Source organism: Chenopodium album, chromosome 20, assembly GCF_948465745.1.
Source record: "Chenopodium album chromosome 20, dcCheAlbu1.1, whole genome shotgun sequence".
Lineage (NCBI taxonomy): Eukaryota > Viridiplantae > Streptophyta > Magnoliopsida > Caryophyllales > Amaranthaceae > Chenopodium > Chenopodium album.
In genome coordinates this window covers 41775751-41846738 of record NC_137853.1, presented here as the reverse complement: position 1 = coordinate 41846738, position 70988 = coordinate 41775751, and the positions used below count along the sequence as shown (strand labels likewise).

The following is a 70988-nucleotide window of genomic DNA, read 5'->3' as shown; positions in this document are numbered from 1 at the left end:
TCATCTCTTAAAACCGAGTTAACGGCTGAATCATGAACTGGAGATGACGGACCTTCCAGAGGGTTTGTAGGGATGTCATCCACTGGTTCTTCTTTAGAAGAACTTACAACCTGACCTTGCCCAGGTCTTTTGCTGGTTTCTGCCGCATTAGCGGCCTCAGCTTCCTTAGCTGCTTTAGCGGCCTCAGCGGCCTCAGCGGCCTCAGCGGCCTCAGCGGCCTCAGCGGCTTCACGGGCAGCAGCTCGAGGCTGATAACTGGTACTCTTTACCCTTGGCATAGTGTTTATACCTATATTGCCAACGTTAGTGCCGTATTGATTAAAATACCGTCTCCCAGTAAAGCTGCGTAAGTGATAACGGACATTAACAGGTTCAACGTCAAGAACTTCAGTATCAGCAGGGATATCAGGGTTAGAAGGGTGATAGGCACTTTCACGATGAGCAATGGTCCTATGTATCATAAAAGCGCGTTTTTCTTCTTCAGAAGATAACGTCTCAAACGGATAGTCTATATTATCAGAAAGAGAGGATGAATTACCCTGATTACTACCGGTTTCTTTACCTAAAGACTGCCTAATTAAACGACGCCTAGCAGTACTAAGGTTAGGAAAATTCTCTTCAACACTATCTTCAGACATTTAATTAAATATAAGAAAATAAAAACAGCATGCAAAGTCAGGGGTTAGGGTACGACAATACCTTCGATGAAAATCGCTGCTATAATGTCTTTAAATGACAAGAAACGATGAAAAAGGAGAGCACGCCTGAAGTACTGAAGTGCGCAGACCGAAAACGAAGAAAAGAAGAAAGGTAGGAACTTTGGTCGAAAAATTTCAACTTTTGAGAGAAAACTAATGCAAAGTAAAGGGAAAATGGCGTTATTTTGATCTAAAAAGAGGGAAACTGAATGGCCAGTTGAAGTGAAAGGCGGTTCAGAGATCCGACGGTTCCTGATCGATAAGTTGTTTCAAAAAGCAGCGGCAGGATTTATGACACATGTAAAATTTTCCCGCTCAAAAAAAAAAAAAAAAAACGGTTACACTACCATAACGTGCACATCATAACAAGTAGACCTTGTCTGCTATCGGCACACAAGGTCACTTTGGGGGGAAAACGGAGTTTTTCGCTCCCAGGTATTTTATAACAAGTGACCTTGTCTGCTATCGGCACACAAGGTCACTTGGGGGGGAAAACGGAGTTTTTCGCTCCCAGGTATTTTATAACAAGTAGACCTTGTCTGCTATCGGCATACAAGGTCACCTGGGGGGGAAAACGGAGTTTTTCGCTCCCAGGTATTTTATAACAAGTAGACCTTGTCTGCTATCGGCATACAAGGTCACTTGGGGGGGAAAACGGAGTTTTTCGCTCCCACGTATTTTATAACAAGTAGACCTTGTCTGCTATCGACACACAAGGTCACTTGGGGGGGGGGGAAACGGAGTTTTTCGCTCCCAGGTATTTTATAACAAGTAGACCTTGTCTGCTATCGGCATACAAGGTCACTTGGGGGGGGGGGAAACGGAGTTTTTCGCTCCCAGGTATTTTATAACAAGTAGACCTTGTCTGCTATCGGCATACAAGGTCACTTGGGGGGGAAAACGGAGTTTTTCGCTCCCACGTATTTTATAACAAGTAGACCTTGTCTGCTATCAGCATACAAGGTCACTTGGGGGGAAAACGGTTAAAAGCCAATAATAATGCAAACGGTTAAAAGCCAATACTAATACAAATGGATACAGTACAGGATTATAGTACAAAGATTGTCTTCTTACAATACCAAAATACAAATAAAAACAATGAGTAAGAATAAATCTTCTCAGCAAAAGAATATAGAGCTTGAAAGAATATAGAGCTTGAAAGAATATGAGTCTCTGAGATATTCTCAAGCTTCGTCTGATAATGTGTGAGTATAAGCCAAGCAAGTATAACGAACTGCGGCAACGGCAAGGTCGATAATAAAGTTTTGTTAACGAATAGTGCTTGACAGAAGGTGAAATTTCCAACATAAGGTGAAATTTGAAGAATGAGAAGTGGGACCCAAAGTTTGTTTAGTTCAGTTTGTTGCCTGTGTTAACTGAGAACGATGATATATGATCATGCGTCCTCACTTGGGGGGCTAATTGTATGGGATGATATCTGAGTGTGACCGATATCTTGTGAAGGCACATGACCAGGCTCTTAACAGTTATGAGATGATGCCGATATGTTCCAGAAAGAAGACATGTCGGCTAAGAATAAATCTTCTCAGCAAAAGAATATAGAGCTTGAAAGAATATAGAGCTTGAAAGAATATGAGTCTCTGAGATATTCTCAAGCTTCGTCTGATAAAGTGTGAGTATAAGCCAAGCAAGTATAACAAACTGCAGCAACGGCAAGGTCGATAATAAAGTTTTGTTAACGAATAGTGCTTGACAGAAGGTGAAATTTCCAACATAAGGTGAAATTTGAAGAATGAGAAGTGGGACCCAAAGTTTGTTTAGTTCAGTTTGTTGCCTGTGTTAACTGAGAACGATGATATATGATCATGCGTCCTCACTTGGGGGGCTAATTGTATGGGATGATATCTGAGTGTGACCGATATCTTGTGAAGGCACATGACCAGGCTCTTAACAGTTATGAGATGATGCCGATATGTTCCAGAAAGAAGACATGTCGGCTTGTCGGAATTCAACACGTGGCAGCAGAAGCTCGACACTTGGCACAGAAGGCTCTGCATGGATGAGAGCCACCTGTCAAGGTAGATCATTATAAATAGTGGGTAAGACCTCATTAATGAGGGCATTAATTACACTCTCTTTCTCTCTCTCTACTTTCTCTCTCTTACTTATCTTCTTTTCTTAAACACTTTCTGACTTTATCATCGGAGTGGTTATCCCCGGATCACCCCGGGGTTAGCTAACTTCTTCTCATTGTATAGGTTCTCAGCTTGCCGATAGGAGTATCAGGATCTCAGGTCCGAATTCTTGGGGAAGTCAGGATCAGACAGAAACAAATATACTAATATTAAACTGCATGCTCAAAGTAATTCTTTTTTTTTTTTTTATTACTTTTAATTGTTATATGAACTATTATGATGGGAATCCATATATTAGAAAATTAATAACAATAACAACATACATTTGATGCAAAGACCAATCAATTATTTAAAGTTAAGTGAATTAATATACTGTCATACGGAGTAGTTCATACTCTATAACTTTTAATATAAGACAAAAAACTCATTGGTGTACATTTCATTAAATACTCCGTATTATTTAGTATGGCTTTGTTTGGTAGAGAGTAATCACCCTATAGCTAGTAGTTGGTTACTAGGTACTACCTTAGTTTTTAAAAATCTGACTTAGGGCCTGTTCTGGTTGACTGAAATCAACTGAACTGAACTAAGCTGAGATGGAACTGAACTGAACTGAACTAAACTGAATTTCAACGGAAGAGAACAGGCCCTTACTTTGCATTTGGGCTGTCTCCCATATGAACATCTCTGACCATGAATATTTTCGGCTATGTATTCCGTAGTAGTAAAATTTTGATATTTGAAAAATTTATAATAAGATCTCACAGCTAATTTATTTCCATTGAATGAATCATAAAATGTGGCCAACGTTATTTTATTTTGACCACGTGAATAGTAAGTAGGTTGAAATTTTCAGAAACAGAGATAGTATGACCGATTGTATCAACTTATTACTCGTATTGAATAGCTAACACTAGAATAACCTATATTGTAATAATTGCTCAAAAACTCTTAAACAAAGATGGTTGGGCAGATATTTTAATTTGCCTTATTAAACTCCAACAATTTGTTTTATAATCACCTATTTTCCAAACATAAAAACTATCTGATTCTGTACTTGTTTAAAATAGGTATAATTGCTCTCAAAAAGCTAAAATCTTATCTTATTAATCATCTCTTTGTCATATATACAAGGCTTAAGTGAGTCATCAACTAGGAGCTCAATATAACTATATGCTAATCCCCGAATCCAGATTAGTCAAAGGGTGAACTGGATAGAACACCAAAAAAAAAATATAGCAATTAATCCCAGTAAACTCTTCTTCTGTAAGAGTCTTGGCTTGGCTTAATCCGTACTCGTATTGATTAGGCATCCTGCAAGTGTATATTATAGCCAACTGGCAAGCAAGGAATCGCATAATAATGCTCAATTAAAATCGATGCTATTCTTAATTACTTAGGCTAAATAACACTCCGTATTCAAGAGATAATCAAACTAAAAAGAGATATGATTCCACGGAGTAATAATCTTTATTACGGACTACTTTTGACCAACATCAATTACATTACTTAACCAATTAACCATTACTCATTACTAGTACTATCTACTTAGAACCGAATGTTACGTTGTGGATTTCAAAAGTTCGTTGCCGACCATATATATATATATATATATATATATATATATAAATAATGTACCATACATATATAGAGGTGTTTCGCCATATATATTTGTGGATGGATTATTCCCAAATTTATGTGGCCACGCACTCGTGTTTTCAAAGATTCATACCTCATCAGAAGATAACTACATTAGGATAAAGAATTTTCTTTGCTCACAAACATGACGTACTAAACTATTTTCTCACTGCTACCATCACACTATCCTTTTATTTCAAAATAAATGTCTTACGGAGTTATTTGATTTTTGCATTATTCACGTAGTGTTTTTGACAATGTTTCATTCTACTTTATACATATTACATAATACTTCAATTCATATTAAACATAGTTATTAAGATACTTATTAGTACTGTCTCAATATGTTCTAACAAGTACTTATTAATTAGGAGTATTTAGCATTTATATTTACTAATAATGTTTTAAAATACGTAGTATTAGTTTTCAAAAAAAAAAAAAAAAATGTTTTCGCATCAATAAATGTGTCAATCAAACTGAAATTCTCCATATTTATGTTACTCTAACAGAGGGAGTACATGTATATCTTTTTTTGTTAATTTGTAGCTTAGTAAATGGGCAGCCGATTTGATTAGACGGTTGTATCAATTATTTATTGTTTGTACGTAGTACAAAAATATTGTGGCTGCTCTGAGTATAGACCTCCCTAATTTGTACTCGGCTATATACATACAGTCATATACAAGCTGATTTAGTAAACTAAGGAGAGCTAGAAAAAAAAAAAAAAAAAGTAAATTCTGGCAATTATCCTCTTACTCTATGTCTAAGATAAGGTGGTCAACAAACTGGTCAATGATCAAATTATCAATTACCAGAATCATTCTTCACTACTTTCAAAAGTTTTATTTGACCAAGTATATAATTATATGATTATGCTTTTGGATGTCTATTTATAATTGCCCTATTTTGCACAATTTATGTATGTGCTGCAAATATTTCGTATTCGTTGTTACTCGTATATTATTATAAGATGCTTCAATTCGTAGATGGCACTCATGCATGGCTATTGCTTAGCACTATGAATCTATTCTACGTCTTACATACTTCAATGACTTTACATATATATACACATATATATATATACATACATATATACATACATATATATATATATATATATATATATATATATATATATATATATATATATATATATATATATATATATATATATATATATATATATATATATATATATATATATATGTATATGTCTTACGTTAAAATATAATAATGCCAACATTATGGTATTAAACTGCCTGTAATTTATCTTTATTCTTATAAGATGTACTGTATTATTTATTTATTTTAATTTTTTATCTTTTTTTGGATAAGGAAAGGAAAATAATTTTAAAAAAAAAACAAAAAAAAAAAAACAGGTGATTACATACCTATATAAACTTTACAAACCCTCTTATGCTAATGTATGGAGTAATTAATAAGCTAAAATAGCACACACATACAAACAAGTATTGTAATTATTACAAGGTTATAGATTATATGTACAGATCACTAACACGATCAATTTTAAACTTTATTTTACTTATTGGTTGGTTCATATAATATTCAGCTATTGCCTATTGCTATCAAACATAGTATAAATAAAAACACTATATGGAATACTTGTAATATAAGCAAACGTAATAAATGTACAAGAGTGGCGAAGTACATATCAATTTGCAGGAGGAAAACACCACCTTAGAATTTAAGTTTACCATATCACTACTAAGCTAGTAGTGATAATAAAACATGCATGGGTTATAAGTTTACCATCAACTTAAACTTTTGATTGAATTTTTAAGACAGGGTATCAACAGTCAACATGACAAGAAAGTCACAACACTCACAAGTTCAAATCTCATACGTTTCTACTTTCTAATGGAATATTAAGTACATGGCATAGAGAGAATCAAGTTGCATCTATCCACATTTCAAATCCAAAAGTACTCTAATGTGAGGGTGCGTGAATGTGTGATAGGGTATTAAAACCAATTTTGGATTATTTCAACCGTACCGTCGGCTTAAATTTTTTATTGAGTTTGTTGATTATCTGATACTTATATAATAAACCAAAAATGATCGGCTATATATCACTATTAACTTTGTTTCATTGTGTAAATTAACTCGAGTGGTCTTAATCTTATGACTATTGGTTTCCTTCTTCTTTAATTTGTATTCGAGATAAATGAAGTGAAGTGTTGAATTTCGTTTGACTAAAATATTCGAATATTATGTATTAGTATACTACGCCTATGACAATATTACAGCTAGCATATGGAATATATTCTGCAATGCACAAAATCAATATATAGTAAGTAGTCACTAAATTAATTAAATAAAGTTGTTTTTTCTAGTCAAGCTTATTATCTTAACAATAAATGTGTATGCTTTAATCCTGATTCCTTGGTTAATAGCACCTCTTTGTCAATTGTCACTACTATATCCCATGTAATTTTTGTCCGTACTAGCTTAGGAGCTCGACTATATATATAGTATAATTCTTGCATTCTTCCAAGCTAATCTTGCCTAAATACATAATCTCAAGTCTCAACCATATATTTATTCCCTCCTATTATACACAAAAAAAATTCCATCTTAACTCCTTGGTATAAATCACTTATAACCATATATATCCAGGTGGATCTTAATTTAATTAATATGGAGTATCAAAAGAGTTCATCAAGCTCTTATAATAATGAATACTATACGTATGAAAGGTGGGAATCAATGATTAAGGTTAGCGACGAGGAAGATGAGCTGCTGAACAATGGATTGCGAAAAGGTCCATGGATTCCTGAAGAGGACTCCAAGCTTTCCTCGGCCATTGCTACCCATGGTGTAGGCCGCTGGAACTCTCTTGCCGTTCTCGCAGGTAAATTCATATTCGTTGTTGATAATTATTACTATATAATATACGTATTACTATTATGTTAGGCAAATAATATTGCTTCGTTCCATCATTGTTTTTCATTATTGTACGACGTAAACTTGATAGATGAATATAGACTAGATAAATACTTAAATTGCTAGGGTACGTCAATTCGTGGTGCATATTTATAGAAACGTAAAGATTTGCTTATGCTATCTAGAATAATCATGTATGTATGTCTATTAGATAATATATACTCGTACTAGAATAGTTTAGTGATCAGAGATTCTTTTTTGCCATAGCTCAATTTGACATGATGTATTGTCTTACGACGCAATAATTCCACAGGGCTCAAGCGATCAGGCAAAAGTTGTAGGCTAAGGTGGCTAAACTATTTACGCCCAGACCTACGTCGTGGTACTTTTACCCTCGATGAACAGCTCCGCATTCTTGAGCTTCACTTTCGTTGGGGCAACAGGTATGTAACAACTAACAATCCATGCACCGATCCGACCATCTATATAATTGTGCTATGTCAATTAATAATGATGTTGTGGCCTGCTATTGCTTCTATCATATCTACTTCACATAATAATAAACATCAATTTGAATTTTGACATTTATGTAATGTGTAGGTGGTCAAAGATAGCTGCACATCTACCAGGAAGAACAGATAATGAGATAAAGAATTACTGGAGAACCAAGGTTCAAAAGCTTGCTAGGCAGTTTCAATGCCACGTTAATAGCCCTCAATTCAGAAATGCTTTACGAAACATTTGGATTCCAAGGTTAGTTGAACAAATTCAGGCTGGTGCAACTACAACTTCAAAACCCCAATTTCAAGGCCCAACTTATGACTCTGCAAATGGGCTTCTTGCTCGATACTACAGTAGCAGCAGCACTAGCTCAGATACTTCTTGTTTTTTGGATACACCTTTATCATGGGCTCAATATTCTTCGGATCAGCATATAGTTGGGCCGGCTGAGCTGTGTCCAAAGCCCAATGTCTCAACAGATTCTAGCGAGGCCCATATTTCACCTGAGTCCGGTTCATCTGTTGAATTGGATCAAAACTGGGAGCAAATCAATGACTTTTTAAGGGAGATGACTCTTAACGATGAGGATAATATGTTATTATGGGAAACCTTGCATAATTAAACACTTGAAAACATCTTATTATAAGTTTTTTCACAAGACCAATTTGTAAAAACAACAACATTTTTGTTGTTACAAATTAGTCATAGTTCTATACATATAGTTTAATATACCAACGAAGTATTATACATATAGTTTAATATATATACCAACGAAATATTAGTAGACAAGTTAGATATAATACATAAACTAAGGGATAAGGATCATTAACATAGCATAATTTTGTACTTTTACATTATATGTTGAAATAATAAAATAGAGATGAGAGAAGGGAAAGAATAATAAAAATTGTATTCAATCTATTTAAAATTGTACTACATTGCAACATATATATATAGTGCAAAATATAGTGCACTATATATATGTTTTCAAAAAAAAAATATAGTGCAAAATATAACTAAAAATAAGGAACATAATCCCATGAGCATTGATCATGCTAACATTAACCCCCACTAAACTAACCCACTACTATTATGATTCCACTAACATTAGGAGTTAACTAACCACTAACAATTTGAAGCAAATATTCCAACATTATATAGATACTTTGTAAGTTAGTATGTAAGAAATAAACTTTGCAATCTGTACAGATTAAGCTTAAAATGAGTTCGACATATGTATAGATGATCCAAACATATACAGTTCATTTTACTATCTAACGATTCAAACAAAATGCAGCAAGATAGCGTTATAACACCGACAAGTGATGATAAACTATAGTGGTGTGCACATATCACAATTAAGTTGGATTTATAAGACATACGATGGGGTAGCGTACACATGCAGCGCTACATGCGTTACGATACCTTTGAGTATAACTTTTGAATTTGGTATTTATGTTGTTCATCATCATCATCAACCACAACAACAGAAAAAGTCAAATGTTGGAGGCAAGAAATCATGGGCTACAGCTAATTTAATTTGCCCAATGGCCTGGTATGCTAATTGTCAAAGAGGATACCATCCATATATGCATCGTCCTGTTCTGACTATATTATTCATGACCTAATTTTATAAGTGAACTATACAAAATTAGAAAATGTATGACTATGTTGTCTTTGTATCAAGAAAAATGTGCAATTCAAGTTTGCTATAGTGTGACTCACAAAGGGCAAATGCCGCTACTAATAATAACCAGAAGAATTAGCAAGTCAGCTAGACAGAGGTTCACATACATCTTTTTTTATTTTCACAATTATTAGAAATAGCATACATTTTTAAGAAATTCAAATTGTGATCCCTTTAACATTTTCAGTCAAGATCTGCCACTATCCCCTAAATAACATATGGACTACGGAGTATACAATATACATACGTGATGAAGTAAACATGACACAAAAAATGATGTTAGCTCCATCATATCCACCTTTCTTGGAGGACCTACAAGACTTAAGTTAGCTGGAGGGAACTAAAAACAATCCATTTGGAGTGTGTGGTTGGTTTATAGTTTTATACACATTATTGAACAGGGCCGGGGTCCATATAAAACTAGTGCACCTTAACATAAATACAAATATAAATATAATAAAATGGAAGCACCTTAGCATACAAGTAGATATTATATTAGTACTACTACAATTTAGGTAGATATAGTGCATATCTCCCTTCATATCACAATGCTTCCACTTACCAACAACATTATTTTCATGGCTCCAAAAAAACACCACATCTTTCCTCTTTTCCCTCTCTTCTTTCTATCTCTACTACACCATATTATTATTGTTGCACGGGGTGATGCCACTTCACTGCAAGAGTATGAGAAATGGTTATTATGGAATGTCCAAAACCACCATTTGAGGAGGCTAGCCCTAGCTAATCCACAGCCAAACGCCGCCGGTGTATCGGGGGCTCCAACCAAGACTTTAGATGTGAGGCTGGAAAATGCTGAGATTAATAAACTAAGATGGACCATTAATCTAAATGGAACGGGTGATTACAAAACCATCACTGAAGCTATTGACAGTGTTCCAATACATAACACTAGGAGACTTATCTTACACATTATGCCTGGTGTTTATAGGTAATACTATGTATTTCTTATCTTAGAGCAATTTTTTAACTAGGCAAACTCTTGGTTTTTGCATAGATAAGAATGATTTTGTTAAATTGATCAATTTTGCTGATTTAAAATTCTTTGTATTAGCATAATATGGGTAAATGCATGATTGAGCAGATCGTATACTACCTTGAATAATTATTACATATTTTCACATTTCTTTCTTTTTGACGAAATATTATTCACATTAAATGATTGCATGTAACTAAAAAAATTAAAAATATTAATATTCTAACCCCTTATTAGGCTTATTCCGTCGTTAATTTCATATTAGGTCAATGTGGTAGGACAATGTTGTGACATTTTATTTGCGGATAGTGCATACTTGATACTATACATAATGTTTTGCATGTATTCTTTGCATGTACCTAATTATTAGTTAGTGGACAAAAGAAACACTTAAGAGTGATTCATATACTACCATTATTTAAAATAAAGAAAATTAAACAATGTGACATGTATGATTAAAGGGAAAAGATACACATCCCTAAAACAAAGCCATTCATAACCTTTATGGGAGACCCGGATAACCCACCCATCATAACCGGGAATGACTCGGCCTCGGCGACCCGAGGAGATGGCACGCCTTTGAGCACCTTCCAGAGTGCTACTGTCGCTGTGGATGCTGATTATTTCATAGCCTCCAGTATAATATTTGAGGTATGTAACATGAAAATTTCTATACAATAGTTTAATGTAATACACATTTTTTTGTTTTTTAATTTACTAGTAGTAAAAGGTGATAAAATGTAAATAATGAGTTTGTTATATTATTGTTGAATGGACAATATGTATGTACCGACGTGGGTAGAACACGGCACCACATAACGTAGGTTCAGTGGGGGAGCAAGCAGTGGCACTAAGAATATCAGGCAGCAAAGCTTCATTTTATGAATGTAGGTTTTATGGGTCACAAGACACATTATATGATCACAAAGGCCTTCACTATTTCCGAAATTGCTTTATTCAAGGCTCCGTTGATTTCATATTTGGCTATGGAAGATCATTTTACGAGGTCATTACATTATTAATTACTTCCTTTATTTTATTGTCGTAAGCTTGCTCTTATACATGGATTATTTTATGTTATGTGTTACAGAATTGTACATTGAAGTCGGTAGCAAAGAAGGTAGCATCCGTAACAGCCCAAAAGAGGAGTAAAACATCAATGTCAAGTGGATTTTCCTTCATAGATTGTAAGGTGACTGGAAGTGGTAAGGTTTACTTGGGAAGAGCATGGGGTGATTATTCCAGAGTTGTTTACTCTTTCTCTTTCCTTGACAAACTTGTTAACCCTCTCGGCTGGAATAACTGGGGAAAATCTAATCGTGATTCGTAAGTTGTCACATTGTCCTACTCTTTCCTACTTTTATTTAAGAATATGACTTGATTTTACATGATGATTCAATTGAATGACACGTAAAGTTGTTATAAAATACAGTACTAATGTTGTAAATATCGATATACTCTGCAGGATGGTCTACTACGGAGAATACAAATGCTTTGGGCCAGGATCCAACATAACGGGCCGAGTACCTTGGGCTCGGATCCTTACTGATGAAGAGGCTGAACCTTTCATTGGGACTTATTATGTTGAAGGCGATACTTGGCTGATGAGCCCATCAACCTGATTAACGTACAAACTTGATCAACAACTTTATTCCCTTGTTTTCATATGCTCATAATTAAGAACTTGAAGTGAACATCCATCAAATATGTTAGGAGACTACATGATTTGGCTAATCACATTACTAATAAAATCTAGATGTTCAAACTCTATTCTATCCAAATCAAAAATCATTTATTTTCTATCATGTAATACAAGTTGTTTATTTAGATTCAATTTTACCCCCAAAATAATTATTTATATTGTAGTATATATTTTCTTCTGATCTTGTAAAATCGTTTTAAGGTTAGGTTATCTCTGATCGAGTTAAAGACTCTTACTACTATATTCTACGCGTATATATGACCTTTAAAGTTAATAAATAGCTACATGTCCCTTAATTAACATCAAATTCACTTGCATCTGTCATTAATTTGCCCATTCCTTAGCCCTTACTTGACTTTACTTTTTGGTCTTTGATTTGAGCAGAAGCTATAGATATCAGATAATAGTGCTAGTACATATATCCAAAAGCTTTAATGAAAAGCTTTTAATTAAATGCAAAAGACGTAGTGTATGTAACACACACAAAGAAAAGCATGACATGAGATAATATGTAACCAAAGTTTGACAACTTTAAAATGCACTTCATTTTTATCAAGTATGACTTGGTCTAGTGGTCAAGTTTGCATCTGACAATCAAGAGCTTGTGGTTGTGGAATCAAACCCCACTAGAGACACTTTGAGGGTGGAAATTCCTTAACCCTTTCACCCCCCCTCCCCTCCAAAGTGTATAATCTGCTAATCCGAGTCCGAAAAATGTGTGAAAAGTTCCGATAGGGCCCTTCTCCTTAACCCAAAAAAAAAAAAAAAAAAAGAGTTTGACCAAAGTGAGTTGTGTAAATGCTTCTGCTAATTATTGTGATGTCATTGGGGGCTCGCGCATGCTTACAATCGGAACAAAATTAAACCTTAACCACAGCTCATATATTGATGTAATACATCTTGTAAAAGGTTACGTTAATTAACTTTGACTCAAAAGTTGTTCTTTTATTATTTGTATAGTGTTACGTTAAAGAAGTCTATAAGATGGATGTGATATGTATATACTTTTATACTAGTATGCTTTTCTAGAATGATAATGAAATTGGTGCCAAATTTGAGCACTTTACTTTTTTTACTATTACATGTAAGTTTACAATACACATACAAAATTCGCTTATTTTATATAATTTCAGTCACGACTTTAAAACTAAAATAATAATAATAATAATAATAATAATAATAATAATAATAAACAACGACTTACGTGGTACATTTATTTTTTAAAAGCAAACTCGTTCTTTCATACTTCGCATTACATTATGTATACTCTATACCATAAATAAAGAGATATCAGTCTTGATATGCCTTGTACAAAGCTTAGGATAAAAATGGCACAATCCTTAGTAGTGACTAGTGAGCCCAAAGGGGTCTGAGTTGCTAAAATCACGGAGATGGTTTAGGCCCAATATGAGCTGTATTTGTACGCACCTAAATGGCTAAATTCACTGTATTTGATTTTTGTTACTAAAAACATTGGGTCTCAGGGCCCCAGGTATTTGGACTTTCCTTATATCTAATTATACTTTTTTATTATACTCTTAGTTGTATTTTATAATTTCAATTGTTGTGCGATCAAACCTCACTAGTGATTTTAGGGTGGAAATTCCCTTACATTTTCTCGCACTCTTTAAGGGCCTAACCCACTAATCCGGTCGAGTTGACTTGTAAGATGTTTTAGCGTCTGGTAGGACTCTTCTCCTTATCTCAAGAAAATAAAAACACTTATCGATGATTAGAGATAATAATTGTAATGTGATAAAACAAACACCGTCAACTTAAAAAGAATAGAGAAAGTATGTTTTTTGTGCAAACCTATTATACACTCCTTCTGTTCCAAAATTATTGACACTTTCGACTTTCCTTCAATATTCATATTCCAACCTTATTATAGTTTTACATACGTAGTAAAAAAATAAATTTTATAAGGAATTACGAGTAAGTTGTTATATAAGTATAAATATAAATTTTCATAATATTAATTAGCTATTTTTATTTTGTACTATATTTAATTATATATATATGTATAAGGTCAAACTACAGTAGTAAATTGTTTAAATTATTACGAAAGGGGGTGATTAATAAGTGAATGTATACTGTATATAAACTTGTTTTGTCTTAAAACATTTCTATAGTACGCTAGAGTGAAGCTTTAGAAGATAGGATCTTTTAGTAAGATTATCTGGTACGAATTGAAGTACGTCATCTCTGAAGTGGTAAGAATGTTTTCTAATTGCATTTGGGGTAATTTTCAATGTTTTTGATATAAGGAAAGATTCTTTCAATTGTACTATTTTTGATATAGTAGATTATACGAATTTAAATCTACTAGTAGATTTGCATGTCATTGTACGTAGTACTCGACCCACAAATTCTCATCTCCTTAGCTTGATCATTTTGGTGTGCATATCAAGTATCGACCCACAAATCATCATCTACTGCCCTACTTAAAATTTAGCCTATTAAATTAATTCTTTGTTAATCTTCTTGCTTCATAAATAAAGTTTAGGACGAGGCTATATAAGAATGTCTTAATCCAATTTTTATACTTTTTTTCCCCCCTAAAAACCATTCATAGACCCATGTACTCCATCCGTATTAACATACCTAGCTTCTGCGCAACAACTACTATCGCATTGCTACAATGTTACAGTATAATATCAATATATGCTACTTTAATTAAATCTATTCATCTACAAGATCTTCTCTAAATAGGTAAGCCTAACATACATCTAACTAGAAACTAATAAGTATATTAAAAAAAAAAAAAAAAAAAAAACAGTAGACAATCAATTAGCTTAACCCCACCTAAATAGCTAAGCTGATGTAACATAATCTCATTTAAATAGTCACAAACCTCTTCTCCAATCGCAAGTGAAGTTTGTGCATGACTACAAAATTCCATAATATGTCTTGCCAATTAAAATTAAACATCAATATTTATCATTAGGAGCGCTTTTGTAAGGTAAGCTAATCGCTCATCGTGCACCCAATTAGTAGTTGTCTCATGAGTCGTCATTTTCAATGCCCATACATTCACATAGATCCTTATCAACTAATTCAATCTTTATATTCTCATTGATCCTTTTAGTTCTTTCCACTTTTTTTTAATTTTTTTTTTTTGGGTCTCGATCGATCCCAAAAAAAACAACCATATTACCTTTTGCTATTAGTATATGCCTAATATAACATGTCATATGTACAATATAATAGGAAGTGAGTTTTATCAATGAAAATGTTGCTGTATGTCTAGTCTTTTATTTCTACGAATAATTAAAGGTAGTGTACATCTGCTTCTTATAGATTTGTGTAGGAGTAAAAGTATGATCTCTATATTACAACCTGTTCTAGAATATTTACACGGTCACTTAGACAATGACTAATTATTGTTCTCTCCTAAGTTGTAACAATGACTTTCATTGTCTAGTCACTACCAATTACCTTCCAGATTATGATATATCAAGAATTTAGAAAAGAGGTTAGTAAGTCATTGTCATTGACACGAACTAAATTATCAATGGACTTAAGCGCATATGGTTCAAATGGCCTAAAAGAACATCGATCAACTCAAAAAATGAGTTCCTAGCTAGGATTCCAATAATATATGTCTTTACCTACCAGTATATTCAATCTCTTAGTTACGAAGTACTTCATACTTTGTATATTTTAAGAGACGACACTCCTCTTAATTACTTTAATTTGTGGTTGGTGCACCCGAGTGCACCATGCACATGGTGCACCCAAAAGAACATTTACTATATTTAAAAGAACATGGGTAAAAAATGAACATGTTTTTATTTTATTGCAAGTGTAAATCCATCACTCTCTTCTCCTGCAATTTCTCACTCCTCTTTCCCTCCCTATCACTCTCTTTCTTGCTGCCAATTTTCTCTCTCCTTTACACCATTGTTTTCATCTAAAAATTTCAATGAAGTTCTCAAATTGCTCTCATTTTGCTTCAATCTCGTAATACTGGTACCTCTTCTACTGTTTGGGTAAAACCATTTCCAAAGTACTAATTTTCTCTCTCTAGAACTTTTCTCTCTATCTTTTTCTATTTTTTCAAAAAATATCAAAATAGCAAAATTGTTCATCTTCAAAGTGAAACCCAAGAAAAAAATTGAACTTGTTTCAACAATTCAACCTTCAAACTTGAACAAATGGTGGATTCAAGTAAAATGTAAGTATAAATTTTGTACATGCAAATTATTTTTCGTCAATAATTTTAAAGTCAAAGTGTTTGATTTTGTGAATTTGGGGTTTTTTTTAAAAAAAATAAAAATAAAATAAAGCTATGAAGTACAAGTTGTTCAAAAAAGAACAATTGGAGGAGAAAGAAGAATAGTAACGAATTGAAGCCAACTGGAAAATAACCAAGCAAGGTTAATTTTTCAAACACTAGCTTGTTCTTTTTCAAACAGTAACATGTTCTTTTTATTCCATGTTCTTTAAAATATGCCTAATGTTCTTTTCGGAGGCCATGTTCTTTGTCAAACACAAACATGTTCTTTTGTTGAAAATTATTATGCATGTTCTTTTTCAAATACTAGCATGTTCTTTTTCAAACACTAGCTTGTTCTTTTTTCAAACACTAATATGTTATTTTTATTCCATGTTCTTTAAAATATGCCTAATGTTATTTTCGGAGGCCATGTTCTTTGTCAAACACAAACATGTTCTTTTGTTGAACACTATTGTGCATGTTATTTTTCAAATACTAGCATGTTCTTTTTCAAACACTCGTATGTTCTTTTTTTTTTTTTCTCGTGTTCTTTAAAATAAGCCTAATGTTCTTTCCGGGCGCACCATGCGCATGGTGCACCCGGGTGCACTGTACTATTTTCATAATTACTTTACTTTTCTACGATCAAGCTAATTTAAAAGAGACAAAAGCTAATTTTGACTATTTTTCAGCCAAATTTCATTAGAATTAAGAGGTGAACTATTTTATGTATCCAGTTTTGCTTTCTTTTGCTTTAATAATTTTTTTTTTGGCAAACACATTTTTACTATCCCATCAATCTATTACACTTATACCATATATGAAGTACAAAAAAAAGTGCGGAGTAAATACAAACCTGCATGTTTCCGCTCATTACATTCTAATTTGTAAATCTACCCTTCTCTTACTATCACTCACATTGTTATACTTATGTATATCATCTATATATCCTCTTTTAACTCATACCCAGTTACTTGTCCTTAAACACGATTTTACAATAATGGGGCACGGGCACTATACATAAATAATATTTGTAATATAACTCGGAGTAATAAAAAAAAAGGTAGTAATTTAGATGAAATTTGATCTTCTGGACAACATATAGTAGGGTCGTATATATATTATTATCAATGATAAAACAATGAAATACATTAGCCAATTGATGACGACCAGCTAATAAAATAGTGGAACAAGTCTGCATGGCCAAGAAATCAGAAAAGGTGGGGGTGGTGGAACTATAATTGACGTGATATTCTTGTGAAGAATAAAGGAGTTAGCAAGTTGTGAATATTTTGCTCCAAATCAGCACCTCTTTATTGACTAAAAATGAAGTTATATATATATATATATATATGAATTTAACTTTAATTTATAATAATGTATCATGGGTAAACACGTTAGCTAGTCGTAGTTGTTATGAACATACAAAGTTAAATTAATAAACTGCTGGAAAGTTAACAAAAGATCGAGGTCGTTGCCTGGGGTAAAGCTAAGGATCTTTGCTGTATGTGTGTAAAACATAATAATTAATTACGTCGGTAACATTATTAACGTCGTCTTCAATTCAATCCAATTCAATTCAATCCAATTCAATTCAATTTAAGCGAGCGTTTACTTATTAGAAGAAGAAGTAAGTCCGGCCCCTACAGACTAAAACACGCACACTGCGCGGAAAAGAAGTCATAATCATATGAGGATGGAGTGAATGGTAAAGAAGAAAGAAGGATGGTCAATAAAGCATTTACTAGCTTATTAGCCTCAGATAGTGTCGTCTGTGGACTGTGGGTTCTTCTGGAAACCCAACTTCCTCTTGGTCTAGCTATACATCATTTTCTTATCATTCCTTCCAACTACAACTATTCTATTCTATTTTACTTGCTCTTCCTTTTTTAAAATAAATATTATTGGTCGCCTATTTTAGCTCCTTCATTTTCTTAACATTATTGAGACACAAACACTGTTTTTAAACAGAAATTGCATATCATTGTAGTCTCCACATCATATATTACTATTATTATACTTTACGTGTCACACTATTAGTTTATGATGTGACAGATTTAATTACTATGCGTTTATGATATAATCGATGAGGTTACATTACTAACAAATTAAAACTTTATACGTAGTATATGTTATGTAATGAATCCACTAACTTGAATGATAAAAAGAGCTCGTTGAATACATAGAGTAATATATGTAGTGCAACAACGGTGTGTTGAAAATTAGAGTAACATATTAATTCTTTTGATTATTACGTTTAGAGTATCCAAAAAAATTAATAGTCAGAACTACTAAATTATGATAAATGCCAACAATTTCAAATAAAGGGATAAGGAATAAGATAGCTCAACCTAAATAAATTTGGGCATTAATGTATGAATTATTCTAGCTCCATTTCAATGTACTTGTTGATTTATTATACTTGTATTTCAAGCTTCAATAATAACTGTATGTATTATTTGGATCGTTTGACAATTGTGATATGGATAAGTATAAGAAAAGCTAAAGCATCAAGACATGAGTTTAATATATTGTATGAAATGACCAAATTACTCCTATTATGTAGAGGAGTTACAATTATATGAACAATGGGATTCTCACAAATAGAACAGGTTGATGAAAATATGGGACAAATTATATGTGCCAACCTAAGAGTTTATAGTACTGCTAGGTCGATTGTTGACCTCTAAATAGTTTGGTACAATTATTCCTTGTAGATTGACTGTCCAAATGCTATTTTGTTGGATTACATACCCACCAATAAATATGTTGTGTCTAGCCCTAAAACTTTGCATGAATTACACACTATATACGGTGCGTGGTTTCTACAAGCGCCTATACTATGCATTGTACAGACGTTTCTCGCGGAAAGAACATATTATACAAATGTAAAGAACATATATCTATAATGAAAGGAACATACTATTAAATTATAATGAACACATACCTAAAGTAAAAAGAACGTATTTTTACCAAAAAAAGAGTGAAAAGAATATATTTCCATGTTCTTTTATTGTCAGTGTAATGTACTTTTATTTGTAATATTATGTTCATTGCTTATTGTGAAATGTTCTTTGAATTTCGTCTTTAAATTATGGTGGGTATATATAAATAATGTTTATAACATAATATTATCATGTTCTTTTTGACAAAATGTTCTTTATTAATATTATAGATGTTCTTTAGATAAATAAAAAATAATAACATTTAGTTGTTCTTTACAAAACAGATATGTACTCTTTACAAAATAGTTATACGTTCTTTACAAATTAGCTACATGTTCTTTCTGCGTTTTTTGTATGTACCAAGCATGGTACCACCGCCTGTAGCTTAAAATTTTCACACTATATATTCATTTTTATTACTCGTACCATGATTCTAAAACTGTACTCTTCTTTCTTACACTCAATAAAAGAATACATTCATTATTGTACTACTTAATATGTAAAGATTATTTAACGGTAGAGAGAGTACTAAACTAACTTTGATAATTTGATCTAATAATCGGAATAAAAGCTCGGAAGTTTGAGGCAATAACAAGATCACAGTACACAGTGTTTATTCGATAGGGCCTTGAGGCAGACACGTTTAATCAATACGAGTAGTAAATGGAACAGGGAAGCCGATAAGCTTCTCTTTAAATAAAAGCCGTGAGGTGCAAGCTAAGATATAGCTATGACTAAAAAGTAGTATGAATTGTATTATTGTGTTGTTGGTAGTAGGTTCTTCGAGTCTTGTACCATCTTACACAAACCTTTGACCCTCAAAGTTACTGTCAAAGGCTAAGTACGTGCACGTGCATGTTTGGTAAATGTACACCAAACTGTCTTCCTTGCCCAACTATTTTATTCTTTAAAGCAGTATAAACACAATTTTTATTATGCATAAACCGCCTCATTAGTCAACTCAATCATCTGGATTTTGACCATACTTTTCACTATTTTATTCATTCTTTTAGAGGCATCTTTCTACTAATTAATAATTGTATCACCTTTTTCAATTCATTAATCTTAGACCGGTAACTAATTAGGCATGTATCAGTCCTTGCCCCAACTTAAAACAGAAAAAATATGATTATATAAATTATAATTATCATCAATAATGTACGTGATTGGCTACGCTTAATTGGGTGGTTAAGCTAATTAAGTCACCGCTAAATAAAATATGGTTCCGCGCTTCAAAATACACATCACCATCCTAAACATCAGAGGTTACAATTGTACTTGCATTAGATTAAATTAATTAATAATTATATGATCATCATTGTATAATCAAGAGTTTAAGATATTGCTACGACATCAACCTCGCATGGAGGATGGGCGGATGGTCATGCCATGTGGCTAGTAAGGGAAGTACAAACATAAAGTCACATACTTCAATTTAGTTTAATTAATTAATTGAGATACCTTGCCCTGCAATTACATAATTATTTAGTACTTAATTAATTAATGTAGTATAATTATTTGTTAATCATGTTTCTAATTAACCGGCCTTCCGACATGGAACTAAATACTTATGCTTGAATAATGAAAGCGATTTCAAGGCCCTCGTATTAAGGGGAAACCAATCATGTCAACTTTTTAGCTAAGGTTTCAATTTTTGATGGCCATTGAAAAGTTATATTCTTCTGTTTGTTCGGAAATTCGACTACACATACACATGAGGAATCATTCTAATTAACCTACTCATAGATAAAGCCTTTCATTTATATCCAATAAAAATTAAAGTACATTATTCTATCTTTAATTTGGTGACGATGTCATCAATTGTAATAATGATAAATCCTCTTCCTTAATTATTCTTGACACTCTTCAGTGAGGAGACTTGGAGTGGAAATAAAATATACTACGTACATGATTTGAGATCAATTGCTCCATGGACAAGGTACATTGACTTTAAACGGGTATGTCATTTGCTAAGTTACAGTATTCAAAAATAGATTTACAAGTACAATCAAGTTTTTATTTTTTTTTCAATTTTTAATGTGTAGTTAAATGAGAATTTTTTTTTTTTAATTAAATTTTATAAAAGATTGTTAAACATATATACCTCTAAAGGTTGTATATAAGAATGAAACAAGTATGTACTTGTAGAAAATTACTATATGGAGTACATAATTACTTGTATGATTTGATTTCTAGAGCATGGTTCACAAGTTCCTAATTTGATATCTTAGATACGTCATATACGAATGTATAAGTGAAGGATTACAGTAATACACAAAGCCTAGGTAGGTGCAAGGGAGGTAATGAGACAGCCTAAATTAAAGTAATGATTTTGAAGTTGTAATGGACTTATTGGTCACCAATATAGATTAAGAATTAATAACATTACTTGTAATAGGTTAGTTGTAGTCAAATTAGCTTAGACAAAGTCAAACACAAATGTCTCTCTCACTCCCCTTCTCTTTCTTAAACCGAGTTAAGGTCTAATGTCCACGGCTTACGTAAGGCCCACACGTACTTAGGCATGCATTGATGGTAGGAAAAGAAAGTCCACTACTTTCTAAGTCTAAAGTTTTAAAGAGTTGAGTTTATATAACTGTTGTACATATAATTAAGACTCGAATTAATATTGACTTACATTATACTATGAGTGTTGATTAATTAAGAAGAACTGATCTGATCAAAATTATACTGTAGCTTAGTAGTATAATACTATTTTATTTACATGTACATAATATGTTGTTCTATATTGACTATATGTATAACGGTTATATAAATAAAATCGAGTTTATTTTACACAGTAGTAAGAGAGGGGGGTGTGAGAATGAAATAAAAATAAGAAAGGAGGGGGGGGACAAAGTGCCGCTAGTTGCAGGTTGGATGTCTAAAGAGAAGTCCCTGGGTGTGGCAACTTAAATTAAATCCCTGAAAGACGCCATCCCTAGTTCCCTACTTCCCCCCGTCCCCCACACATAACGTGTCTGCTTATCTTCCCTTTGATTATTATTCATATCATATCATCTCCGTCCATACTCACGCCATACAATTTTACTACTCGTATCATTCTCCTTCTTTTATTGGGTGAGCAAATTTATGGAAGCAGATAGGAGCCTAATTAATTAGGAACTAATCAAACGCACACCTAATTACTGTTTCTAACTCATTGATTATTTCTTCCATCATTTTTATTTTACTACTTGTCACTATTCATACACATGCCAATTTTAGTCTTCTTTTCCAACTAATGAATCATCGATTTTAACCACTTAAAGTACACTTTTGAGATTTTAAAGTTAGAAGCTCAACCTCCTCATGCAACTTCTTTTAAATGTGAGATTTCCTATTTATCCCGTTTTACCCGGTAATTTTTTTTTATATGTTGATGCATGCATCATCTGAATTACATACAACATTGTATGTCTTTCTTATACGAAGTAATATTTAATCACGGTTAGTTACAATATTCATCACATACTTATACTGGATAATCGGAGTAACTATTACACTACTTAGCTTGTATCACAATAATTACATACCATGTACTTATATTGGGTAATCGAAATAACTATTACTTTGTATTGGAGACTTAGAGCATGTTCTATTCACCTTATTTCATTTATTGCGGGTTTAACAAATTCTGTTTAGGAAGAATAACTTCTGATAATAGTTATAGCTAAGTTCAAATTACAAATAAAATAAGTTCAGATAAGTAAAAATCAAGTGAATAGAAAACGCATTAACTACCTTCTTTATTTGATCCTATCCATTACTTGTACGAAAAATTGAAGAAAAAAGGGGATGTAGTCATAAATTTAAATGTCTAAATAAAAAAATACAAGAAATAAAGAAAATAAATACAAAGGGGTAGGACGGGGGGACAAATTTTCTATATCAAAGGTTTAAAAAAACAATCAACTAACATAACCCACGGCCCCACCATCACACGGCACCCCCGCACCCCCTTTCCAATCTATCTCTTCTCCTTCATGCCTTTTTATTTTTATTATCATTTTTAATATATTTTAATTAAATTTCATAAAATAAATAAACTACTAATTCAATATTCGACTATTTGACCACCACCCAGGCCTTATATATACCCCCAACCCTCCCTCCTGCTAAACCCACATTTATTTTCTCCATATTGTCAAACTCTATAACACCACTCCTATATTTCAAAATATCAAGTTTATTTATATTATTAAACCACCATATATTATATTATTATATCATTAATTTTCATTGTTCATTGTTCATCATGGTTGTAGCTTCTCCAAACCCTCTAAAGAGGAGCAAGAAAACCAAGGCAGTTGGAGTGCCAATCATTGATCTTTCTCTCAAACACAAAGATAAGTCCACCTTAGCAGGCCTCATTGTCGAGGCCTGCGAAGAGTTCGGCATTTTTAAGGTCATTAATCACGGTGTTTCCTCCGATATCATTTCCTCCCTCGAAAGACAAGGTCTCGACTTCTTCTCTAAGCCCACACCGGAAAAACACCGTGCTGTGGGTCCCACCGTCCCTAAACCCTTTGGTTATGGCTTCCGTAACATTGGCTCTAATGGTGACGTTGGTGATCTTGAGTACCTTCTTCTTCACGCTAACAACTCTTCCACGCATCCACCTGTTTTCAGGTAACTTTTTTTTTTTATTATATTTTTTCTTTCTTACTAATCTCATCGTGCCATACAAACTAAATTGAAACGGAGGTAGTACTCGTGTCTAAATTGAAACGGAGGTAGTACTCGTGTATATGTATGTTTTCCCTTGTATGCATGGATTTATTCATAGTATTTGGTTAAGAATTTCTAAGTAAATTTATTTACCGACCTGTATTTTTACACATTGTCGGCCAGAAAATGTTGTCTAATCGTCCACCCATATTTTTTTTTAAAACAAAATAAAAGTAGCACAGTTGACATGACTTATTAAGAGTATGATACAATGTTACAATTTCATTTCTTCTTCCTAGACTAGCTTAGCTTGTCCATAGAAAATGAGGTCAAATTAAAACAGAGTGTTTTTTTTTAAAAATTATTTCCTCAATACTCCGTATATTATAGGACTATAGGAGTACAAGTACTTCATGTCGCCTGTAATAATTAAGTTTATTAGTTTTATAGTACAGCATGAGATTTAATTGTTTATTATTACTTGTCTTACCTTTTTTTTATTGACATTGACTTTTGTTCTAGAATTTAGTATTATTCAACCTCTTATAAGTTATAATCAATCATTTTTAATTCCCTTCTCCCCTTCATTACGGAGTAAATAATAGTTGAATTGACCTAATATGAAGCACGCAAAATAACTTGAATAATACTACTGGTAATATACACTTGGAAAAGTATCATCCATTAGATTTCTAGCTATCATCATATATTGTGTCAAAAAAAAAAAAAAAAAAAAAAAAAACTATCATCATATTAAATAAAAAAATTATACATTGTGTTTATTGAAGTGAGTATCAAACTATATAATAAATATCACGATATTAATAGTGTAATTTGAACGAATAATGTAATAAATAATTTTTATACGGTCAGAGTGAGGTACTGATCATGTGATATACTATGTAGTACGTACTCGTATATAGTTTAATGATTTGTCAAGGTCGTCGTAGGCCTAGTAGTACCATACATCCTAGCTAAGCTTGATGGATGAAATATTGCAACTTGATGGATGTGTATGTACCTATATACATAAATATCATCATCAGTTGGCATCAGCTGCCAAATCATAAGAAATAAAAAAAAAATCAGTTGGCATGCATTAAAACCATAGAATGCAACATATAGTATTAATAAGTAAGCAAAAAAAAAAAAAAGGACCAAAGAGAAGGAGTCTATGTGGTTGAACAAGGGAAACGTTTACACATAAAATTCCATTATTGTGCAACGTATCATTATATGATAGCTACCTTCTCCACGTTGCTTCTTTTATTCACATTATTTGTTTGGTGAACTTAGCTTGGGTGATCATAATCATTAATCATTAGTTATGAGCCTACATTTTTATTTTTGCATGTCTCCAATTCATCCAAGAATATTCTTGCATCATTCATTTAAATGCTAAATTTAGAACTTACGTATTCTACGGTGTACTTTTTACATACCAATTTTATAAATAATATCTCATCTATCTACCCACTCCTATATCCTTAATATCCACCCACATTATATTCCATGGAATGTTTTTTTCTTTTTCTTTATATATATATATATATATATATATATATATATATATATATTCTGTTTTTGTGTTTTTTGACTTCTTGTCAATAAAAGTGATATTTTTGAGACCGATAAAATCATTCAATTTGTAAAGGGTTTCAAGACAACATCTCTCTATATAGATTAGAAAATTTATAAATATCCTTACTATTTTAATGACTAATATTTATTAGATTTTAAAAGGTTTAACTTGTTTAATGATGTCTTGACTTATAAAGATATCGCGTACAATAGGTAGCAGGTTTAAATTCTCAATCTTATTTTGCACTTCATTAAGAAGAAACAAAAAAGTGTGAATTTCAAATTAAGATAATTAAGGAGAAACAAAAAAAAAAAGTGTAAATTTCAAATTAAGATAATCCTAGCAAGACTTTTATTCTATAGTGTATTTGCAAGTTAAACCCTTAAAAGTGATAGGATAAGGTAAGTGATGTAGATAATGAACTGTCAAATCGAAAAGATGAAGTTTGTGGTACGGTAGGAGGTCCAAGTGTAAGAGGGACACCCAATGACAATGAGCATAGGCCATAGGGTGTTGAAGAAAACTTGTAGCAGTAGAAGTTGTAAAGTGATCGAGTGATCTAGATCAGAATTCAGAAATTTCTGAAAACAGGGGTTTCAGACTCTGAAAAATATCAATGACTTCTCACTAATCAAATCAATATCAATTCAATTCAATTTTATTTGTACGACTTATTAATAATAATAATTATTTAACTTGTGAAACATCATAAAAAAAAAAAAAAAAAAGGTGAGTAAACAACAGAGAGAGTGTCAGTATCAGTGTCATTTTCTAAATTGAGGGTGGAAGGTACTCCATTTACATCTTTCCAATTGAAGAATCCACCCCTACCTCTGTTACCCACCCCATTTTCACATGTTCTTTTCAACCCCTATAAGCATTAAGCAGGGGCTTCATCTACATACGTATGCAACTAGTAGGAGGCGAAATTTAGTAATTAACTGATTATTGTACTAATTGTATTCCACACATTGTATTGTGTAGTGATGTGGTAAATGAGTACGTGGACGCGGTATCAGATCTATCATGCTCGTTACTAGATCTGATGGCTGAGGGATTGTGGGTCCAAGATAAAACCATATTTAGCAAATTAATCAGAGACCCTCAAAGTGATTCACTCCTAAGACTCAATCATTATCCTGCCCTTAAAAATTGGGACTCGTTCATCAATGGTGAACGCATTGGATTTGGAGAGCATTCTGACCCTCAGATCTTAACCATCTTAAGATCCAACGATATTGCTGGCCTTCAGATTTGTACTCCTCATGGTTTGTGGCTTCCTGTTCAACCTGATCCCAACGCCTTCTATGTTATGGTGGGGGATGCCCTTCAGGTACTTTCTCTTTTTTACTATTTTCATTCACTATCATTATCTTAATTCGTACATATGTGATTGCGTCACATATATATTGTACATTGTATCATTTAAATAATAAGTCATTGATTATACTAGAGTGTTGCATTGTCACGTCCATTTAAGATGTTTATTGTTATTTGCCTAATTTATGCGACTACTAATAATTTACCATTGTGAATGTATAACAAATATGATTAATTTTAGACTAATGTAATGAAATGTTTATGTGTGTGTAGGTATTGACGAATGGGAGATTTGGAAGTGTGAAACATAGAGCAATGGCAAATAGTTCGATAAGCAAGGCAAGGATGTCGATGATCTTTTTCGGGGCACCACCATTGAATGCAACAATCTCGCCAATAGAAGAGATGGTGTCATCATTGAATCCAAGCCTATACAAGCCCTTTACATGGGGAGAGTATAAGAGAGCAATGCATGCTTCAAGACTAAGTGATTGTCGCCTCAATCAATTCAAGCGACGCAATGATCAATGATTTTATTAAAAAAAAAAACTTTAGATAATATAATTATGAATATATAATATATGGTCTGTCCATCCAATTTCCTAGTTTAGTAGGAGTAGTTTATAAAATTGGACGTACAACTTACAAGATGGGAAAGGAAGGGAAAAAAGAAATTTCCATTTTTGGCACTGGCATTCATCCGTCCATCATCATAAATTCATAATTAATTATTATAATTATAATTATTATGACCTTGGCTTGTGGTGGGCTAGTAGCTAGCTAGTCGGATAGAGACACTTGGGAAAAGCAGAAAATGATGTATATAATCATGGTTTTTTTTTTTCCTTTCTTTTGTTTAAAATTTAGGAGTTGAAATTAATGGAGGGTGATCTCATTTTTTTAGTTATGAATTGCAAATTATTTTGCGTGGATGACACTTTCCATTATTTTATTTTATTGTATTGTAGGCCAATGTCTTAATTAAGCAAAGTATATCTATTAGAAAGTTTTTCATTTCAAGAAAGTTGAATTTTTCTTACTTTGCTTGTATGAGTATATATTTATATTGTATGCATACAATTATTGGTACAATCCCGATGGTTGATAATTGCAATTAATCATTCAATCTATCACTAAACTAATTGGAGTTTATTATTATATAAATATTTTATATTAATCAATCTACTTGAATTAATTGTAGACATAATCATTCATGTATAAGAAAATAAATACTCCATACTTATAGACCTATTTGACATTAACAAATTGAAAAGATTGGCATGGTTCAATTGATCTAATTGTTATAAAAATGGCCATAACTCAAAAGACAACTATAACACTAACAATATCTAAAAATAATACGGAGTAATGATTAATTATACCCACAATGAACATTTACTCATTTTGATGCCTACTACTATGTACATTCTTAGACTTACAATCCATTTGGATTTATTAGTACATAATAGGTCATGTCAAACATTTAATAATTTTGTATGAATATGTACAGCCTATATAGCCTCATTCTCGTGAAAGAGTGATCATGAACACATTTAGTTATTTGACCATGTATGCAATACTATCCCAACAAACTTTTAAAGTTTCAATCCATTGGGGGTTAAGGTCATGTCGGACATTCAACAAGTCTTCATAAATTGATAAACACGTACAATCTATATAGGTTTGATCTCACACACGAAAAGAGCGATCTAGAACAAGTTTAAATTCGGCACATAAGGCAAGACAATCACGTATGCATGAGTTATTCATAAACACATACGAAATTCCAAATACATAAAGAGAGGGAAAAAGAACGTATATTTGTCCAGGTTGGTTTCCTAAATTAATATTGATATATCCAAAGTATATAAGTATATTCTATCACGAAAGCTTCCTACTCGTCAGTTTGAGTGAATATTCAATAGAGAAGCAAGAGCACTCATACTTTTGATTGAAATTTGTGAATTTTGATTATTGTTTGCTGCTGTCTAGCTGTACTCATTATTTCAACAAATGACCACATATTCTTGATTATTTATTGATTATAGAAGATAAAACAAATCAATTAAACCTTATATTAAAAATTGAATTAAATTAAAGGAGGATTATTAGTAGCTTTCTATGAATAGCATGCTAATTTCCTCAAAAAAAAATAATAATAAAAAAAAGGCTAGCTAATGGGCCAGATGATTGAGATAATGATGGCATGCACTTTAATTAACCTCATCAATCTAATTAGATAATCATGCTTATTTGAGTTGTTTCCAATAATGACATGATTACTTTATTGTCATATAAAAGATCTTTGTCACAAAAATAATAGTGTTAGGTGGATTAACTACTAGGGAGTGGAGTATATTTGCTAATTTAAAGTCTTTATTTAATTTGGTGAATACCATCCTAATTGAAATGTTGAGTCTTAGGAGTAATTATAATACTGTATGAACGATGTGATTCCAGCTTAAATTCCTTCACTGTCGCAATCAAGAGACAACCTCATAATAGAATTAATCTGGCAGGTATGAGAAATTATAATGCCACCAATAATACACATTTTCCCCGTTTTAAAAAAATTGCACCGCATTTATTTTCGTGCTTGTTAATGTACAACTTTTACTATGAATATCTTTATTCGCTTGATACCAGACCTGTTTGCTAATTGAATAATTGTTTTTGTTAGTGATTGAAATAACAATTTGAGTTAGATTTTTATGTCTTTTTATTTACAAAGATTATGGATGATTTGTAAAATTAGTTGTTCATCATCTTGTTTATTAGCTGTTTGGAACACTACATATGAACTTGCGTAGTCTTAAAGGCTAAATGATGAAAAATAAGTGAAAAAATTACTCCAACTAAAATTTTTCATTTGCCTATTACTCTCTTACTAAGCACTGCTATAAATTACTTGGTACAACCCCTCTTTTTGAGCCCCTCCCACCTCCCATCTTTCTCTCACACCCATTAGTCATTACCATCATACCACCAAAATATAAAGTTTTGTAAAATCACGGCATACACCAAATTAAGATTATCTTTTATTGTTGATACTATCAAATTGTTGACAATTTATTAGTTTCAACTATTACAAGCATATGAAGTATCTATAATATTGCACAAAATATAAGTTATGGAGTATAAAATACAATAAAGTAACATCGGGTTAGGAGTTTGCATCACAAGAATGGTTTTATTAAGAGACAAAGACTCAGCTCGAATGGACCCACAACTTACCAATAATTAATAATCACAACGTGTATGTGTGTGAGTCATCCATCCGAGGAAAACATCACAATTAAGACATTACTTAATCAATGTATCAAGGTTTTAAACATGCTTATGTTTTCATTGATTCATTCTCTTGGCCTCTAAAATCTGTGGTTGTCCAACGCCCCAATTGACTATCATGCAAATTAGATTGAAACATCTTCTAAGAGCAAGGATTGCATGAAAAGTCTGCTTATTTTAATAAATTCTGCCTTAGATTGTTGCCTACTTCCTAACCAACCCTTTTTTTTGTCAATAACTAATAGTAGTGTCCGAATGAATTGCTAATGCCAAGTTTCTAACCAAAAAACAGATTTTCTTTTAATTTCCTCAAATAATTAGACAAGAAATATGCTCATCAACTAATTGTGCAGGATTTACTATGACATGAAATTTATTCAAAATTTGGTTAGGAATACAAGTATCTATATAAGGGTTGTCATACTGTGACATAATAACGCACACATTTTTCCTTATAAGCTTACATAATATTTTCTTCTAATCAATCAATTATTCATCAATGGCTTCGTTAGTGTTGTTAGCAAAACCTCTTATGGCATATCACCAGGACAAGAAGAACAACTTGATGACGGGGGTTTTGGAGGATGCTGAGGAGAAAGATATTTATAGCAGCGGCCGCCTTGATACAAAGGATAGTGATGATCACATTCCATTCTATATGAAAATGAAGGGAAATAGGTACAGTTCAACTTTCCTAGACCAAGAGCTTACTACTATTCATGCCTAGCTGAAATGTTTGCTTGGGCATTGATGTCGTCTTAAGCTTGGAAACACAATCATATACAAGTATAAATCTGTATGTACAACGTACGGGCATCTTGTTATTTAGCTTATTGGTCTTGGAAGCGCGCCCATTTTCTATGTGGCGTCATGAAATTTGTAACGAGTACACTTATAATGTCAATTCATATTTATGTCTGTCAACTTCCAAGCAGCTAAGATAGGTTGATTATGCAATTATCACACATGTATCATGTATGATCAATGATGTTACATGTTAGGCAAAGTAAAGGTCCTTTTACGTTATTCCGTATTAAAATATAACAATCTCTTCCTCTATACGATCGATTTCCCTCTCTCAATCTCTTAGCTAGAAGGCCTAAAAATAGACTAATCCTTATTTCATGAACGATTTCAAAAAATGGTCGTGCTTGAATCTCGTAAAAGTACTAAGTGGAAACTGGAGAAAATAGAAAGGAGAAGGCATTTTATGCAAGAACACTGTTATGGATAATCATCGGATAAAAACATGAGTATTGTACAGGTAATTAAGAGATAATATTAAGGTGGACCAAACTAGCTAGCGAAGAGAAGCCATGAAAAGCACGCATACAAATACATGTACAGGAAAGTGGTACGATCGAGTAACTGTTTAATTTGAATCGACAATATAATGCACTATATATAATATGATATGATGTGAGTACTGTACTAGTGTACTGTACTGCTCAAATAAAAGAGCTGAGTTAACCTAGTAAGTCCGTCACTACTTTTCAGCAAAGGACTATTGACTATTTTACATCTATCTGGTTAGCATATGTTTTACAGGACAATTACAAGCAATGTGCATGCACAACACAGCTAGCTAGCTTCATCATTTCAGGGCTCTTAATACTTGTACTGTGTCAAATTAAACTGATTATGGAAAATTGCTATAATTATGATAACGACTTTTTCCGGTATCATCATATGATAAAGGAAAAACATAAGGTGTTAGTACTCGTGTACCATATGTAAGACTTTAATTCCATTTTTTAACAAAAATATGTACCAAGGAACAAGCAATACAGGACACCTTCTGAAAGGCGTGCAGAAGAGAGATCTCTGCGAGAATGCAATATGCATGGATGGAGGCTTAGCTTAATTCTAAGGTTATTACCCTATATAATACTGGCATAACAGTATGACACATTCATGAGTTACAATTTCATGTTGAGCAAGGTTGTATATAAGGAAGCTTTATTAAATACACACTCATTGTGGTACACAACATTGAAACAAATTGTTTGTTCTTGACAAACAGCATGATGGAGTGATGGGATCTTGGGAAGATTATAAGAAAAGAGCAGCGCATTAATGTCGTGTATTGAATTGCAGACACATTATCAAACAACACTTCTGGTTGCCAATTGAACCTAGCGAAGATCAATGATTGTAAATAGTAATGAAGAATTTAAGAAAACAATGGAGCAGCTTGTTCAGTGAGCGGTATAGAGATAAGTGTTGAAGAATAAGAAAACACAAGCAAGACAACATTATTTATTCAGTACATGTAATAGATTTTGTAAGAAGAGAATTTTTTGCTATAATTATGGTAAAAATGTTACTACTTGTTCCAACAAGACAGCACAACATAAGGTGTTAGTACAAGTAATCCGTAACTGCTATTTTCTAACAAAATTTCGTATCTCAGACCAATTAAAAAGAGGTCGAACTGGCTCAGGAACCTATGGCTCAAGCTAACATATACTTTACTCGAGGAAAGGTCTATGCCAACTAGTCTCTGAGCAGATAAATGAGTTAAGGAATGTGTCCTTGAGAAAGAACTTTGTTCCAATAAGTAAAGCCTTCGGCAGGAGAAGTAATTTGTAACCATGAATTGTATGGTTTTATCATTGGGGAAGCATACCATCTCACAGTTCATCATGAGATCCAGACTCTGGGTCAACATTATCAGTTGCTGAGCCATCAGAAGTTTCTGGAGTTTCCTTGGTAGAGCTCTCCTCACTGGTGCCAGAAGTAGAGTTCGAATCTTTCTCCGCTTTCTCAGTGTTAGTGTCATTCTTAGCAGGCTTCTCTACTTTGGGCCTTGGTTTTGGGATTCTATTCACCCTAGTTACCTAGATTCAAAATTTGCTGTCATTCATAAGACTCTTGAACCAGAAATCAGGTTTGTGATACACACACATAATGTCACCATTTAGGCATTAATGAAAGATCAGACATACCTCAGCCTGAAGATCAGCTAACTTGTCAAACACTTCATCGGAAGTAAATACAGGCTCACTTGTAGCAGAAGCCCTGTCGAAATACAAACATTAGAATTTGCAGATCAAACAAAAAAATGCCAGTCATTGTACTTTATCAAAACAATATATTCATGGTTTCATGGGTAAATTAGATAAAGCAATAAGTTAGAAAAACCATCTTTAATTTGCTATGTGCAATCTAGATTTCAATTAACAAGAAACATACATAAATGAGACTAATCACACATCAGATCCTGCAATATAATAGTTGACAGGACAAGCACCAAAGACACTAATGACTGCATTTAATAAATTCTAAATTCGGCTTAAACTCACAAACTATTGACCAAATATGACAATCCAAAACGGTCTTCCTGCCTTTTTTCAAAGAAAGCAAGAGTTTCATGGGAACAAGCAACAAAGACATTACACATTGGACTGGATCTTCAAATTCACTAATATTTGTAGCATAGTAAGATAAAATAGCACAACCTACAAAAATCTTTGTTTTTTTCCCAAAAATAAAAGTGTTTGAAGAAGACAAGCAACAAAGACACTATAGATTGGACCAAATCTCCAAATTCAGTTTTGAAAAATCTTAATATGATCAGATAAGAAACTCCGAAAGTTTTCCGAAAAATCTGTCAACCTTCAAAATAGCACACATTTTGCAAATTAATCCTTGAAATGTAGAATGAAAAAAATAGAGTAAAATGTTACTTCTTATACTCTGTTAGTAAGGGGGATAGTTATTCTAAAGCATAAATATAAGGATTATTAAAAAAGATTGCATGAAAAATGCTATCGATAAAAAAATACTAAGTTTATATAATAAATACACTAAGCAACTTGCAGTGATACTACTTACTTCTCCTGTTCAGCCTGCTTCTGATCTAACCACTTCCTGAACTTCTCAGCTTGATTCAAAACCTGAAAACCCAGTGACAATCAACAAAAGTTAATTGCAAGATAATGCAGCAAATTAATCCAACTAGAACAGGCCAAAGGCTCCCAGATTCAGATGTTAACCTCATCAATTTTTTCTTTTGGGATCCAGGATTTGCTGATCTCCCAGCCACGTACAATCTGCAATTATGCAAAAACTAAGTATGAACATTTTTTAGGCCAGATTTTAAAAAAAAACCTTGCTATACTGATATAGGCACATTCAAGCTAATTGCGAATTTCCGTATAATCATTGCTATACACAAAAGAATGCAATCATAATTGATAACTGTAAGCCACATTACATACCTCTGCTAACTCAGTTAGATACTTTCTAGCTTGTTCAATTGCTTTTGGACGAGCAGTCAATTCATCCATTCTAAAGTGAAGCAGACACCAGTAAGATATCATTTGTTAGCTATAAGAAATTCAATTTTGATCAAGGTGCCAAACCAACCTGAAAAATATGGGGTCACCAATAGCTTTTAACATCTTCAGACGTTCTTCAAATTCTCCAGCAGTAGCATCTTCTCCATCCATATAAAGCCAGTCTTGGATCTGAAAACACCAAAAAGTTTGTCTTATATTTTTTAATTAAATATCATAGAAAAATCATGAAGTGGAAGGATTTGCTGGGTAAAGTCTTGCCTCCTCAAGCTTTGCAATGAACGATTGTCGCTCTTCATTAGTTGAAACTTTTTCAACTTCTCCAGATGATTCCATCTATTAAAGACCAAACAACGGGAAGTATATAATTAGGCAATTATTAGATTGACTACATACATTACGCCAAAGGAAGAAAAAAAAAATGCTAGACTGCAAACTTCTCCATATACCCAGATAGAGTTGTTATACATCAACAAAGTTACAGTTGATGTCATAGCAAACTAAAGGCATACACACATATCCTGGGGATATAAAGACTCACTAATTTATCAATTCACGAGAGAATGGATAAAGTATTCGAACATAAATTTTTTAAAAAAAAATTAACAAATTACACTTGTTATGCCCATTTATATGGATTATTCAAGTAACTTTTAGCTTTTAGCTTTGAAAGAATGTGGGAATCAGCTGTATGTGTCAAAAGTACAGTGATCTTCTACCAATAGTACAGCCAAATTGAGGGAAACCCAGAGGTTAGTGTTTGAAACTTCCCGGATGTAAATATCAAGCAGAAGGACCAACAAAAAACAGAATACACTTAAACCATAGTACTGCTGGAGAAGATGCTGCAAATCTATTGATGATTTAACCAAGGCAGACCATGTTCAAAACAGAAGCAAGTACACCATAAATTACCAGGATTTTATAGCTCATAACGCACCTACGTGTCTATATTATGTTAGCTAAATTACTTATATGATCTAATTAGAACCAGCACTGCAAACACGTTAAGTAATTGCTGACAAAACCTTTATTTTCAGCATCATGTAAGAGATCAAATCCAAAAAGAAAGGCAAAAACCTTTTCCCTGGTTGAATAAATGTATCCTTCCAAGTTATTTTTTGACTCTGCTGTCCTCCTTCGCTCTGCATCTTTCTGGTTAAGTGCTGCCAGCTTCTGCTTCGCATCAGCCAGGGATTTTTCAGAAAATGACATTGCAGGTCCAATTGTCTTCTCAGCTACCTGTGTGTAAGCAAGACATTTAAATCAATTGATTTCATCAATACAAAAAGGATTTATATTCCGACAGTGATAATTATATCAGCATTTACCTTCAAGGTCACTCTGAAGGTTCGCTTCTTTAATTTCTTTTCAATAACCTCTTTGGTATTCTCTTCTGTAGCACCAGAGTTAGAGGAATTATTCGTGCTGCCATCATTCTGCAAATTGTCATTACCTTCTTCAGCAGAATCCCCACTTGCAGTTTCAGTTGATGAGTTCAAAGTTATGTTTGCTGAAGTGGAGTTATCCACAGTCAGATTCTTTTTAGGAACTTCTACCCACTCAGTTATCTCAATAACAGCCTCAGCACGATCTAAGGTTAACACCCCACTTCTACTTAAAGAGAAATGTAGGTTTGCCTTGATCGGAGCAGAGAGATTTCTAGATGCATATCTGAAACAGAATAAAACAGGAGGAAAAGTTCAGGTCTAAACACAAAACTCCTCAAGTTTGGATAAAATTTAAGAAAAGTTATATTGCAGTAAATGGAAAGTGATAGATACTCAAATCAACATATGCTACATAAATCACAAATACATACCTCTCAGTGGCATTGGCCAATCCAGAGACTGTATACTGAGCAAATATGGGAGAGGAAACACCGGGTGGCATTAAGTCTTTGCTCTCATAAGATAAAGCCACTTCAAAGTCTTTCTTATGAATTATTGATCGAAACATCTGCAATAAAGTAACCAAGGATGAAAAACAACACAATAAATCTATAATTGAGAACATTGTCTGTTCACTAGTATTCCCAATAAGTTCGTCAGACAAGATGTATTACCTTACTAGGGACCTTCTTCATGCGGGGTACAAGGATTTGCTTTGTACTTTCATCTTTCACAAGATCAATACCATCCAATTCCATCACATAACCATATGTAGCACCATCAATCATTCCTAATTTTCTATTCAATTTTATTCCATCACTTAAATTTGCTGCATGTAATGCAGCACCAAGAACTATAGCTTCATCAGCATCCAAATGTTTGTCTAGCTGTTTCCTACCAAGGAATTCTTGAAGCTTAGCCTGTGACATTTTAAACCTTAGATCAGCTGGTGGAAAGATATATTTCCATTAAGGGAGCAACTAGAAAGATTATTTACCTGCAACTTTGGAACTCGAGTGGCACCTCCAATTAATTCTACGGCAGATACCTCATCAGCTCGCAAGCCTGAATTCTGAAGGACTTCCTTTAGTGGGATGAGAGCTTTGGCCCACAAATCTTCACAAAGCTCTTCAAACTTCTCACGGGTTATAGAACTCCTACAATAATTTGAAGTAAAAAAAGGGGTAACTCTTTAGCAACTATTCAGCTGTTTAATTTTATTGTGTTGCAACTGTACTTAAGATGTTTTTATTTTTTATTTTGATTTTATCTTTTCTAGTAAAACTATACACCAGACTGAATGTATTAAATATATATATACTGAACTCCGAATTAACATCAACTATGTATGCACATTGCAGTAATTGTCCTTCAAAAAAAAAAAAAAAAAAAAGAATGCATCTCATACTTTGTACAAACACCTATACTAATTCGCCTCATGGGAAAAGGGACAAGATTAACCCTCCTATTTCCTACTTTCGGATTAGCCCCTTTATAAAGTTTTACACAGTTTGAACAATCAGACAAAGAGTACACATTAAAAATCTACCACAGTCAATTGCAGTCTAAAAAATGCTTAAAATGCAAGTTTTAAAACAGGTTTCCAAAGCTTGCAGAAATCAAATTTAGTAACTCTGAATTGAGCAATCCACAAACCTGAAGTCGCGATCATCATGAATAGACTCAACCGATATTGGAGCCACTGTATTGGCGCTCAAAATTTCTTTAGTACGCTTGACTTGCTTCTTCAATTTTGCCATTGCTTTAGGAAACTTCCTTACATCAACCCCATTTCCAAGCTGCTTATTGAATTCATCAGCAAAGTACTCCACCAATCTCAATTCCATATGTTGACCGCCAAGTTCAGCATTCCAAACCACATCATTAACCTACACCAATTATAATAAATTGTATAAAGAACACTAACACACAATAGAATGGCCAACAACAGGTTGACATGAAAATACAGCAATCAATTTTTCAAATTCATAATATATCTCCTAAATCCTATATTTTGCAGCACCAATATAACATTCATCATCCCTTCACCTTCCTATAAGTTAAAGTTCTTGATCAAATATACAAAAAGCTACTCCCTCCGCCTCTAAATGTTCTTCGCGTTACTTCGTGTTTTGATGGTGATTGTCTCACATAAAAGTAAGAACTTTTAGAGACGGAAGGAGTAAAAATTAATAAAATCCGAGGACAAAAGAATACCTGAAATTGGTTTGCAGAAAGAGTCTTGCCATAATCCTTAGTATCATAAGCAGAGAAATAAACAAGAGCAGCATAAGTAGAAGTGGCACCCATATCATAAAACACAACATATTTGGAATCATTCGCAAACTTCTTATCAATTCCATACTGCAATGCAGCTCCAGAATGTTCATTAATCAACGACAACACATTAACACCAGCCAATTGAGCAGCTTGAATCACCGCCTTTCTTTCCGATTGCCCAAAATACGGCGGCACACTAATCACCGCATCTTTCACAGCAACTTTGGAATGAAACTCAGCTAAATCCAACGCATAACTCAAAATCATGGCCAACATTTCTTCCAATGAATAAATCTGGCCATCATCAACCTTAATCGCCGCAACACCTCTAGAATCTTCGACAATTTGGTAGGGCAAGTAGAAAGAATCGATCTTTTGCTTGGAAAAGGAGTAGGGTTTTGCGATTAGGTCACGAATTTGGGCGTAAACTTTGTCGGGATAACGAGCGATCAAAGCGGAGGATTCTTCACCGATCAAACGAATTCCGGATTGAAAAGAGACTAAATTTGGGGATTTACGCTTGGACATTTCGTTGATTGCGATTGAAATCGGAGGTTGGCCTGGTTTTAGATTTACGACAGCAACTTTGAGCCATTCTGAACCCAGATCTATGCTTAACACTGCTGATTCTGATTTTAATGGGATTATTGCGAATATACACAGAATTAACCCTAATCGTAACAACATTGCAGCAGCTTTCCAAAGATCAAATCTTTACTTACCCAGAATTTGATATTTTTGAAGAAGATGATGAGTGAAGTTCGAAGAAATCTCTGGAGAGTTTTAAGAGGGTTTTTTTTGTGAAGTACAGTATTGTTGGTTTGTTGGGAGTGAAAAGAGCAAGGTCATAGGAACCAATGAAGGTAATACACGTGGAGTGAGTTACACTTGGCAGATTTTGAGTTGGCTTGTGCGTTGTTAATTCTGTTACTCTGTTTTTTTTTTAATTCTACGGAGTATAAGTGAGATGAGAAGAGTCGTGAGACTATACGACATACGTGATGTTTATGATTACTGTAATACTCGTAGATTTATACTACTAGATGGGCACATGTGGCTCCAGCAGGCTGATTGGGCTGTTTATTGTTAAGGGCCTTTGGACAAGATCACTACCCTTGAGGCCTTGACACATGTAGTTTGGTTAAGCTGTTATCCTTGAAGCCCATATCATAAGTGACTCTGTGTCATATAGTGTTCTATACTTTTATCTCATGTTAAGCTCGCATATATTGAGGTTGTATTGGCCCAAACAATGTCACATGGTGATTCTCCAAAGGCTAGCCTGAGCCCATGTGTATATTGCGTCAAGCAGCATCGTATCATGTCAAGTCGTGATGTGTCTTACCATGCATTTTACCATAATTCATAATGTAGCTCAATTATGGTCCATGATCTAACGTACTTAGGGTCTGTTCTCATACGATTATTTTCAGTTCAGTTAGTCAACTCTAATAAGTTCAGTTCAGCTCAATTCAGTCAATGAGAACAGACCCTTAGTTAGATTTCATGTCTACCTCGTACTATGCCACATATGTGTTGGTCGTGCTATCTTCGTAATTTAATTGGTACTCCGTTGATCCCATTCTACCAGAAAAATTTCCTCATTCAAACAAACTTCACTGCGAGTATTTTATTATTCTTCTTTATTCAATTAAACTCCATTATTTTATTTTTTTATTCACTACCAATCAATCTTCAATCAACCAAATTAAACCTCACTATTTTCCTATATTGCTCACCTATCTTTGACACACAAAACATTTGATGATTAAGATTTGTATTCAAAAACAGAATGATTAACCATAATGATTATAAAAATAATTTTACCAAAAATCTGGGAATGCAAAAACAGGTGGAGTAAGATAAGGAGTATGAAAAGATATTAAGGAAACCAAAAATGGGTAAAGAAAGGTGGCCATGTGAGTGGTACCTAAAAGATGGAAATTTAGTTAAAGGGATGCGTTGAATGCGCTCGACACTCGCTAGTCCCCACAAAAAGGTGCCTATATATTTTCAATTCACGGGTTCCGGTTGCCTTCAATTCATCTATTCCACATAAAACACGTTATGAGTGTCAAAGGACACTATCATTGAGGCACCTCTATTTTGTCAACTTCACCTCATTGCACTACCCTTCCCCGGTCCCATCGGCCATTTTACGTACCTCTTTACTATGACGATTCCATTAATCATCATACATCGGTAAACACGTATTACATATATGTGGCTTAGTCATTTTACTTGTTTGTTTGTGATAGATAATGATATAGAAAGATAATTTGTTTGTAATTTGTAAATTAAAAGATAGATAAATGATGCGTCATATTGAGTATTATGTACCATGTACATTGAAAATGTATTATGAACATCATAATTTAAGCGGAAATGTATATGCTTATATACTATTTATACTTTGTATATGTCTTTTACATATGTCCTTGTTGTACATAAACATGGAAGACTTCAAGTGGTCCTACTATCCTAGATAAATAGGAGCCTTAAAAAACTTGTCTACTAGCTAGCTAACTACTTTGTAAATTTCTCGATATACCTAGTTCTCAGCCAAAGAGATCTTTACTTTGATGTGCAGTTGACAAAAAATAAAATTAGAATATTAATATACAATAGTGTACATTGCACATTGAGCCAAAGAGAAGTAGTTTATTAGTATTACATATCATTGGACATTGAGAAAAATTGATTGATTTATACAATAGTGTACTCCATTCGTATATAATATCCAATAATTGATTATTTGTGAATGATCTCAAATGAAAATTTATAGCGGATGAAACGTCTACTTAATTGCCTAATTGGCGCAATAGGCAAATGTGTTAGTACAATAGGGACTAGTTGATAAGTTTGTGGAGGAAATTTGTCACACGAATGTCTGTTTGGTTAAAACTGCAAGCAATGAATCGTGAATAATGACAGTTTGTCTTGGCATATATATATTGGTTTAATCGCCTGCCCAATTTCTCCCACAAAAACGAAGATTGAGCTGGGGTATATATTGCTCAAGGCTTTTGGCATTTTGTACATTTAATTTTGGCAGCCAATATAATGTCCTTGATGGCTCTGCTCTGAATCTACAATTGGCGATAACCCTATTAACATAAACCTCATTGATTGTCATAGCCTCATGTCCATTTTCTTTTTGAGAGGCTTTTAGTTCGTGCAGTTTTTTCATTATTTAAGGATGTTATTTCTCAAACATCTATCTACTGACATACTATATACTCCAAGACGGATAATGTAGTATGTGTATATTATATGGTAGTGTTGCCCCAAGAGTCTATACATCCGACTCACTGTAAATCAATTTCTTTAGTTGGTACGTGTAAATGTAATTTAAACAACTCAGTATATGTTTGTGTGGATATGAGGGTGATTTGAACCATTGGATACTAAAACGTTGCCTAAAAATACATGGGAATGTGCCACTATCCACTTGATTAAAAAGGCAAAAAACATGCGGCCCCTCTCGTAAACATTTGTTTACTTATGTTGCTCTTAAGGAATAGCTAAAGGACAAACATTTTGCGTAGCACCAAACCACAGCACTAAGGTCAATTATTATAAACACCATGAATGTGCTCTTACATAGGAAAAAGAGAACAATTTTGACAAATTTAACGAAGATCAAAGCATAAAAAGCTTCCATCACTAAAACTCACACAGCTTGCATATGCACTAAGCTGCCAACATACTGTTTATTATTCAAAAGAAGCCACCTAAAATTCTGCGTTGCCCTGCTTTTTGATTTTTGTTTTTTTAACTCTTAAAATTCGCGTTTTTGGTCAACAAATTAGCCGTGCCACACGGGAGAGACTTATATTTTTTTTTAGGAGCGTTTATTTAATAAAAATACTCGGTTTAATATTAGCTAGATAATTATTATGTTACTAAATATTGTATATTCATTCTCATAAGAGTTTCAATGTACAAGATCAGATATATATGTGTATTACGGAGTATTAAATTAATACAATAAGAAGTGAAAGGGTAGGTATACAAGTTCACCCTTGGGCCTTAAGGAAGTTCCATGTTCATGAAAGGGCGCCGCCGTTGATGGGCAAACTTTGAAGATATACATAGCTTCCATGGAAAACTTTAGTAATAGTTATGTAGCTCAGGAGGGATAGACAAGAGGTGGGATGATGAGTTGGAAGGTAATGTTAAACCCTAGTTACCTAAAATACCGAATCTGTGTTCATTGAAGAACACCTTGGTTCGGCTAGAAACTAGGGTTAACAAGATCTGACCAGGCCTTACAAGGTCAAGAAAAGGTCTTACAAGGTCAAGAAAAAGAGAATAAAAAAGATAGAAAATATATTAAAGCTCAGGTAGGATAGCACCGAATAAAAGGCTAAGACTTGATAACTAATGATAGTGATGAGAAGCTTCTTCTTCCTTCACTACTACCATGATGCGTTGTTGTTGTTGTTGTCATCGTCGTCGTTGAGTTTATTGTTGAGAGATCGACCGTGTTCCGGAGCTCTTGTACACCTTGATGATGTCCATGGCCACAGTGGTTTAGGGCAGCAAAGGAGGACCTATGCATGCTATCGATCAACAAAGAAAATGTTAATAATCAGTGGGAAATCATTTAATAAAGCATGTATGAATCAGACCACACATATTTGACATATATATACATGAAGTTTAGATTTATGTAAGTTAATGATGCATGAAAGGTAGAATAATACTACTAGTAACAAATTAATCATCAAATGGTAGAATAAAGATTAATGATAGCATAGTAGTAGAAGTATAATTACCTCATATTATAAACCATTGATTGGGTTGAAGATATATGGAAGAGTACTACTTTTCTCCTCTTTGAATCGGATATGATACTACATACGTTAAATGGGGCCCCTTTAATTTGGGGTTGTATAACTAGAGAAGAACGAGGTTGAGTGAGGAGAGAGAAAGGAGGTCTGTAAGAATATTATAGGATGAGAAGCTTGAATTGAGAGTGAGACTTATATATATGGGGTTTATGGGGACAAGGATAGTAGCCCACACATGGTGAGCACTATTATTCACTTATTTTAATTATTTCCCTTTGTTTTGGTTCACTATTTAACTTATTTATTTTAGTGTGGAGTACTTTTATAATTTTAAGAAGGATATTTAAAAACATTCATGTTTGACTAAAGTAATAAGGAGAGCCAGTCAATTTTTAATGTTAATTGCCTATAATTCACACTTTTTGAGGAACTTTTGAGGTTTCGGGGTCTGGTGGTAAAAAGTGTTGAGACCATAGGGCCGGGGATATATCTCACGGTCATATAATGTCGTTTGAAACCGTATATGATTATTATATGTTATCATAAACGTCCGTGGTATGCTTGAGTTTACAAAATCGGTGCAAGTTTCGAACGGGTAAAATGAACGTTTAAGGGCATATTGGATGGTTCCACCGACCCAATTGGACACTCGGAGGGTATTAAGGACCATGGTAAGCTTCTCAACAATTTTTATTTCCGGGCGAAAAAAGGTCAAAAAATTACAATATTGAAGACTATAATCCACGCTTTTTTATTAGGAAATTTGGAGGTTTTGGGGTCTGGTGGTGAAAAGTGTTGAGACCTTAGGGAATATATCTCGGTGTCATATAATGTCGTTTGAAACCATATATGATCACTATATGTTGTCATAAACGTACGTGATACGCTTGAGTTTACGAAATCATCACTTCAAGTTGCGAACGGGTAAAATGACTGTTTAAGGGCATATTGGTCGATTCCATCGACCCAATTTGAATCCCGGAGGATATTAGGGACCATGGTAAACATCTTAGCAATTTTTATTTCCTGGCGAAAAAAAGGTCAAAAAATTACAAAATTGAAGGCTATAATCCACACTTTTTTAGGAAATTTTGAGGTTTTGGGGCACGGTAGCGAAAAGCCTTGAAACCCTAAAGGATACATCTCGGGGTCATATAATGCCATTTGAAACCCTATATGATCATTATATGTTTTCATAAACGTCCGTGGTAAGCTTGAGTTTACGAAATCACTACAAGTTGTGAACGGGTAAAATGACCGTTTAAGGGTGTATTGGATGGTTCCACCAACCCAATTTGACTCCCGGAGGATATTAGGGACCATGTTAAACATCTCGGTAATTTTTATTTCCGGGCGAAAAAAGGTCAAAAAATTACAAAATTGAAGGCTATAATCTACGCTTTTTGAGGAAAATTTGAGGTTTCGGGGCCCGGTGACGAAAAACCTTGAAACCCTACGGGATACATATCGGGGTTATATAATGCCGTTTGAAACCATATATGATCATTATATGTTGTCTTAAACGTCCATGGTAGGTTTGAATTTACGAAATCACTACAAGTTGTGAATGGGTAAAATGACCGTTTAAGGGCATATTGGATGGTTCCACCGACCCAATTGTACTCCCGAAGGGTATTAGGGACCATGGTAAACATCTTGGCAATTTTTAGTTGCGGGCGAAAGAAGGTCAAAAATTTACAAAATTGAAGGCTATAATCCATGCTTTTGAAGAAATTTTGAGGTTTTTCAGGGGCCGGTGGCGAAAAGCCTTGAGACCCTAAGGGATACATCTCTGGGTCATATAATTCCGTTTGAAACCACATATGATCATTAATTCATTATATGTTGTCATAAACGTCCGTGATAGGCTTGATTTTACGAAATCACTTCAAGTTGTGAACGGGTAAATGACAGTTTAAGGGCATATTGGATGGTTCCACCTACCCAATTGGACTCTTGGAGGGTATTAGGGACCATGGTAAACATCTCAGCAATTTTTATTTTTGGGCGAAAAAAGGTAAAAAAATTACAAAATTGAAGGCTATAATCCACGCTTTTTAAGGAAATTTTGAGGTTTTGAGGCCCGGTGGCGAAAAGTGGCAAAATTGAAGGCTATAATCCACCCCATTGTTTGAGTACAGGCTGAGTTCAGATTATTGGTGGTTAAGGTCGGGTCAGTTTTTGACAGCTTTAGAGTCTTAATATTTTTCGCCATCGGGCCCCGAAACCTCAAAAATTTCTCAAAAACTGTGGATTATATAGCCTTCAATTTGGTAATATTTTGACCTTTTTCGCCCGGAAATAAAAATTGCCGAGATGTTTCCCATGGCCCCTAATACCCTCCGAGAATTTAATTGGGTTAGTGGAACTATCCAAATTTGTTAATAGACAAATAAAGTTATTAATGGTCAAATTTATGTCTTGACAAATATACCGATTAAACTGATACATTTAAAAAAAAAAAACAGAGGGAGTACATAATATAAAAACTTCCTCCCATAATTCAGTAAAACATAATTTGTTATATAAACCCGGGTGTACAAATCATGATCACCCAAAAACCCCAAAATATGTTGATAACTCGTTAACTCGATACCCCGTGGGAGAAGATTTTACATTTTGGGGTCAAACTCAAACGTTATTGATTTGTTACTCTTCTTCCCTCGGAAAATTTTGCTTACTACTCGTAGAACACAAACCAAAGGGTGTTCTTCCAAGTTCCAACCTCCCTGCCATTTTTCCCCAAATTGAAAAATTGAAGATCAAATTGATTTAGGGCATATTCAAAGTTTCCCAGAAATTGAACCAACTCACTCTCCCAGATAAACTAATTATCAGATCTGGAGAATTTATTTGGAGAAGGCAGAGTGAAAGATGGATGCAAAAGACATTCTGGGAATACCCAAAAACGCATTGCCATTATCACAAGAGAAGAAGTCTAAACCTCCCAAAGAACCTCACCGGAAGCCCGATGGCATTTCTCGCGAGGTTTTATTAATTTTCGCTCTCCTCCTTTTTTGCCCTTTGAATTTGATAGTTTTGGGAATATGCTGAATTTTTGATTGTATGTAAAATGAATAGGTTTACATGCTTACTGGAGGAGTTCCACCTCTTATGCCTGCAATTGATGTCGCTCAGCTCAAGAAACGTCCACCAACTGATGAGAAGGTCACACCCTTTTGCTTATTTTCTATCATTTTGTCTTTAATTTTGTGAAATTGAGCTTAATTGCTTTGAAAAATCTCATCTTGGAATGAATTCGTCATCGACTCGTAGTTGTGTAATAAAGAAGTTACATTAATATTACTTGAACTCATCATTATAGCCATGTAAGTAGATAATTGACAATTGACACTTCAATGGTATGAATTACTTCGTTTTATCTTAGTTAAGCTTACGCAGCGAGTAACATAGGTTCTATGGGCGTTTGCTTAATCTGGGTGCTTGTCAAATGTATTGAAGAACGACTGAAAGTAGTTCTAATTGTCTTGGAGGGTGATGCACCTTGATGAAGGGTTGGAGCATGATTGCTAATTTTTATTTAAGGTACCCATTTTCCATGTCCTGTGCAGGTTACTTGGCAATGGCTTTCGTTCACAAATTCAGCTCGGAAAGATAATTTGGAGCTTTACCACTGGGTATTTGTTGCTTCACTTTGATCTATCTATCGTAATATATGAAATTGTTTGATTTTTAAATTGAGCATTAACTGAATTTTCCTATTCTTCATGTAGGTCAGAGTTGTAAATGGCGTGCCTCCAACGGGGGATTATCCTTTTGCCAAATATAACAAGGTATGCACATTGCTGTATATTATGCCTTAGTCAATTTAAAAATAAACATGTTACAACTGATGGATATATATTAGCCTGTCTCGTATATTGGGGCATGGGGTGGAGAGGGATGGCAGGATATGGAATAATGGCTTTCTAAATTGTACCATACAATAGTAGGACTGAACGAGCAACCTCTTCTCTCCCAGCTTGAGGAGTGGTTAGACAGGGTTTGAGCAACCTCATGGTCTGAGTTATTGGAGCTTTTGCCCCTTGAGCTCCCACATTATTCCTAATCAGTCAGTTGATGTTATTACTTCCCGAAATGACATATTCTATTTTGCTTTGCTTTATTGGAGCTTTGCTTTATTACTTCCCGAAATGACATATTCTATTTTGCTTTTGTGTCCCAGTCAGTTGATGTTATCAAATACACAGATGAGGAGTACGAGAACTACTTGACAAATCCTGTAGGTATCAATTCATAATAAATACTTCTTCCGTTCTATATCTATTGCAAGTTTGCGACATGTGAAATTTTGTGTTTTGACCATATATCTTTTTGTAAAAATTGATAAGTTTATTTTGAAAGGTGTATCGAGACGAATGAAACAAGACCCTATATAACTATATTTTTCCTTTTGTAAAAATCACAATAGGTGATCAAAGGGTTGTGTTTGAAGGGTAAAAACCCAAAAGCTTCAAAAGAACGAAGGAAGTCGTTTAATACATAACAAATGTATTTTGATCTTGATATTTAACCTTGATATGCATGTATATTAGGACACTTTTTTTTTTTTTTTTTTTTTTTTTACAATTACTGTCTGCTTCAAGTTGAGTTTGTTGAGATTTTATCCGAGGATTCACCGTGCATAAACATTGTCTCTTCACTCATCTTGCTTGAGTTTGTTGGATTTTTCTGGGGAATTCATCCTTCATAAAAAATTTCTTGCCAAGTATCCTATGCTACTTAAGCACATTAAATGACGTACAGCTGCATCTTGTTTATAAAACTTTTTCTTTTCTCTGTTTTGGCATTATCTTCTTTCCAGAAATGGACTAAGGAAGAGACAGATACCTTATTTGAGCTGTGTGAGAGGTTCGATCTCCGCTTTGTCTTAATAGCTGATAGGTTTCCATCGCCTCGGACTGTGGAGGAGTTGAAGGATCGATATTATAGTGGTATATCTCTGCTGACCTTGTATTTCATACCTTACTCTGTCACTCCCCCCCCCCCCCCCCCTCTTCTCTGCATTTTCTGAAGTGTTCTGCTTGGAAAATGGTTCAATTAATTTAACTTCTTCAGCTAATTCAATCTTTTCAGTGTTTTACTTAACTTCGTATTCTTTTATACAGTGACTAGAGCTTTACTGATAGCTAGAGCTCCATCTCCTGCTGATGTTTCTGGGCATCCATTGATTAAGGTATGGTGAACTGATTAATAAATCCTTGTAACTACCTATTAAGATTTAGGATATCAATGAGCTGAATTGAACTGAGTATTAACCGTTCGATTTAGGTTTGATAAGAAACACGCAAGTAGCATGAATAAAACAATTGAGCTTTATTTTGCTTGTTTGAGCTGGGCTCATTTAAGTTTTTTGTTGTTCGAGTTTAGCTTATGAGTAGGCTGTTTAATTCGTGTTCAAGCTTGAGCTGAGCTACAATAATTTAAACGAGACTTTTTTTGTTAATGAGTCATGATAATTGAGCAAGATCGAATTTAAACGGAGATATTAACAAAAGTGCTATTATTAAAAATGACCATTTTTTTATCATATACATTTTGGTTATCTTTTGTGATACTCTATGAATTTCTGAAAAAAATTATACACATTAAAAATAAAAAAAATGGGCATAGTTTTTTTAAATTAATAATGTTCGAGCTTGAACGAGCTTATAAACAAACACGGATGAGCATATAAACTAACATGAACAAAGCTGTCCACAAGTGACAAGCCTTAAGAATTTAAGTTCTAAGCTGTTCGAGCTAGGCTTTTTTACTAAACAAACTTGAAATTTTTGTTCGAGTCATTTGTTTATTAATGAACTAGCTTTGACCAAGTTTGTTAACAAGCTGTTCATGAATGCATTGGCTCACTGATATCCCTATTAAGGTTTCTGCTTGTAATTGTATTGACATATTGTTGCAACTTGCTTTCATGTAATAGGAACCATACAATGCAAAACAGGAGACAGAGCGCAAGCGTGCTTTGTCAATGGTTCTTTCTCAAACAAAACATCAAGAGCGCAAGGATGCTGAGGTCTGCACTTTATTGTGTTATCTAGTCTGCAAAGCTATATTGTAGCCTCAGTAGCAATCTTTAGAATTCTAGTATTAGCTAACTTGTTATTAGTGCATATCATTGTCACTTCATGTTGTGTTTTCTTGTTTTTCAGGTTCTTGCTGAAGCTAAAAGAATTCAAGAGGCACGTTTGTTGGCTAAGGTATTCTACAAGTCGGGATGCTATTTGCTTGGTTTATGTTTAAGAAATTATAATTAAAGAGGATATGTTGAGCTTGTGCTTATCTCTACTTTTATGTGACTGCTCACATAATATGATTGGTGGGGGCAATAGTGCTTTTTACCCGAAAACTGGCCAGCTTTTGTAGTCCATATTCTTTGCTTGTGCATCTGTGATGTTTTTGGTATTGATTTTTAAAGGGTCTTGTTTTCTTCAAGGGCGAGATAGAGTATGGGACTGAAAACTGTATTCAGCTATCTTAGAAATGATTGGACCTAGTTATTTACTTATATATTGTACCTTTTGATTTTGATGATCATTTCTTAACCTTCCATGTATTGTTAATGCTTTCTGGTCTTACCTGTCCTTTACCTTTTTTCTACCCTCCTTTAAATGTGATTGAGCTTGTCATTCATATTTTTTCGGCTATAAAATGCTTTTAGTAATTGGTGATAACAAAAAATTTCTTCTTCCTGATAATTGATTTAGGCTATGATCTTCACTATGAGAAAATAGCCCTATTCTGTGTTAGGATTTAGGAAATAAGCAATTTTCTGCTGACTGCTCAGTATATTTCCCTTTAATGATTAAAATTTGAGCTTCTTTTTCTATAAATGAACTTTTTGGTCGTGATTTGAGCTAATCTTAACTAATATATTTGTAGTTGAATGCCATATATCTGTTAAGGGTTGGATTGCATATTTAATTGGTTGGCACCATTTTTTAAACATGTTTTATCTTCTCTGCCAACAGTCAACCAATCACGTAGAGGGAGAATAGAAGACCTTGACTTATGATTTTTCAATATGTGTTCCAGGAAGCAGAGGAGTCAGAGTTACCAGCAACCTCGGATGTTGGTGCAGATGCTGATCGCTCTGCTCATCCTGGTTCTGTATCACCTATCTCTGCAGCTCCTGCTGCAGCAGATAATGCTGCTACCCTGGCCTCCCTTCGCTCGGTGAGTTGCATTAGGAACAGTCTCTCTGTACCTTTTTCTTGTGCCAATGTTTCAACTAATCGTCAAATAGCTCATCTATCCTATGCCATTTTTCAGGAATTCGCAAATTGTAATATTGTAGGTATAAAATTCAGTCAATGAGTATTTATATTACCTCTGAACTATTTGCAGATGCGTGTATACTTGAGGACATATGCTCTTGACCAAATGGTACAGGCTGTTAGCTCTTCTGCTGGCCTTCGAACAATCAAGAGGGTTGAACAGACTTTGCAAGATCTTGGGGTTTGTTCTTTATCTTTCGTTAAATTTGTATTATTTTATGCGTAATAAACTGGTTTTACAAATATGGTGTGATATATCATATATGTGATGCTGAAGCTATATGTAGAGGGGAAATAAGTACTGCATCTTCAGTGTATATGGGGTTTGACTTCATATTAACCTAGCTAGTTCTCGAATTCTAAGATCTGAATCTCTTAGAGAATATCTGCTGTTGATAGTAATATGTCATCTATTGCAGAAAATAGAAAGTGGTTAATGAAATTCAATCTTTGACATTTAGAAATTATGCTGTGGTACAACAGTTATGGTCTTCCAATACAGCACCACCTCTTCCGCCCTCTCTCTCTCTCTCTCTCTCTCTCTCTCTCTGTGTGTTTTCACGGATATGTGACATTGACACATCATAGAGGATTATGTGACTCTTAATGAGAAAAAAAAAAAAAAAAGTGACTTTGACTGTCTTATTGTATGCATGCATCTTATCTTATAATTTGCCTATCTAAAAATGTGATTGCAACTTGGGTCCAATTTGCTTCATCATTGGAGCCTGTATAAGCACCTGCTTTATGATGCAAATCTTTTTGTTGAACCTGAATTATATTCCTGCTCTTGAGTTTTTGTAGGGAGTTGGTTAATATCTGGCCCACTAAGGCTAAATTTACTTAGTGGGTTTGGCTGTATGTGGAGTTATTGTTATCATGTAGGAGTACAACCAAGGAATGTCATTAGTCCGTACTATGTTTTTAGCTGCCAGCCACCTAAGCCCTTCTAGCTCCATTCCCATTCCGTTGGACCAAAGAAATAGAGGAATCCCGCTTCAATCCCTACTCCCATTAATGTGTACCCTTACCCTCTCTATTTACAGGTTCAGATTATTATTTTAGAGAGCGGAAAAGATGTAAAAGGATGATGATGCCTTTTATAAGCTTAAGTAATGCCTTTTGGAGCAGATGCATAAATCTGGGGCCCATCTCACCATTTTGTTTCTCATCAACTTGTTTCCTTCTTCTTGTTGGATTAATTTTATGTAGGATTAAATTGCCTTTTTCTTTCAGGTTAATTTGAAGCCAAAGGTCCCAACAAAATCTGTATGTGCCGAGCATCTTGAATTGAGAAAAGAGATTTTAACTTTACTGAATCTACAAAAGCAGGTAATTTGCTACCTGAGATATAAAAAATTGAGATTGACTGTACCTGTATATTTAACTGAGTTATTGTAACTTGCAATCTTAGTTTCAGTACAAGGAGGCAGAGGGTTCTTCTTATCGTGAGGGATCATACACTGACACTCCAGAAACACCTAAGGTTTGAACTAGTATCAGTATTTTGAATTTTGATTATGATGTGGCCTGAAATGACCATCAACTTTTCTTTTATAGCATTGCTTCATTTATTTTTTTTACCTGTTTTAATTTTTTTTTATAAAAAGCAAAACCTTATTTGTTGCTCTTTGTGGCTTGATGCTTCAGATGTGTTTTCATGTGTATAAACTGGACTTTATAATTTTAATTTGAAATTGAAGTACTGGATAAAATTATGGAAAATTTGATATTTACTACCAGCCAAAGCATCATGTATCAGATTTACTACCCATTTAAAAAAATATTTTATATTACTACCACCCAAAATCACAAAATTAAAATTTCAATACCACTTAACGGAATCCGTTAAGGTTCCGTTAAGTTTATTCAAAAAAAAAAAAAAAAAAAAAAAAGATTTTATTTTTCAAAAAAAAGTAACCCAGCCACCCACCCCTCCTCAATTGCCACCCCTTCTCTCCCCCCTGCCAGCGACCGGCGGCCGGCGTCCAGAGCTTCGGCCGGCGCCGGCGCAAACCCACTCCCCTCCCTCCCCCCCACCCCTACGCAACCAACATATCCCCCTTCCCTTTCCCAGTTCTCGCTGCCCGACCCCCACCCCCACCCCGAATTGAATTACTTCCATTAATTCCGGCGTTTTCGACCTCGGTTCCTAGCACTAAAGCGTCGAAAATGGAATAGAAGAGTCGTTGAAGTGATTTGATAGAAGATTTTGATTGAAATTAAATCACAATTGAAGCAATTAGGGTTTTGAAAAAGGGGGAAATTTTTCAGCGGCGATGGTGGCTTACGGTTGATGGAGATGGAGATGGAGATGGAGTCCAAGCATTATCTTGCATCAATGGGGGCATATATCTTGTATATGCAGCAGCGACGTATATTCAGCTTCAATTGATGGTGGTGCGGGGCTGCTGGTGGAGCGAGAAGCTTCTTGCGGTGGTGGTGCTCGCTGCAGTGTTGCGGTGTGGGCTGAGCTTGGAGATGTTGGAGAGAGCAGGGGATCAGAGTTGTGGTGGTTCGGCGTTGTGGGTGACGGTGTGAATGGAGGGGTCGGGGCAGCAAGTACGGGAAAAGGGAGGGGGTTGGTTGCGCAGGTGGGGGAAGGGAGGGGGTGTGGTTGCGTCGGCTGGGGGGAGGGGGTGGGGTCGTGCCGGCGCCGGCAGGGAGGAGGGGGTGGCAGTTGAGGACGGGTGGCAGTGAAGTGAAGGGGTGGCCGCAAGGTGGTTGAACGGTGGCTAAACCCAACTAACGGAATTAGTAACGGTCTTAGTCTTTGGTAGTGAAATATATATTTTAGGGATTTGTGTGGTAGCAAAATAAAATATTTTTTTAAATGGGTAGTAAATCTGATTCAGGATGCTTTCGGTGGTAGTAAATGTCAAATTTTCCTAAAATTATGCCCTTTTTCACTTTGCTGGAACCTAAATGTTTCCTTGTCTGTCTGTTTAACAGCGCTCCCAACGTGCTTGGGATCAGGATCGCCCTTTTGTTCCCGAGCCTCTAAGTTTTGGAGGTAAACATTTCTCACCTACTTTTGGTTTGTCTTTAATGGCTTTTCTTAATTAATTAGATGGCTAACAAGTCACTATGTTGCTAAATTTATTTTCTATTACAGGGGATAGAGTCGGTAAAAGGGATCAGAAAAGAAAGGTAAATGTAGTTTTTTTGTAAATTGCATTTTACTTGTCTGTGACATTTTTTAGCTCCCATTTTTTAAAATTCTTCTAAAAAAAACTTGTGATTAAAACTTGAAGGGGCCTGGAAGGTCATCAGATGCTCCATCATCACCAGCGACCAAAAGGGCTCGGAAATTGAAAGCAGAGGGATGATTGCAGTGCTATGGCTTAGAATTAGGAGCTTTAATTTTCTGATGGATGTATTATGTCTTTTAGTGCCACAAATTCATTATATCCCTTTTTAGGGTAAAAATCTTTTGTATCTTACATTGAAGAAATTCAATCCTTCCGATGTTAGTGTATATTATGCTATCCACAAAGCGCCATGCAATGCTTTTTCCCAATTTCAAGCGCAAATTATATTCTGTTACTGAAAGACGTCAACATTACGATAAGCTCCTTCCAACTACTCTCCTTAGGGAAAGAGCAAGCTTGCCTAAAGATATAGATTGAACCTCCTTTTAACTACAAACAAAATGCTTGTTTCGAGTTAAGTACCAGTCTTGTCCACATTATAATCTTAGGCCTTGTTTGGTTGAACAAAAAAATGGAGGAATTGAAAAATTATGAGAAATTAGAAATTGGGGGTTTGTTTGGTTGGCTATAAGCCTATAAAAAGTGAATTATGTAGGAATTGCAAATTCATGGAAATTTCCAATTCCTACAAAATGTAGGAATTAAATTATCAAGGCTTCCCTTAATAACTCAAAATTCCCATGAATTGCAATTTTCTTTATAACAACCAAACAAATTTCTGCAATTCCTAGGAAATTGAACGTGAAAATTTAATTCCAATGAAATGTAATTGCCTATGGGAAATAAAACCCCATATCAACCAAACATCTTATACTTCATTGAATTTCTTTATTTGAATTTTTTCTGTCCCCTTCTTATCAACAATACGTGGTTGAGAATTTTCTCCCGCACTTTTAAGTTTGAAGTAGCAGACAAAGAAGAGTATCAACACTAAAATTTCAGCAACTATCTCAATAAACACATACTTTTAAATAAAACGGATGTTCAGTAAATTACTGAACATCCGTTATAAAGTGACAATAAAATACGCAAAAATTACACTAAAACGCATAAAAGTTACCCTGATATATACTTCCTCCGTTTCTTTTTACTTGCAACATAGCCTTGTGGCATGTGTTTTGAGGTCGGGTTTATGTAATGTAAACGGATAAATTATTCATTATAATTTTTACAAATGATACTTAACCCTATTCTAATCTTCGTGTAAAAATTATATTGATAAAATCGCTCATTTACCCTCACTAATCATCTCCTAAAACCGCGGGCCTAAAAGGTGTGTTGCAAGTAAAAGAAAACGGAGGAAGTATAAGTTATTTATGCTTCATTGATAAATTTGACAAAAGTGACACTAAATTTGACAAAAGTGACACTAAATCTGACAAAAGTATACCCGATGTACAGTAAATTACTGAAAACCGGGTGTATACAAAAGTTTTCCCTCAATAAAATATACTCCATATTGTACATTTCTGAAGCGTAGGAGCATCAAATATAAAGAAACCAAGATGCAACATCACCTTACACTTTGCACACATGTTTTGCCTTCTCTACACAACTGCGGAATGTCACATAGGAAATCAATCTATGTCGCGAGACAACCCCAGTGCAGCAGCCTAAAGAAGCAGGACAGCGTACGACTTAAAACTGCATTGCCACCTATCGCTCTCTCACTGTTTGGTTCAGGCTTCTTCTTGGGTCCCCTCATAGATGGTCTCCATTCGCGGGTTAACCTCATGGTTTATCAAAGTGGTTCAGTTCAAATTGGTCCTCTGCACACCAACATTTGGGTTTGAACCCTCTCTCTGTCTGTCTGTATGTCAGTCTTTCTCTTTCTCTCACTCACTCTCTCACTGATGATGGCTTAGGTTCCTTTTCTACTGGGATTGTTCTACTGCACCGTTGGAGTATTTCAACTCTACTTAGATGAAAGAGCATCGCTCAACGTAAACCCAGAAGAAAGCTTTAAGAAAACAGCTGTCTCACTAATGTTAGTTATTCTAAAACCATGATCAGAAATGACCATATTTTTGACAGGAAAGCGAACCATGATCATATTGATACAACAGACACATTACGAATTATAAATGAACACAGATTTTATTGCACTTGTTTTTATCGCAGATCATTGGTGGCATTTATTGAGCTGAGTGCTGAGATGTATAGATCAGGTGTCCCGGCCAACATAGAAGCATATGTGTTGTTTGCAGCAGCAGAATTCGTTCTGGTTCCTTACTGATAGGACATGGTTTGGGTTTGCTCTTGCCTGCATCATAGGCATTGGTTGCCCACTAGCTGAGATACCAATTATGAAGTAAGTCTGCTAAGCCACTTGCTTATCTTCAATTCCAGTAGATTTATATAGCAAGGAAAAGAGGAAGTAAAAAAAATTGTAAAACTACATTATGCTGTTTCCAAAACATTGTGACAGAACTCCATAATCCTTATCAAGTATTATTCTGCTATTTCACAGGTATTTTCACCTATGGTACTATCCTCAGGCAAATTTACAAATCTTTGGCGAGGTAATTGCAAATGAACTCTACTTTATACAAGCTCTATATAGTTGAATTTCACCCTATTGAAGAGTTGGATTGCGTGATGCAGGGACTTGTCAGCTGGACCATCACTTGCTATTTTGTTTACACACCATTCTTGATCAATTTTTCAAGATAGCTTAAATCGATTTTTCTTGCCCGTGATGCGAAGAATGAGGCATGAATTTCTTATCCAACATCCTGTTGCAATCTTGCATCAAATGGAAGCCAGAACAATATCTTAATAGTAGAGATATAGACAAGTTTCTCTACTGAATGAAATGTATCTTATTTGTTGAATTAATAAACATCAATTATCTACAAGATTTACCATGTCTGTATAACAGATGCTCTTAAAAAGTATTATGAAAACCATACAAGGATGTGGTGAAGTAGCTAACAACTTACATCCAAACTGCACTTCAGAAAACACTGCCTTTCTAACTCGTAAAGATCACATTTGAAATGTCTGGAAATCTTTCTTTGATAGCTGCTTTTATTCCTGACCCAATGGTCTCTGGTCCCTTATATTTAACCGTGCAATCCCCACCCTCAATGGTTAAAACTTCCACCTCTCCACCATAGTTCTTTATAGCAGGTCTTAGTATATCTAGATGACTGTTTACCGCCTACAAACACCAAAGTATTGTTAGATGGTTACCCGGCAAAACTTCTTGATCTCATATTGCACATTGAAGAAAGATATACCTGAACAGTTGTTTCATTAACTTGTCCTTCATTAACTTGACGAATATCCTTGACTGCATCACCAAATTTTTCCTTCAGCACTCTTTCGATACCCATTGTCATGGTGGTTGATGAACTGGGACAACTCTCACATGCTCCTGTCATGCAATAAAATAAATAACTTTCTTCCATCCATAATACTTTTAAATTACAATATTTTACCTCAGAATTAACTTCCTCTTTCCTTAAATATACGTCAATAGTTGATCTGTACAAATTCTCTCTTATAATAAAACTTGCTCATGCTTTTGTCCCCCTTCTCCATCTACTGGTATTGTAAGTGATGGAAAGTTGGAGACATAGTCAACCATAAAGCTAAGTTTATTTTAGGTTGGAGGGTGAAGAATAAATATAGGTAATTTAGACGATTATTACACGTAGTATACAATAGTCATTGCTTTGACGTAGAAATCTACAATATAAAGGATTTCAGAATGTTAGCCTTCTAAGAGTTCTAACTACATGGCCCACGCTAATCTATAGTCTCTCTAGCAAATGAAGAGGAACGCCCAAGAAAGGTAAATAATCCAAGTTGTGGGCAAGAAAGCTAAGTGCAGCAGATTAATTCATACAATCAGCATAAACAAATAGGACAAATTGACATCAAGCTTAAGGTAACAAAACACAACAGCTGACATCCCGAAAATTGTGTCTCAGGTTTCATAGCCAATGACTATTATGGCATGGGTTAAACATTTTAAGGTTGTGGAAAAATGCTTGCATTATGTTTACAAGCTACTGGAATGAATGAAGACAACAGCAAATAATTCTCAGTCTTCCACAATTAGTTTCTATCGACACTCTTGGTCTCGCATGACATATTGAAAAATAAAGAGATGTTTTCGAGAGAGTGTTTGACCAAGTCTTGCACCTCAGCTCTTCATGCTCACTTAAACTGCTTGTAGATAATTATCACTCATCTCTAGCATTTATCTTATATTGTCAGGTTGCTAATTTGTAGCACTGTAGTGGTGGTAGTCTCCCTGCAACAACTGTATATACAGAGTATACTCTCATACTCATCATACAATGCAAATACAATCCAATTTCTACTTGTACATGTTATTGGCTCCCATTAATTACTCATCCTAATTGTTTGTCAATCCCGTCTCACTACTGTGCTGTTAAATGCCAATGAGCACCAACAATCAATCAGCATTCCAGATGACCAAGGACCATCAAAACCCCTCACTGTTATAACAATTCCAAATACTCTCAAACTCTTCCTATAACTATCTCATGTGGATGGTACATCTTGAGGCCCAACTCAATGATTATTACTTGCTCAAGTTTGTGGATGACAGTCACCCGCCATCATCAATGGCCATCACCCATAAATAAATAACTTTTTTTGATGAACTCACTATCCTAGGCAAACCCATGATCAAGGGGATGTAAATTTTTACATGAAAACCCTCTCATTATCATTGCATACAAATTTTTTCAAACATTACATGAGAATATATGTTGGAAGGACAATCCTCAATCAGAACTCTCTCCTACCCATAAGTAAAAACATATTGGCTAGAACTACTCCCTCTATCCCTTAATTACATTCCTATTTTCCTCTATTATGTGAGGAATAAATGCTAGAAACAGGAATGTAATTTAGGGACGGAGGGAGTACCTAATCTTAGTACATGGATGGAGGAGCAAGAAGTATATTATAACTACTAGCATATGACCTATAAGACCATGACTGAGGTACAAGTCAACTCGATGCCTCTCCCTTCAAGGGCTACAACACTTGGGCAAACTTCTTGATGGTCTTGATGAAAATGATGATCAATGTCTGGTATTGATGCAACTAATGGACACAATACACCTACTCAATGAAGGGATCCCAAACACACAACCAAAAAACTTTGCAATTACCATTATCAATCAAAGATTTCACCTTTGTAGTTACCAATCAAAAATTTCACCTTCACAATTACCATTATCAATCAAATATTTCATCTTTGCAATGACCATCATCAATCAAATGCTTCACCTTTGCAATTACTAATACTCGTATTAATGAAAGATTCCACCTTTGCAATTAACATAGTAAAATACAGCTTTGCATAATTCTAGAGGTTAAACCTAAATCAACAGCTTATTATAAGAGAATAAGATTAAAATAAATGGCAATCAAGTAATCAGCAAACACTATACATGCAACTAAAGAAAAAAAAAAATAACATTGAATTGGAATAAAACCTTGAAGTTGAAGGGTAATGATGCCATCTTCAACAGAAACAACATCCACATTTCCACCATCAGAAATGAGATAAGGTCTGACTTCTTCCAAAACTAGGTCAACGTTCTTCACTGAAAGCTCCAATTGTTTGGAAGAATAAAGCCCAGGAGACCCATTTGAAACTGATGCTCTAATCGAAACCACCCTTTTCAGATTGAGATTGGGATTAACCCACTTCAAAGATTTGTCATTTTTCTGTCCAAAATTAGCAAAGGTTGGAGATTTATACGATTTTTCTTGTATTTTGAGGAAAGAGATTGATGGGTTACTCACCAATCCAACTGAGGTTAAGGAAGAAGCCATAGATAAACAATCTCCCCCACAAACACAAGCGTGTACCTGATATTTTTCTTTTTTACGGGAGAAGCAGTAGATAATTCGTTTGTACGGAATGTGTGTGTTGGTTTATAAGATGTAACATTTGTCTAATATAAGGTTTAAGTTTTTTTTTTTTTTTTTTTTTCCTTCTTCTTCTTTAAGTACCTAGATTTGATCTCACTTCTTGGGTATTATTCTACATTGTAAGTATGATCATTGATATATTGTTCATATGGATTTTATTTTTTTTTTTTGTTTTTTTTTTTTTTTTTTTTTGTTTTTGTAATGAGAGTATCAATATGTCATACGTCATACATTTTCATTTTCTTGGCAATGGTAGGCGATGAGAATTTTTTCCCTTGAAATACACAGAAATACTTGCGTGGACCCGAGGTTTATACATACGCAACTGACACTATATTGAACATAGTGACCTTTATTTTTAACATAGTAACCTTATTTTTAACATAGTAACCTTTATTAAAAGTTGCATAATGTTTAATACAATTGTGAACTTGAAGTACGACGTTATGACCCTTATTTAACATAGTGACCTTTATTATTAATATTGATCTTATAAAATATTTTATTAAAAAAATTAACCTCTTATAGCCTATATATTACCAAAATGACTTTTATTTTCAACATAGTGACCTTTATTTTATTATAGTGACTTTTTTTTTTGTATTAATAAAACAACCATAGTTTCTCTAATGTTAGTGGTCCACAATAAATTAGTGTGAACCAGGTCCATTTAAGAATTTGTATGAAATACAAGAACAAAAGTAACATTTTCAATTGCATATTTATTGAAAAAGGGTGATGAAATCAACGTCTTTATTAAATGAAGAAAGTCGAGTTATAAATCTATTTATACCATCCATAATATTAACTTATTTTATATTTCAATCCACTCCGAGTTCTAATATCATGCTCAAAAAGCATTATTCTATTTAGTTTTAAAGATATGGTCAAAATTTGTCGGGTCTTGTTTGTGGATGGGAATATTGAATTTCTCAAATATGTCCTATAAGTTTGTAATACTCATTGGCTCCCATATTTAATATTTAAGCGGTTGTTATGGATGTCAATAATTTTGCATTTATAGATAAGATTTATCGAATTAGCGAAACATACCCAAAATACAAAATCAACTTTAGTCCACATCATAATCGACTCCATACATGTGCATACAAATCTAAAAAAATCATACCACGTCACAAAATTGATTTCTGAAAAATCTAATGCACTTACATCCCGCCAAAACAAGATTAGTGAAAAATTAGGGGGGAAAAAAAAAATCAGAGTCGAAAGATGAGCGTAGTTTAGAGGACAAAAAAGAGTGAAGAGAAGAAATAATGACCAATTACCCCTTATTTTTCACCAAACTGAAAAATGCAACCTAAATCCAAAACCAAACGTCTCGAAAATCAACGAAAACCCCCCATTTTCATCCCCTATTCTTCTACTCCTACTACATCTTCTTCTTCACTCCCCCATTTCCCAAATCCAAATCAAATTAACCCCTTTTTCTCAATCGGATCCCAAGTTGAAGTTACATCTGACGAAGAAGGTTTTAAGGGTGCTTGGTATTCTGCTACTGTCATTCAACCTCCTCAATTAAAGCAAAATCAAGAACAGATTTTTGTTGAGTACAACAATTTATTGTCTGATGAAAATGGTTCTTCCCTTTTGAGGGAATTTGTTGATTCCGAATTCGTAAGACCTAAACCTCCTGTTGATGAGAATGAAAGGGTTTCTTTCGATTTAGACGACGTTGTTGATGCGTTTTATCAAGATGGGTGGTGGTGTGGTGTTGTCACTTGTATTGTTTCGCAAAATAGGTACAGAGTTTTCTTCTCCAGTCCGCCTGATGAGATAGAATTTGATGCTTCTGATCTTAGGATTCACAAGAATTGGGTCCATGGCATCTGGGTTCTCCCTCAAAAGCAGGTATCAATTTGCATTTTAGGGTTTTTCTAATTTGGGGTTTTGTCTTTTTGTCAGATTTTGAATCTGGGTTGCTTTAATTTTATGGGTTTGTTTCTTTTTAGGGTTTAATTGAGGATTTTTATAATTGGGATCTTTTAATTGTTCTCGAGTTCTTCAATTTGTTGATTTGTCTCTGAGTTTTCAGCTCATTTTTTTTACTACAGTTATATTATTATGGTTAGGAAGACTGATTTATGGAATTTGTTGGAAATTTAGCTCTAGGGAGTCTTCAGTTGTTGCCTTTTTAGGGGCAGTGATTGGAATTGTCTGAGTTTCGTCATTTCCAGGGCTTTGTTGTGGACCTGTGGTGATTGTGTTCTTGCTTTCTGAAGTCTGAACTGCTCGGGAGTTCTTGCACTCATGTGAAGTTACATTTCGATTACGAGTGGAAGTTTGTTACTCTACCTATATTATGGGTAGGAAATTAGCTAGCTTTGATTGACGGATATGGAATATGTTGCAAGGTCTGCTGAGAGTATTTATTTGTTGCAATTTACTTGCTACATGTTTTACGATTTGGTTGGAGAAATGAGGACATTTGTGCCTTTTTGTTCGTTTTGGTTAATGAATGCATTATAATTTGTGCTATCCTTTCTAATGTTACTGTTGATTGCCAATAGTAACTATAAATTTAGGGCCCAACGAGCTATTCTTTTAGCTTAGTGGTAGCGTCACTCTAGTGAAGGAGTCTTTTAAGGTATTAATTTGGATTTATATTAAAGATAGCTATTTTTCTTAAAGTTATATTAATCAGGTACTTCATAATATTTGCCCAATTATCCTTTTTTGATCCCTGAACATGTCAATTTCTTATGTCCAGCCCTGTATGGATGCGTGGTGTGAATGTTGTCTTAGAAAAATAGTCAAACTTCTCTACTTCCTCCAATATGCAAATTATGTGGTTGGCAATGTGCTGGATGACCTTATTTGCTTATACCTCCGGAAAATTGCTGTGTGAAGTTCAATTGACTTAGAATTACTATATTGGTCTCTGTTTGTTGCTTACCACCAAATCAAAAATTGATCTATGGCTTATTAATTTGGCTTTGCAGTTTTCATGCTTAATTATTTTTGTGACTGGAGATTATAATGTAAATGTTTTGAATCTAATAATGTGGTTTGTTGACAAAATTTTGATTTTAGACTCTAAATTTCTTGATGGAAGAGGGCTCTTTGACAAATTCTTTAGGACGAGATCTATCTTTCTCCCTCCCCCACCCCAAGCTGGTCATGGATATTTGGAGCACTGATTTAGTTGCTAGTCAGAAAGTGTTAGGAGGTCACAATGTAAGCTGGTTTTAAACTCCTCATCCCTGATTGTTGTATGCCTAATTTAACTTAAAGGCCTTAATTAGAATGTTGAAAACCCTTGACACTAACCCAACCCATCTAAATCAATTCTTGAGACTTTAACTTACCTTTTCCGTTAGGAGTATTGACCCTTTTTACCTATTTAAGTTAGTGATTTAAGAAACAAACACTAAATCAATTTCTTATGCCCGATTTGTCATTCCACATTTCCACTCTCATCAATTCATGTTTGGCTAGCTCCTAACTTGATGGTATAGTAGTATATTAAAAGTTTAAAGAATATACATATTTTGCTAAAATTTTCTATATGTTTAAGTTGAGCGGTTAAAGTCGTGCCAATTTTGGCCTGAAAATTTTGACGCTAACTGATTTTTACGTTTTTGGTTTGTGTTTTGCTACTGTGTCAGATTAACTTTTGCCAGCACTAGATATAAGTCCTTTTTTTTTTACATGGCCTCCTTTGGAATATTACTTACATCTAAGGTTTTTCTTTCACAAGTCTTCTCCTCATGTGCAGCTCATTTCACAGTTTTAAGTCTTCTCCTATCCATACATCTACAAGCTTGGTGGTTGATCTGGCCTTTTGATTCTTATTCTTGACAGAGAATGAGGGATTTGAATTTTAGCCCAGGAACAGCTGTAGAAGTGAACATTGATCCAGATAGTTCGTGTGATGTTTGGTTCCCTGCAACTTTCATTAGACAAGCTGCTAATAACTTGTTCTTGGTGGAGTATCAAAGCTCAAAGGAAGTCGGACTTCAAAAAGTAGCTGTAGATTCTGATCATATTAGACCTTCACCTCCTAGTTCGAGTAACAAAATTTTCAATTTACTGGAGAAAGTGGACGCATTTTACGATTATCGTTGGTTGAGTGGGGTGGTGACCAAAATTCTTGCAGACAGAAGGTACATAGTTTACTTTAAGCGCACAAAAAAGGAAAAGGAACTGTCTCATGCAGATTTGAGGCTCCACATGGAGTGGAGTAGTGGCAAGTGGATTCATACTTCCCAGGTATGCTTTGCCTTAAACCCCTGAGATGATGTTTCAACCAAGGGAATTTCAGTATTTAGTGGCTATATCATTTATTTTTCTCCTTTTAAGTTGAGCTCTCTCTCTCTCTCTCTCTCTCTCTCTATATATATATATATATATATATATATATATATATATATATATATATATATATATAATTTTAATTTCCTTCGTGCAATATTTTCCTTTTCCCTATCTTCTAGTTCTTAGCATGTTGGTAGTTAGATGGTTGGTGGGGATTGTTCTATTTGAGGTTGTGATCAGAAATAGCCTTTTGATTTAAGCTATTTAGCAATAGGATTTCTGTCCACTCTCCCACGGTGCTGGGATTGAAACTTAAAAGTGTGAAATAGGATTTCTGTCCACACTCCCAATGACTTGCTAAACAGGGCCCTTTTCTCATTTTCTGGCTTTTAGTTATCTTTGACGATGATGTTAAGCCTTTATGTCCCTTAATTAAGGCAACTGTTTGAGCCATAAGATCTTTATCTGGAAACAGATGGTATGAGCTGTGGGTATATGTCATAGTTGAGTAAGGCGCCATCTTTGGGCTTCTAGCTATTTATTGCAGGGTTTATTCCTTTCTTGTGAAGCTCTGACCAATTGCCTTGCTTCTGGTGCTTGCTCTATGTATTTAAACTCTTCTTTCTCTTTTAGGATTCCTCAATGACGTCAAATTCTGAAAAGCGTTCAAACTATATTGTTAATGGTGGTAACAAGGAGAAGACTCGCGTCCCATCTGAAGGTTCAGATGGTGTGAAGAGTGCTGGCTCGGATAAACATTTTATCATAAATCTTAGGAGTTGTCAGAAAGAGTTGATGCCTGGCAATGAAAGGGCCAGTTACAGCAGTGCAGCACCTAGCAGTAAAAAAACTAAACAGACAAGTGCTAATGGCGATGCTAGTTATTCCAGACCTTCAAGAAAATCGAATGATGAATCTGCATCTGATGTGCCATTGTCTCCTGAAACATGCAAATTAAAAACGCAACAAATGGAGGGATCAAGTAATGTGACTTCAGTAGGTATTGATTCCCCAGCTCCTGGTCATCCTGAGCATTCTAATTTGAAACAATTTGAAGACATCAGTCAGCCTTCTGATCCTACAGAGATGAAGGTATGTCACTGGAAGATTCTTTGTGTTATATCACTTATATGTACATTACTATTGGCCAGTGACATGAGAAGCTGTTTTTGAACTCCACGGGCCAACTTAATGCTTTTTTTATACAAAATCTGTCACTATTGATATTCCACTCTCGCCATACAAATGGAATCCACTCTATAGTTTTTGCACAAAAATAATGTTCCTAGGAAGTGAGATTGTAGGAAATGGATATTGTGGTCTTGTATTGTGCATTTGTGCTGGGGTGGGGAAAGGAGTGAGAATTAGAACATCAAGGATTATACTTGTCACCCACTCCTGATTATTTTTGTAAGCTCTAAAAAAAGCTTTATAGACTAAAAGTGTTCCTTTTAAAGGTAAGAAATGCTCTATGCCATTGAAGTAATCTTACAAATGTTACTCTTCGTTGGGACGTAGAAAAGGCTTTATAGAATTAGGACAAATTGAACTTACCTAAACTAGATTAGATTGTCAGCTGCTTTTACATTTATACATGAATGGCTGTTAAGAGTTTCCTAGATTCTTAATTGGTGTACAAGCAGAAGCTATTCATACGGTCTTCATTTTTAAGATGCCTAGATGCCCCTGATGGCTAGTAAGGGAGCACAAGTTACAGCAGTCTGGTTCTGCACAATGATGCTATGTTTATTAATTTATTTATTTTGAAAAATTACAGGTAACTCTCTTCTCTATACCACTTTTACAAAAAGTTTCTTGTTTACTTTCCAAGAATTGCTTTATTGGACAATTTGTCAATTAACAATACCATAGAACTATAGCTTTAGTTTCCTTTCCACCTGCAAAAGAGAGCTGGTCCTTCTGAAAAAAACTGTAGTTAGTAATGCTGATCTCATATTGACCATAACATCAGCAGAAGCCAAATGGAGTGAGCCATATCAAAGTGACCCAGAAAATAATCTTCTTCATGGTTGTGGCCAGAGTTCGGTACAATAGAGAAGATGGTTGCCTAATGAATACAGGCTAGTCAGAAAAAGAAAAGAGTTTATGCTTTAAGCAGCTTCCGAAAGGTGGAGAGTAAGTGCTAACTTCTTTGTGATTACCCACATATTCAACAACAAAGACAGTTAAGCAAGCAAACCAAGTATGATGAAAACAAGGAGAAATTTACTGTGGGAAACTTGAGAACTGGGAGAAATCCACCAATCCAGTGTAAAGTAATACTTTGATGAAAAATGATGGAAATTACAAGCCTCAATTACACCATTGAAGCTCCCACCTCAATACAACTCTCTCTCACACTTAAGAGTTAAGACCTAAGTGCTTAGGCTATTACAATTGAGGCTCTCTTTCACTTCCTAAACATTCTACATCTCTTCTTGTTACCCTAGTACAATGACCAACATGATTATGCATAGTGCAAGGCATAAAAACACTCCAATAGACAAGAGATTTTCATGTCACTTGATGAAGCATAACTCGAGTGAACAATTCCCAGGTTTGGGTGAATCAAGCCAGGTTCACTCGAGCCTCTTGGGTGGTTTGGGCAAATTTTTTAAAGCAGGCCCCAAAACGGACTTTCAGTTACCTTCAAGCATGTTCGGGCGAACTGCACTTCTTCCACCATGATTTAGCCTTGAATAGCCTCTAGGTAAGCCCTAAAATTAGCGGAATGCTCTATAGGAATTGAAGGTTGAAGGATTAAGCCATACTTCCTCCGTATTTTATTACTTGCTCCACTTTCCTTTTGTGGCCGTATTTTATTACTTGCTCCATTTCCTTTTTTTGGAAACCTTTCACAATATTTAACTATTTCTTCTCTCTTAGTGGACCCCCCAACTATCATACTTTAATGCTTTCATATTCTCTCTCCTCCCAACTATCATACTTTGTTCTTCCACCAACCCCATTTCATATTTTATTACTTTCTACTATTTCTCCTAAAACTTTGCGCATGGAGAAATAGAGCAAGTAATAAAATATGGAGAGAGTATCTATGAGTGTGATTAAGGAATTGACCCACATATGGCAAGTGCAGGGTAAGGGGTATGCCCCATGATGAAAGGTATTGCCTAGGACCAAGTCGACCAATAGCACTCAACCAAAATGCTGAGGGCTCCCTATTGCACCAGATGCTAGTATCACCTTTCCATTATTGTGCTCCATTGCAATATTGCATGATGGTAGCACCCTGATGCATTGCCATATACTACCCTAGTGGCTAAAAGTTTTGAGTTATCATATTCAGTGCAGAGAGTAAAATTCTTTCCACTGTAGTATTAATCAAATAGATTGCTTTGTGAGGTATTTTAAAACAAACTGTTTTGTATAATTTGGAATGTAAATGATAATTTCCTACAATTTTTTCAAGATTTACTATTCATGCCAAAGGATGACTTGTGAGTAGAAGGTTTAATATTGCTGAATTCTGAATGCTTCTTTCTTTTGCTTTTCCTTCTCTCAAGATTTTGTTATGTGGTTGGTATAATTAATTGCCTTCCATTTGTCAATAATGCTGAATTCTGAATGCTTCTTCTTTCTTTTGCTTTTCCTTCTCTCAAAATTTTGTTATGTGGCTGGTATACTTAATTGCCTTCCATTTGTCATTAACTCATTACTTGATGTATAGATCAATCCTTAACATTTTGATTTTCCTAATTAGGTGGACCATGAGAAACAATCTGCCTTGAGAAAGAGAGGAAGACCAAGATTACGACCTTTAATGTCAGGTATTTAATATATTTTTATAAAATTTCAGCATCTCTTCTGATAAAAATTGTCGGTTGAGCATTACTTTCATATTATTTAGGGAATGCTGTTGGAGATACTATCGACCAAACCTCAAATAAAAGTGATGTGATGAAACAATTTGGATCTATAGTCATAGGGCTGACGCATAATGGCAAGATGATTGACACACTAGGTGAAAGTTCAAGTCAGCAATTGATATTGGGGCATAAAAAGGCTGTAGATGTTGAAGAGAAAAACGTGGATTCTTCAGCAGATCATGAAAGCGTAGTAAGCAATGTAAATAGACGGCACTTTCATTCCATCTGTTCACAATGAAACATTTCTTTCTTTCCCCAAATTTTCTTTTTTCCAAGTACCTGATTTACCTCATGTTTTATTTTTTATTTTTATTTATTTTTTTAAAAAACTATTATTTCCAATCTTTCTCGAACCTCCTCGGGAATCCTGGAGGGATGTCTTCTTTCTCTCATTTAGGATTGCTAATATAGCAGGATATCTTTCTTTTCTGTTAGGGGAGTGAGCAACAGAAAGAAGGTGAAGTCACCAATCAAAAGAGGAAGAGAGGCCGGCCACCTAAAGTGCTGTTTCGGCTTGGTAGTCCACAGACTAAAGAAGCAGGTATATTTTTATGCAAGTATACATTAATTATGCAATTATTATATTGAACTGTGGGTTGAAGTTCTTACTATTTTCGTATTTCTCTTATTGGGTAACCAGGTGCAGTGCCAGAAGTTGTGGAAGAGGAGAAGAAAGATGAAGCTTCTGATGCCAAAGATGACGATGAAAGACACTTTCCAACAAATGAAGTTGAGAAGCCTGTTACCGTTGTTGACCCTTCTGGGATTAGCGACTCTGCACCTACTGATTATCATGATAAACATGTGAGGAAATTTACAGATCAAATTAAGTTACTAAGTGACATACGTAGGCTGGGTACTAGAAGTACTTTAAAAAAGCAAGGGAGAAAACAAAGGAAAGTCCCAACAGAATCAATCATGGTGGATTCAGATGAACCTGTCAAACCTGTTGCTTTGAGGACTGTATTGAGGAAAGGAAGGAAACAGAAACCAACCAAACTGGTTGATCCTCAAAGAGAAGGTATAGCCCATCTCAATATGGGTAAAAAGTTTTAAGTTTGACTTTTTTTTTTAATTTATATTTTTTTCCCTTTGGGGGTGCTTATGGTTGTTGGCTTTCTAGTGCTTCGTTGCACCACATGGCTTTTTAAAAGAAACCTTTCATGAAGTCAGCTTTGTGGCCATTTTTCACTTCTCACCCTATCAAAGGAGATGGTTCATTTAACGACTGTAAATGATTTATGTAGCTTTGAGCCTTTGAAGTAGTTGTTGGGACCTTTGCAGTTGTCAATTTATTTGTTATACTGGAGAATTTAGTGATTGGTCTTGAAAATGAAAACCCTATATTTGTCCTCTGATTACTTGCAAGTTGCTTAAATTTAGGTGATCTTTTTCTCATGCTTTGTTGGATGTGATTTTGTGTGGATTTGGCAGATGATGTAGATAATTCAAGAATGAAAGCCATTGAGGTTTTTAACAATGTAGTACCTAGAGAGTCTGACAAAGTTGTTGCTGGAACCTCCAGCAATGCTTCTGATGATGATAGGCCATTATCAGCCTGGTTTGAAGGTGCACATTCTCCCACTACTGATGCAAGTAAGATGCTGTATTATACATGCTTATACCCTTTGTTTGATTATTGCTAAAACTTTTAATTAAAATTTGCAGGAATCCCTCTGGGTGGGACTGCTAATCAATCTGGTGAGAGTGGAGATAGAGGAGAAGAATTGAAGACAACACCTTTTGGTCTCCTTGAAGAGAATGAACAAGATAATAGGTGCACTTCAGCTGAAAATGTCAGCCAAGAGCAATACAAGAATTTCGAAACGCCAATACAATCACAGTCCACTGCAATTGTGCCTGTGGAAAGTCGAGACTTGCCCTTTGTAAAGAATTCCCTTATCTGGGAGATGATAGAGAACATGGAAGTTTTGAAGCGAATTCCTCAAAAGCCGCATTTCCTCCCTTTGTATAATTGCAAGGAAGAATGTCGTGAAGGATTAGCCATAGGCAGTATGGTAACTTTCACCAGTTTAGTGGAGAGAATATCAAAGTCTCTTTTTAGTGAACCCAAAAGCCTCTTAGATGGGTATCTGGAAGCTCTTGTTGACTTGGAAGAACTAGGATTTAATGTAGCACCGGTAAGAGAGCAATTGAACAAGATGATATCCATAAAAGGCAAGTACGAGCATGCTCAAAACACGTCTAAAGAGATTGAGACTCAGATCATCGAGCGTAATTTTGAGAAGTCAAAAATCAACGAGGAGGTTGCAGAGTTAGATAAGAAGATTGCAGAATTAAAGGAGAAACGGGCCTTAGTAGTTTCAAAGAAAGAGAGAAAGGATGCTGAGATTGCATTGCTGCAGACGAGTGTGGATGCTGTCAAGGGTGCCCTTGAAAACGCTGAAGAGGAGTTTGAGAAAGTAACTACTTCACTTTGGTAAACATTGTTCGCTTGTATACATCTTTGTAACTCTTGTGTGTACAGAGCATTAGCGGGTCTAGCTTGTAGTGCTAAATTCTGAGTAGGTCTAGGTAGTAGTGAAAGACAGGAAAAAGGAGAGGGTTTCATCTATCTTGGCAAACTTGAGGTGGCCAATGTTAGAATTGCTCTATATGCTGCTGCAATATCGCAGTCGGAATTTGCTGTTTGTAGTGCTGTCAACAGGATCAGCTATTATACTTGTTTGTCTTAGAAAAAGTTCTCTTGTTACTGCTTAAATTGAGCATCTTAGGTTGCATTGCATGAACCTGGTGGTTGAAGGCCTATTCTTGTAATCTTAAGTACTTTGGCAAAGAAAGATGGGAAGGCATTACTTATCCACATGACTACATAGTTTTTTAAACGTTGGGGAAATAATTCATTTGGGGGGGGGGGGGGGGGGGGGTTGGTTTATTATTAAATAAGGATTTTGATAGGATAAGAAGAGATTATGCATGAACTAATCTGAGTTTTATTCAAAGAAGAGATTGTGATTTTGATGGTCAAGAATGATGTAAAGACATTTAAAATTATGCAGAGCAGTTCAGAAGCGATGTTATTAGTTTAGAGGTGTTTAATTTTTGTGTTGAGAATTTAGATCTCTTAAGGGATATTGTAAGTGCCAAATGACTATTATTATTCAATGAAATCACCCCTCCCTAATCCGTTCAAAAAAAAAAAAAAAAAAAGAGAGTTCTATTTGCTGATTAATTTTTATTTTTATTAATATGATAGTCTTTACTTATTATTTATTGGGTAATCATTGATATAAAAGCCCTCAAGTATTTAAAGAATTTTTAATAAACTCTAATTTAAGAGTGATATTCTTATAGGGTGTTTAATTTGGTTATAAAAGTCGGAATGGTATGGTATGAGAACTATACAACAACATA

At 34.5% G+C, this 70988-nt stretch overlaps 7 protein-coding genes and 1 long non-coding RNA gene across 15 annotated transcripts in view; 5 read left to right on the top strand and 3 right to left on the bottom strand.

The window, feature by feature from the left end:
* The window catches only part of LOC145597277 (uncharacterized), an 11408-nt gene extending 2949 nt beyond the window's left edge, over nt 1-8459 (top strand). The window contains exons 3-5 of the mRNA XM_081653412.1: nt 7169-7304; nt 7650-7779; nt 7937-8459. Coding sequence (XP_081509538.1) covers nt 7169-7304; nt 7650-7779; nt 7937-8459 — 789 coding nt within the window. The remainder of the gene's footprint in view (nt 1-7168; nt 7305-7649; nt 7780-7936) is intronic.
* Nucleotides 8460-10006: 1547 nt separating this feature from the next.
* Nucleotides 10007-12338, top strand: LOC145599037 (putative pectinesterase 53). Its single transcript, XM_081655450.1, has 5 exons — nt 10007-10476; nt 10983-11172; nt 11324-11527; nt 11612-11847; nt 11987-12338. Exons 1-5 carry the CDS (start codon nt 10073-10075, stop codon nt 12141-12143), a joined length of 1191 nt encoding a protein of 396 aa, XP_081511576.1. The 5' UTR covers nt 10007-10072; the 3' UTR covers nt 12144-12338.
* An 11210-nt stretch (nt 12339-23548) lies between these two features.
* On the top strand, nt 23549-27978 carry LOC145598557 (gibberellin 2-beta-dioxygenase 2-like). The gene is made up of 3 exons (XM_081654931.1): nt 23549-24019; nt 26625-26973; nt 27234-27978. The coding sequence occupies exons 1-3, from the start codon at nt 23646-23648 to the stop codon at nt 27489-27491; spliced, it is 981 nt and encodes a 326-aa protein (XP_081511057.1). The 5' UTR covers nt 23549-23645; the 3' UTR covers nt 27492-27978.
* A 4464-nt stretch (nt 27979-32442) lies between these two features.
* LOC145598225 (heat shock 70 kDa protein 17-like) lies at nt 32443-39048 on the bottom strand. Its single transcript, XM_081654558.1, has 14 exons — nt 38158-39048; nt 37597-37829; nt 36938-37097; nt 36615-36860; nt 36372-36508; nt 35881-36223; nt 35630-35791; nt 34811-34885; nt 34620-34720; nt 34472-34541; nt 34247-34303; nt 34086-34147; nt 33197-33269; nt 32443-33088 (listed from the first exon to the last, which is right to left on the bottom strand). Exons 1-14 carry the CDS (start codon nt 38905-38907, stop codon nt 32882-32884), a joined length of 2676 nt encoding a protein of 891 aa, XP_081510684.1. The 5' UTR covers nt 38908-39048; the 3' UTR covers nt 32443-32881.
* Nucleotides 39049-42114: 3066 nt separating this feature from the next.
* LOC145598976 (uncharacterized) lies at nt 42115-43205 on the bottom strand. Its single transcript, XR_014103666.1, has 2 exons — nt 43002-43205; nt 42115-42785 (listed from the first exon to the last, which is right to left on the bottom strand). It is a non-coding gene; the product is annotated as an uncharacterized LOC145598976 (long non-coding RNA).
* A 2391-nt stretch (nt 43206-45596) lies between these two features.
* LOC145597613 (SWR1-complex protein 4-like) lies at nt 45597-53802 on the top strand. The gene is made up of 16 exons (XM_081653818.1): nt 45597-46004; nt 46098-46184; nt 46589-46654; nt 46751-46810; nt 47203-47259; nt 47842-47971; nt 48146-48213; nt 48961-49053; nt 49190-49237; nt 50073-50213; nt 50385-50495; nt 51551-51646; nt 51729-51800; nt 53267-53327; nt 53430-53464; nt 53569-53802. Exons 1-16 carry the CDS (start codon nt 45891-45893, stop codon nt 53641-53643), a joined length of 1314 nt encoding a protein of 437 aa, XP_081509944.1. The 5' UTR covers nt 45597-45890; the 3' UTR covers nt 53644-53802.
* A 2102-nt stretch (nt 53803-55904) lies between these two features.
* Nucleotides 55905-59496, bottom strand: LOC145598496 (nifU-like protein 1, chloroplastic). 3 transcript variants are annotated; one of them, XM_081654859.1, is made up of 4 exons: nt 59010-59496; nt 56769-56905; nt 56469-56689; nt 55905-56271 (listed from the first exon to the last, which is right to left on the bottom strand). In XM_081654859.1, the coding sequence occupies exons 1-3, from the start codon at nt 59350-59352 to the stop codon at nt 56501-56503; spliced, it is 669 nt and encodes a 222-aa protein (XP_081510985.1). In that variant the 5' UTR covers nt 59353-59496; the 3' UTR covers nt 55905-56271; nt 56469-56500. The 3 variants fall into 3 exon arrangements, with proteins under 3 accessions (XP_081510985.1, XP_081510984.1, XP_081510983.1); XM_081654858.1 differs by having other exon boundaries at nt 55905-56261; XM_081654857.1 differs by lacking the exon at nt 55905-56271 and having other exon boundaries at nt 56334-56689.
* Nucleotides 59497-60563: 1067 nt separating this feature from the next.
* On the top strand, nt 60564-70433 carry LOC145598222 (DUF724 domain-containing protein 7-like). 6 transcript variants are annotated; one of them, XM_081654550.1, is made up of 10 exons: nt 60564-61320; nt 62503-62646; nt 63274-63681; nt 64360-64818; nt 67448-67514; nt 67595-67803; nt 68049-68154; nt 68254-68634; nt 69048-69209; nt 69282-70433. In XM_081654550.1, the coding sequence occupies exons 1-10, from the start codon at nt 60763-60765 to the stop codon at nt 70055-70057; spliced, it is 3270 nt and encodes a 1089-aa protein (XP_081510676.1). In that variant the 5' UTR covers nt 60564-60762; the 3' UTR covers nt 70058-70433. The 6 variants fall into 6 exon arrangements, with proteins under 6 accessions (XP_081510676.1, XP_081510677.1, XP_081510675.1 ...); XM_081654551.1 differs by having other exon boundaries at nt 60639-61320; nt 67595-67812; nt 69048-69182; XM_081654549.1 differs by having other exon boundaries at nt 60641-61320; nt 67595-67812.
* The last annotated feature ends 555 nt before the right edge of the window (nt 70434-70988 follow it).

What these genes read in the sequence shown, in the direction of transcription:
- LOC145598557 (XM_081654931.1), top strand. Translation starts at nt 23,646, where the DNA reads ATGGTTGTAGCTTCTCCAAACCCTCTAAAGAGGAGCAAGAAAACCAAG. An exon ending in ACGCATCCACCTGTTTTCAG is followed by an intron (nt 24,020 to 26,624) that starts GTAACTTTTTTT and finishes TGTATTGTGTAG; the next exon opens with TGATGTGGTAAATGAGTACG. An exon ending in TGGTGGGGGATGCCCTTCAG is followed by an intron (nt 26,974 to 27,233) that starts GTACTTTCTCTT and finishes ATGTGTGTGTAG; the next exon opens with GTATTGACGAATGGGAGATT.
- LOC145598496 (XM_081654859.1), bottom strand. Translation starts at nt 59,352, where the DNA reads ATGGCTTCTTCCTTAACCTCAGTTGGATTGGTGAGTAACCCATCAATC. An exon ending in CATTACCCTTCAACTTCAAG is followed by an intron (nt 56,906 to 59,009) that starts GTTTTATTCCAA and finishes ATTGCATGACAG; the next exon opens with GAGCATGTGAGAGTTGTCCC. An exon ending in TTAATGAAACAACTGTTCAG is followed by an intron (nt 56,690 to 56,768) that starts GTATATCTTTCT and finishes TGGTGTTTGTAG; the next exon opens with GCGGTAAACAGTCATCTAGA.
- LOC145598225 (XM_081654558.1), bottom strand. Translation starts at nt 38,907, where the DNA reads ATGTTGTTACGATTAGGGTTAATTCTGTGTATATTCGCAATAATCCCA. An exon ending in CTCGAGTTCCAAAGTTGCAG is followed by an intron (nt 36,861 to 36,937) that starts GTAAATAATCTT and finishes AAAATGTCACAG; the next exon opens with GCTAAGCTTCAAGAATTCCT. An exon ending in TTGGCCAATGCCACTGAGAG is followed by an intron (nt 36,224 to 36,371) that starts GTATGTATTTGT and finishes ATTCTGTTTCAG; the next exon opens with ATATGCATCTAGAAATCTCT.
- LOC145598222 (XM_081654549.1), top strand. Translation starts at nt 60,763, where the DNA reads ATGCAACCTAAATCCAAAACCAAACGTCTCGAAAATCAACGAAAACCC. An exon ending in AAGTGTTAGGAGGTCACAAT is followed by an intron (nt 62,647 to 63,273) that starts GTAAGCTGGTTT and finishes TATTCTTGACAG; the next exon opens with AGAATGAGGGATTTGAATTT. An exon ending in AGTGGATTCATACTTCCCAG is followed by an intron (nt 63,682 to 64,359) that starts GTATGCTTTGCC and finishes TTTCTCTTTTAG; the next exon opens with GATTCCTCAATGACGTCAAA.
- LOC145597613 (XM_081653818.1), top strand. Translation starts at nt 45,891, where the DNA reads ATGGATGCAAAAGACATTCTGGGAATACCCAAAAACGCATTGCCATTA. An exon ending in ATTTGGAGCTTTACCACTGG is followed by an intron (nt 46,655 to 46,750) that starts GTATTTGTTGCT and finishes TTCTTCATGTAG; the next exon opens with GTCAGAGTTGTAAATGGCGT. An exon ending in CTTTTGCCAAATATAACAAG is followed by an intron (nt 46,811 to 47,202) that starts GTATGCACATTG and finishes TTTGTGTCCCAG; the next exon opens with TCAGTTGATGTTATCAAATA.
- LOC145599037 (XM_081655450.1), top strand. Translation starts at nt 10,073, where the DNA reads ATGCTTCCACTTACCAACAACATTATTTTCATGGCTCCAAAAAAACAC. An exon ending in ATTATGCCTGGTGTTTATAG is followed by an intron (nt 10,477 to 10,982) that starts GTAATACTATGT and finishes GTATGATTAAAG; the next exon opens with GGAAAAGATACACATCCCTA. An exon ending in GGAAAATCTAATCGTGATTC is followed by an intron (nt 11,848 to 11,986) that starts GTAAGTTGTCAC and finishes TATACTCTGCAG; the next exon opens with GATGGTCTACTACGGAGAAT.